This window comes from Petromyzon marinus, chromosome 25 (assembly GCF_048934315.1).
Source record: "Petromyzon marinus isolate PM22_M1 ecotype Great Lakes invasive population chromosome 25, UKy_Petmar_22M1.pri1.0, whole genome shotgun sequence".
Lineage (NCBI taxonomy): Eukaryota > Metazoa > Chordata > Hyperoartia > Petromyzontiformes > Petromyzontidae > Petromyzon > Petromyzon marinus.
The window spans coordinates 12,699,039-12,759,986 of record NC_133691.1 but is presented as its reverse complement, the minus strand read 5'-3'; the positions used below and the strand labels follow the sequence as shown (position 1 = coordinate 12,759,986).

The 60,948-nt window shown below is 53.6% G+C and overlaps 2 protein-coding genes across 12 annotated transcripts; both read left to right on the top strand.

Annotated features, from left to right (window-relative positions):
• The first annotated feature begins 1,636 nt into the window (after positions 1–1,636).
• Positions 1,637–25,846, top strand: LOC116945730 (F-box only protein 31). 11 transcript variants are annotated; one of them, XM_076069741.1, is made up of 15 exons: positions 1,637–1,831; positions 7,104–7,175; positions 8,852–8,938; positions 12,871–12,947; positions 14,410–14,577; positions 15,399–15,437; positions 15,557–15,631; positions 15,768–15,877; positions 16,339–16,492; positions 16,745–17,177; positions 17,935–18,388; positions 18,598–23,495; positions 23,662–23,775; positions 23,872–24,265; positions 24,304–25,846. In XM_076069741.1, exons 1-12 carry the CDS (start codon positions 1,669–1,671, stop codon positions 18,818–18,820), a joined length of 2,055 nt encoding a protein of 684 aa, XP_075925856.1. In that variant the 5' UTR covers positions 1,637–1,668; the 3' UTR covers positions 18,821–23,495; positions 23,662–23,775; positions 23,872–24,265; positions 24,304–25,846. The 11 variants fall into 11 exon arrangements, with proteins under 11 accessions (XP_075925856.1, XP_075925855.1, XP_075925854.1 ...); XM_076069740.1 differs by having other exon boundaries at positions 23,662–24,023; positions 24,114–24,265; XM_076069739.1 differs by having other exon boundaries at positions 23,662–24,023; positions 24,095–24,265.
• A 4,412-nt stretch (positions 25,847–30,258) lies between these two features.
• LOC116945747 (protein phosphatase 1 regulatory subunit 3E-like) lies at positions 30,259–37,694 on the top strand. Its single transcript, XM_032960263.2, has 2 exons — positions 30,259–30,388; positions 33,978–37,694. The coding sequence occupies exons 1-2, from the start codon at positions 30,273–30,275 to the stop codon at positions 35,131–35,133; spliced, it is 1,272 nt and encodes a 423-aa protein (XP_032816154.2). The 5' UTR covers positions 30,259–30,272; the 3' UTR covers positions 35,134–37,694.
• The last annotated feature ends 23,254 nt before the right edge of the window (positions 37,695–60,948 follow it).

Here is a 60,948-nt window from a genome sequence, read left to right as displayed (position 1 = left end):
CGCGTGGGCTCCCGAGTGTGGATGATGATGATGTTCATGAAGAATGCATTCTTGCCTAGCCTGAGATGTGCAACCTGGTTTACAAAACGTGCAGGATGCTTCGGGCAAGGAAGAGCCATTGTCCGAAACGTCTGACGATTTGCAGTGTATGGAAATATTTTTTGAGTTTTCTCAAGCATTGTTCAATGCAAGACACGTGTTAAACGCACACGTGTTTGGTTCAAATTTAATTTTGCCGTTTGTTGCTGGCTTGACCTTTTTGGGCCTTTGCTCAGTGCGGTAAATGAGACTATATATTAATTTTAGAGCAGTGTCGTTGGCTTATTCTCACTACGTGCGCGCTTCCAAGCGGAGTTCGCGTTGTTGCTGGAAATTTAAGAAATTGGGCGCCAACTAACGGGGGAGGAGGCTGCCGACTTCTGGCTCAGACACGTGGCCACTGGCGGCGGCGGCAGCAGCAGCAGCAAGATGGTCTGGAGGATGCAAATAATGTCTTGAGGCCTGCCGCTCGTTACGACGGCAGGGCTTCAGGAGAGAGAGAGTGCGCGTCGTTCTGCTGTTCCTCCTCAGTTGAAGGCGCGCAGATTTACAGTGGTGTAAGGAATGGCGCGTGGTTCGGATTTCATGACCACAATCTCGATGTATCTACGTATCTGTACATCTGTTTACTGTACGGCCCATAGTTTGGCTTGCGTGACCACAATCACATCGCGGTGGTAGTTTGCGTCTTTAATTTCCTACGAACGAGGCAAATATGAAAAAAGGAAACGTGCGCAAATACGCAAGCGATACGCCACTGAAATTACTGTGCAGCGCAACACAAAGGAGGAAGGGGGAGCGCGTGGATGAGAGAACGTGCACGCGTTGCTGGCACCGTAAGAGCAGGCGAATGGCCTTGGGCCAGCAGGACACGTCATACCTAGCGGGGACGATGGTCAAGATTTATATAACAGGAGGGGCAGCCAAGGGATTCAACACGTCCCCAAAGAAGAACGTCCACCTCGGAGATGGAGCGATGAAGAAGTGAGCCCGTGCGTAGACTGTGGTTGATTAGACTCATCCAGCAGTGGATTGACCACGGCTCGTGACGGTGATCGGAGGGATCATCTCGAAGCACATGGGGTCATGCGAAGGGCCCCGCCCCCCTTTCACCCGGGTGCCCCACGTGACCACAGCGCCGGGGGGATTCCCCCGCACGGAATGTACCAAGAGGCGCGCCCACGGGGGGGGAAGGTGCAATACACTCTGTAACGCCCTCCACATTTTAAACATCACCCTTCTCTAAAAAAAAACCTCACACTCATTTTTTTTCCGAGATCTACCTCCCTTGATAAACACCGCGTCCATAAGGCGGGCGAAAACACAAAACGTAATATTCCGACCACCCCCCAACCCCCCCCCCAAAAAAAATAGTCTCTTCCAGATCCGCCCCCTCTCACCAGCGCCCGTGTTCGACGTCACACCACGGCCGTCTAATGGCATGCCTCAATGTTGGCGCGCGCACGATTCTCGCTCAGTGTCGCGCGTTCCTAATGGCCAAGTGGCGCCGCGCTAGGGGGCGGAGCCGAACGAGGTGCCGGTCCGTCGAAGGCGTAGCTACGGTGAAGGGGCGGGGCTCTCGGGGTGCAGGGAGGGGGGGAGGGGGTAAGGGGCGGGGCTCGCGTGAAGATGGCGGGGAGTGACGCTCCCTTGCTGAGGCTTCCCCCGGAGCTGCTGGTTCACGTCGTGGGGCTGCTGCCCGGCCGCTGCCTCCCCGCCGTGGCGGCTTCGTGCCGCGCGCTGCGCCGCGTTGCCTTAACCGACTCCGTGTGGCGCCGCCGCTGCGAGGAAGGTAGCGGAGACAACCCCGCCCCCTCACACCCCCCATTCCCCCCCTCCACCGTCATCTCCACTAGCCCCGCCCCTCAGCCCCGCTCTGCACGAACCTGACGAGACCATTAAACCTCGAGGGATGTGAGCGAGACCATTCACACTTGACCCTAAAAGTAAATGTCATTACTCTCTGGTTCTTTCGGTAAAGTCACGTAGATATAAATAATAATAATAATAAAAGAAAACACGACGTTTCGGTCGCAACACAAGCGACAACAAGACAGAGAGTATGGATTCCTGCAGTCACGAAAGCTTCAAATCGAGATTAAAATCAAGAGTAAATGTCATTTCTCCCCCCCCCCCCCCCGCTGGTGAATGGTCTCGCCTGCTTCCCTTCCAGAGTCTGCGGGAGATGTTGCCGCGAGTTCATTGACGCAGGAAGGGGGTGAGGATGGGCGAGACCATTCCCTCTGTAGGGGGGGGTGCTAATGTTGACTTGAGCAGTGGGCGAGACCACTGCAGCGGCGGCGTGCCAGACCGTCGTCATTGTGTACAGTACAGGAATGGATCCAAGCCCCTTGGGTTGGAACAGCGTCACTGAGATTTCAGGAATAGAGTTCATAAAACATAATAACCATCACGATTCACATTGTTTTACTTTTGGGTTAGATCGTGTGGGTATTACGAGTTTCAAGTGTTACCATCCGACACACGGCCAATCAAAATAAAGTTGGATCGTGGCAGGCAAAGATGCAAATCGAACAATTTGTATTTCATGGAAAGAGCGATGATGTAGAGTCATACCGTTGTGTGATATTAAGTTGCTACTTGAGTTAACTCCCGTCGTTCTTGCCACGCTGCTGTTAAGCTCAATGGGCCTTACCAGATGAAATTACTGCATTGCGTCACAAGTGGTGGAATTAACATTTAAATGAGCATTAGACCGCCCTCATAAAACACAACATACAAAGCCATCGAAATACAGCGAGGCGATAACAGAGACCCATAAGAGCTGGATATGTGTGCATGTTGAACTTCTTTCGCGCCGTACGTAGCCAACCGTGCTAATGGGTAAGTGCGGGCTGTGACTAAAGACATCAAACAAAACGCACACCTCCGCTATGAAGAAAGATGCGATCGAGAATGACAACACGTTGGAGTCTTCCTGACGCCTAAATGTAAAACTGCATCTCAAGACGTTGCACGAGAAAGAGGTCAGCCGCCAGGTGGGCAAGCGGGTCCCAGGGGTTGCAGGGGGAGTCTCGAGCCTGGACTTGGGCACGGGAGTCCGAGAGTACAGAGGAGCGCGCGTGGCGAAAGGTGCTCCAGAGTTGGGGGTTTAGATTCGAGTGTGTGTGTGTACAGGGACTCCTCTACTTACGAACGAGTTAGGTTCCGGAGGTCTGTTCGTAAGTCGATTTCTTTGTAAGGGGCCGTCCGCAAAGACGTCACGCGATTTTTTTTTACGATTTTAGACCCGCCCCCCCCTCCTCGTCACACGGCGTCACAAGGCGTCACAAAAAGTCAGACCCCCCGCCTCAAATTTGACGTCACAAAGCTCTGCCCCTACCCCCAAAACTATATTTCCGTTTTGAAACTGCTTCAAATCGCTTTGAACTATTGTCATTGGAGTGCGTATTTAATGTGGCGCTGCACTCTGATGTTGTAGGAGAAAACATTTATTAAAAAGTCTTTAATTAAGTAGAACGTGTTGTCTATATTTATTTAAAGTTGCGCATTTTGATGTGACGTCACATTTCTCAACCCCCCCCTCATCACACATCGTCACAAATGTCTGACCCCCCCCTCCCCTCAGGTGCCTGACGTCATTTATGGACGGCCCCTAAGTCCAACTTTACCCCTGTCGATTCCAAACACGTTGTACGGCGTGTACACTGAACACGGGGAATGGCGTTACAAGTTGTATAATCTCCTGTAGACTTAGAGGCCACTGGTTCTTCACGTTCTGTAGACGTAGATGCCACTGGTTCTTCACGTTCTGCAGATGTACAGTGAGGGAAACAAGTATTTGATTCCCTGCTGATTTTGTACGTTTGCCCACTGACAAAGAAATGATCAATTCCAGCGCTGTCCTCCAGACAGTCTCGTCCCTTCACCTGATGAAGGCCGCTTGTGTTGTGGCCGAAACGTCGTGATTTTTTGTTATTTTATTTTCACCTACGTGACTTTACCCAATAGAACCAACGAGTAAAGAAATGATCAGTCTATAATTTTAATGGTAGGTTTATTTGAACAGTGAGAGACAGAATAACAACAAAAAAATACAGAAAAACGCATGTCAAAAATGTTATAAATTCATTTGCATTTTAATGAGGGAAATAAGTATTTGACCCCCTCTCAATCAGAAAGATTTCTGGCTCCCAGGTGTCTTTTATACAGGTGACGATCTGAGATTAGGAGCACACTCTTAAAGGGAGTGCTCCTAATCTCAGCTTGTTACCTGTATAAAAGATGCCTGTCCACAGAAGCAATCAATCAATCAGATTCCAAACTCTCCACCATGGCCAAGACCAAAGAGCTCTCCAAGGATGTCAGGGACAAGATTATAGACCTACACAAGGCTGGAATGGGCTACAAGACCATTGCCAAGCAGCTTGGTGAGAAGGTGACAACAGTTGGTGTGATTATTCACAAATGGAAGAAACACAAAAGAACTGTCAATCTCCCTCGGCCTGGGGCTCCATGCAAGATCTCACCTCTTGAAGTTGCAATGATCATGAGAACGGTGAGGAATCAGCCCAGAACTACACGGGAGGATCTTGTCAATGATCTCAAGGCAGCTGGGACCATAGTCACCAAGGAAACAATTGGTAACACACTACGCCATGAAGGACTGAAATCCTGCAGCGACCGCAAGGTCCCCCTGCTCAAGAAAGCACATATACATGCCCGTCTGAAGTTTGCCAATGAACATCTGAATGATTCAGAGGACAACTGGGTGAAAGTGTTGTGGTCAGATGAGACCAAAATGGAGCTCTTTGGCATCTACTCAACTCGCCGTGTTTGGAGGAGGAGGAATGCTGCCTATGACCCCACGAACACCATCCCCACCGTCAAACATGGAGATGGAAACATTATGCTTTGTGGGTGTTTTTCTGCTAAGGGGACAGGACAACTTCACTGTATCAAAGGGACGATGGACGGGACCATTTATTGTCAAATTTTGGGTGAGAACCTCTTTCCCTCAGCCAGGGCATTGAAAACGGGTCGTGGATGGGTATTCCAGCATGATTATGACCCAAAACACACGGCCAAGGCAACAAAGGAGTGGCTCAAGAAGAAGCACATTAAGGTCCTGGAGTGGCCTAGCCAGTCTCCAGACCTTAATCCCATAGAAAATCTGTGCAGGGAGCTGAAGGTTCGAGTTGCCAAACGTCAGCCTCAAAATCTTAATGACTTGGAGAAGATCTGCAAAGAAGATTGGGACAAAATCCCTCCTGAGATGTGTGCAAACCTGGTGGCCAACTACAAGAAACCTCTGTGATTGCCAACAAGGGTTTTGCCACCAAGTACTAAGTCATGTTTTGCAGAGGGGTCAAATACTTATTTCCCTCATTAAAATTCAAATCAATTTATAAAATTTTAGACATGCGTTTTTTCCGGATTTGTGTTGTTATTCTGTCTCTCACTGTTCAAATAAACCTACCATTAAAATTATAGACTGATCATTTCTTTGTCAGTGGGTAAACGTACAAAATCAGCAGGGGATCAAATACTTTTTTCCCTCACTATAGATGCCACTGGTTCTTCACGTTCTGCAGATGTAGATGCCGCCACTGCCGTCGATTGCGCGGCGGTTGAACTTACGACTTTCGGTCCGAACAGGCAACTGGATATTCGGACAGGTTTGTTCGTATCTCTGAAAGATCGTAAGTCGAATGTTCATAGGCAGAGGAGTCCCCTGTAGTTGCGTGCGTGTGTCGTTGGGTTCACTGTGAATGCGGCTGTGCGTGGCCTGTGGGTGGTGGAATTCGTCAGATTTTGTTCCCTGCACCCCGCACACACATGCAAGGAGTTAACAGGTTATTGCACGATTTATAAAGGCCGCGCTCCTCACACACAAAGTGCTTGCCACAAATAAACCACAATAGCTTGCTGATCTCGTCAGGCAGCATAAACCGTCACGCAAACTCCGGTTATCCTCGCGGCGCCTTTTGGCTAAACGTCGAACCAAGACGGTCACCGCATCGCGTGCTTTCAGATGTGCTTTTGCGGCCGTCTGGAACGCTCTCCCGATATTCGGAAGCCACTGGGGCTATGCACTTCTAAATGTTGATAGAAAACATTTCATTAGAACTGCTTTTTGTGTTTTGTATGTTATCCTTGTATGTATGTTGAACGTCTTTTGCACCGTACATAGGCAACCAATTATCACAGTTCGCACCATATCGTGCGAAAGAAGTTCAACATACATACAAATAGTCGCGTTTTTACTGCCACAAAAGAATGGAAAGGCTGATGTTTTGGAAGACTGGCCTTCAGCCGTCGGACCACATTTTCCATTGGGTAGGTTCTTTTCCCAAGGTAGCCCGGTCGATCGAAATGCGGAATTATGTGTTCTCTCTCGGTGCCACTGAAAACCCTGTGTTGTTATTTTCAATTGAATCCACAATGCAATTTTGGCCACTTGACGCTTTTGGGCCTCTGGGGCCGTGCTCAGCGACTCTTGTTTTCAAATAAATACACTAAAGGGCTATTATTTTCGTGATAATGCTGTCAATGGCGTAGGTCTTTTTCTTATTGTTTCCAAATAAAACAAGTTCCGCTCTCCCCAGTTTGCACTGTCAAGTGACATGGTCAGATGTAAAACTATGGATCGCACAGGAGTTGTCACAATCCGCGTATGGTGCGATTCAGTGAGTTGTCACGATTTCAAGATTTTTGTTAATGTTACGTTTTGAATATAGCGGCCTCTAGTGGCGGGAGACGGTTCATGTGAAACCATTACAACATACGCAACGAAAAAGAATGACGTTTACGCGTACAAATCTATGCCAATTTCGGAAGGAAAAAAATACAATTGGATGTTAGCCAATGGATCGCTACACGTCTGAACCACAAAAACCTGGATGGAGTGCAGTGGAGCAGCTGAACCGCCAGCTATAGCTATCAGCTGTAGCACAAGCTGTCGAACTAGCTGCAGCATGAGCTGCACTAACCACGATAGAAGAGCCTGCGGTAGAGAATTCAGTTGTCGTGAGGGCACCAACTGTGTCGCCGGCTGTAGCGCCAGCTGCCGGCCCACCGGCACGTTGTGCCGCTTGTCACAGAGTATGGCGTGCAAGAGGACCTGCACGCCATGGAGGCGACGGGGATGGCGTTCCGCGACCTCTACATCAAACGTGGGTGATCTCACGCACTCACACCCTGCGCCTCGCTCACTCATACCCGGACCGCTCTCTGCTCCCTCACCCGCACATTCTGCTTCTCACTCCAGTCATGGACACACGGTGCCCGCTGCGAGCGCTCTCACCCCAGCCCTCCTCACTCGCCGTTGCTCGCTGTCCCCCTCCTCATTCACTCCCGGACCATCCTTTACTCATGCCCACACGCCGCCGCGTTCCCTCTTGCCCGTTGCACCTCACGCCCACGCCCTACCCACATGGACACACATCTGCTGCCCACATGGTCGCAGAGCGGCGGCGTGGGTTGATGGCGTGGGTCGCGGTGACCGCCTCTCTCCCGTGGCCGCACGGTGGCGGCGCGGACAGCAGTCGTATGTTCGCACCTCCAGTACCGGAACCGCAAATCCGAGCATTCGCTTTTTTAACACTGCAGTCTCCTCTGTTATTGTAGAAATATGAAAAGAGAAAACTACCAAAACTACTAAATAAATAAGCGGGCATTTCACCTGATTCACATATCTGGTGCCACGGTGGCTAGGAGATGTTAACTACTTCGCTTGGTATACAGGAGGTCGTGGGTTCGATCCCGACCCTGGTGCCTGCATATTTGGAGTTTGTATGTTCTCCCCGTGCTCGTGTGAATTTTTCTCCGGGTTCCTCTGGTTTTTCCCTGCACATTTAGAATTCACATCACCACGCGTTTAGAGTAAATTGGCTGCTATCATTTTCCACGTGGTAAGCCACTTCGTTGAGCTATCATTTGTGGCCAGGTCGCTTCTGAAAAAGAGCTACATAGCTCAGTGGGCTTTACCCGGTAAACATATAAACAGTTTTGGGTGGATGCTTCTACGGTTACACAATCTTAAGCACTTAGCTATTCACAATAGAGATCGTTACTCTTCGCAAAGGTGACCCCCCCCGTATTAGCGTGAATAGGGGAGGGTTGCCCTGTGCAAACATGGACGTTGCTGGAGCGGAGTGCGGGCATCTGTGTGTGTGCGTGTCGCAAATGCAACGATGCCCCATCACAAAGTATTCCAAGGAAATAAGTCGTTTTCTCATCGTGACCATTCCAAAACCGTTCTGCCACGATTAGGCCGGGAAACGGAGACTGATTGTCATTCGTGTCACAGCATCCGCGTGCAGGGCATATACAGCACGCGCCGTGCCATTTGTGCAGTTGCGCAGCTAGCAAGTGTGCAGGCGGTGCAACAATGCAGGATTCTATGCCCCAGGGGGGCCAAGGCGCCGGGCTAAAAAGGAGGGGGGAGGGGGGGGGGATTGTACAGGGTGGAGAGGAAGTGGGGAGCATTTAATTCCGATTACCACGGCCCGTGCCAACCACGCCATGCCGCTGCGTTCACGGCACTTGCGACCGTTCCACAGTTTGGCGAGCGATCGTTTGGGGGCTAACGCTGGAAGACACTCGGGCACGCCGAGCGGCCCGCGGGCACGGCGTAAACACATCGCAACGCGTAATTGCATCGCAAGCAGATTGCGGGGCGAACCTGGAGCTCGAGACGCCTGCCGCTCCGCTCTGAAAGGGCTCCCGCCTGCCACGCCGAGTCGCCCAGCCTTCTCCGCAGCAGACACCGAGGCGGCTGTGCGCCTCTACGCGTCGCTCGGGTCGCACATGGATTCCTGCCGTTGTGCTGTTTTTGCCCACCACGTAGGTGTAAACCCCAGAGTCAAGTCAGGGAAGTACATGAAACTGCTCCCAGAGTACGAAAACATGGTCTACAGGGATATCTATGTGCATTGTAGGTACCCGTGTGCTTTCTACTCCCCACGCATGCCCCCACCTCCTTGCGTGCGCACGTGTGTGTGCGTGTGTGTGTGCGCGTGTGTGTGTGTACGTGTTGTGGGGAGCGGTAGTGTAGCGGTTAGCGCGCTGCGCTGTGAACCTGGCGACCCGGGTTCGATTCCCGCTCACGGCCAACACCAGTGACGATTATCTGAACCGGTCCCGGGCCTCCCCTAGGTCGACTCAGCCTCAAATGAGTACCTGGTGCGGTGTGTAAACATTGCCACTGGGGAGACAACGGCGGTCGGGCGTGGTGCTGGCCACCCACCCCCTCGTGTACCGTTCCGGCCTTCATAGGTGCTCGCTAACAGCACTTGCCCCTACAGTCTGTTGAGGCTATACGGGGGATCTTTGTATCTTTGTGTGTACGTGTGTGGAGGGGGCGGTGGCGCAGTGGTAAGCGCGCTGTGCTACGAACCCGAGTTCGATTCTCGCTCACGGCCATCATCGTTGATGAAAATGTGACCTGGTCTTGGGCCCTCCCCTAGGTCTCATTAAGTGAGTACGCGGTGCGGTGTGTTAACATCAGCACTGCGGATACCAAGGTGGCCAGGCGTGGTGCTGGCCACCCACCCTCTCGTGTGCCGTGCTGTCTTAATCGGTGCTCACTAATAGCACTTGCTCCAACGGTGCGTTGTAGGCTTTAATTGGGGATCTTTGGCTTTGTGTGCAGTGCCGTATGCTTTGTTTTCCACCGAGACAGCTCCGCTCGCCCCGTGCATGATGGACCCTTTGGCCGCCGCCTAACACTCCCTGCCAAAGCATTTCCCTTGGTGCTTTCCTGCTCGGCGATTCCAGCCACTGGTGGGTTGGGTATGAGGCAGGAGCGGTCGTGCAGCGCGTTGTCCTTAGATTTACCGACACAAGCGAGAAATAATCCAGTAGACAAAGTGAGCACCGCTTTGTGGAAAAGTTAACAGTGGTTGTCCTATCGATAGACTTGGCCAAAGGAACGTGGAACTTCCACCACTGGCTCAGGGCTGTGAATGGGAGATGAGCAGGAAATCGTTCTGACTTTTGACCAGAAATAATATTAACTGTGGTGCACATGTGTAATTTATTTTGAAGGTATCTGGTAACAAACAAAATATGTGCCGGGAACCCTCCTGAAACAGTCTCCTGTGACTCAGTGTGGCTCTCCTGGATAAATGAGTACATTATAAGTGTAAATAAATGTTAAGGATGTATTCTCATGTCGGTAGGGAATGGCTTCAACGTCGGCATGAGCACACGTGGCTCTTGCCGCTTGGAAAATGTGTTGCCGGTTGCTGGAGCCGCGTCCAATTAATGCATTCCGCGGCCGCACCTCACAGGCGCCCGCTGCTGCCACCGCCACCGCCGCCGCCGCTGCTTTGTTTGCGCGCGCACAGCCGCAGCAGCGGCTCCTCGTTAGGGGCGCGTACACAAACACGAGCTCGCTCCCCGCCCCGAGTCTGCATTCATCTCTCCCCGCATGTCCCCCACCCCCCCCCTCCGTGCAAAGAGCGGCCCGTGGCGCGATAGTGTCCCTCCCATTAGGGGACGACTCCAAAAAAATGATCCCCACCCCCCACGTCCCAGCCGCCACTGTGGTCTCTTGCGCAGACGCTTTTGTTGTGGAGTGGTGCTGAGTCGTGGCCGGGTGAGTCACCCTGCCGGCTCCCTGCTGTTCCCCATTAGTTTGCCTCTGGACTCTGCAGGGGACCCGGAAGCTGCCCCCATCTGTCCCTGACCACCCCCCCCCTACCCACCCCACCCACACCAAATTCCCTCTGCCAGGGCCACCTCGTCTCGAGAAGCCTCCGAGCACGGGTGCTCAGCTGTCTGTAGCCACCCTGTTAACCACCACAGCCCCGGCCTTCACACCTCAATCGAACGAGGCGTGTTCTTGTTAAAATATAAAGGGGATGCATGTTTTTATTTTGTGACTACAGAAAGGCCTCTGCTAGTCCACAGTTGGCCTGCAGTGCTGCCCATTGTCTTGGGGGGGGGAGGGGGGGGGCTGTACGTCAGCTCACAGGAGCTCAGTGACCTTTGGCAAACGGCGTCATCCGCCCCCCTCTCTCCTACCAGTGCACACACACATGAGCAAGACGGTGGATGGGATTAGTGCTAATTTAAAAGGACTGAAGAGAACAAAAGGCAAGGGAACCTGACAGCCAGGCTGGAGACTGTAGCCCTAGCAGACACTGCGGAAGCCTGAGACGTGGCCTTGGGTGACTACATCATTGTGAGCCGTTGTCTAGAACTAGCTTCGCCACCTTCTCCGTCGCAGACCCAACGAACCCAATCGTTTCTCAGTCAGCCGAGGTCTGTTATCAAAACTGCGCAGTTTACTGCAATTAAGTTCAACACAGCAAAATACCAGTACCAGATTTCAGTACAGGTCAATTCCTGCTGCCACACAAACTGCAGGCGCCAAATCCTTGACCGTCTTGGGTCAAACCCGGACTGTCCGGAACAGGTGGCTGACCCTGTTTAAGGCGGCATAAAGTTCGTAACTTTTAGGCGCTGCAGGTTGCAGCGCCGCAGTAAAAAGTAATGTGTGCGACCTGATGTGCCGACATTCCCACGGCCCCGGGAAAGTCGGCCAGCAGCAGCTAAGCAGCATTCCTCACGTCACTTTCGTGCGTTTAGCAGCGCCCCATCCGTCTACTCGTGCCGCACTTGCTGTGGGGATCGAACCCTTCCCTTCGCACCGTGGCGAGCGCACCGGACGTGGCTTCGCCACTCGGCGGTGTCCGTGATGTCGCTCACACGCCGTACGGCACGTCGGTACTCTGTTTACATTCAAGATATTAACTACCTCACCTGGTATACCGGAGGTCGTGGGTTCGATCCCGATCCTGACCCCTTTATATTTGGGGCTTGCGTGTCTCTCTCTCTCTCTCCCTGTGGTCGCGTTTTTTTTTCTCCGGGTCCTCCGATTTTTCCCTCCAAATGCGTTTAGAGTATTTGGTTGCTAGAAATTTGCACGCGATAAGTCACTTTGTTCAGATGTCATTTGCGGCCAGGTCGCTTATGAAAAGAGCCATATAGTTCAGTGGGCCTTATCTGGTAAAATAATAAAAGTTAATAGTTTAGTTTTACATGGTGCTTGTTAAATCGGAGAGGTGTCGCCGAATCTCAAGACCAGGATTGTCACCTCTTCCACTGTTCACCAAACCTGGATGCATTGCTCAGTTAGCACCAGGTCAATGAAATGCCACTATATACCTGCAATGCCCTAGCTCTCTGCCCCGCCCTAGATCTTTGTAATGCCGCTAGATCTCTGCAATGCCGCCAAATATGTACAATTCCACTAGAGCTCTGCAATGCCACTAGATCTGTGCAATGCCACTACATATCTACAACGCCACTAGGTCTCTGCAACACCGCTAGATATCTGCAATGTCAATACAACTCTGCAATGTCACTACATCTCTGCAATGCCACTAGATCTCTGTAATGCCACTACATCTCTACAATGCCACTAGGTCTCTACAATGCCACTAGACATCTGCAATGCCAATATATCTCTACGATGCCACTAGATCTCTACAGTGGCACTACATCTCTACAATGCCACTAGGTCTGTACAATGCCACTAGACATCTGCAGTGCCAATATATCTCTACATTGCCACTAGATCTCTGTAATGCCACTAGATCTCTACAATGCCACTAGATCTCTGCAACGCCACTTGATCTCTGCACTAGTCAACTCCTGACACCTAAACACATTCAGCAATTCCCGGCCTGTCCGGGTGGAATCCAGACAGGTGGCAACCCGAGTCTCAAGACTTTTTCAGCAGGGTCCTGCTCAGCTTTTTTGCAGTGGTGGGGGCAGGCGGCCCCATTGCTGTGTGTTTTCCTAGTCAAGGTACTTTGCTAATAATTTGTGGGCGCTGTGTGTGGTGCACGTGTGCAGTGCTGCACCCCTACCGACACATCCTGGGGCTCTGGCAGCCGCTCATCGGCCCCTACGGTGGCCTCCTCAACGTGGTGGTAAGGGAGCAGGCGGGCGGCCAGGCGGGCGAGGGCAGACAGACACAAAGACTCCCCATGTAGCCACGCTCAGTCACCTTTGTCTTTCCAATATATATTATAAATACCGTTACAGGTACTCGACCTAGGGGAGGCCCAGGATCAGTTCAAATATTCGCCACTGTTGGTCAAGAGCGGGAATCGAACTCACCGGGTTCATAGTGCAGTGCGCTAACCACTACACTAGTGCTCACCACAAAGATCCCACCCTCTAACCTTAACAGACTTTTGGGGCAAGCGTTGTTCGCGGGCACCTATAAATGCCGGCATGGTACGTGAGGTGGTAGGTGGCCAGCACCACGCCCGACCGCCTTTATCTCCCCACCGACGATGTTTATACACCGCACCAGGTACTCATTTGAGAATGAGTCGGCCTAGGGGAGGCCCAGGCCGTGAACGGGGATCGAACTCGGGTTACCGGGTTCGTAGCGCACTAACCGCTGCCCCACCGCTCTTCACAGGCTCTAAGCTTCCCACACACACGCACGCACGCACACAGTGCATGTACACACACTCAGTTAATAATTCAGTGACCGTGATGCAGCCTCTGTTGAGGTGGTGGGGTTGTTGCTTCCGGCGCTGACCAGCAGGAGCGTAATGATGCATCATTGATCCTTCGATTAAAGTGAACGCGTGTGAGAATCTGTTCCTGTCAATACCTTTACGTCGTACTTGGGGAACGGTGGCACAGTGGTTGGCGAGCTGCACGCTGAACCGAGCGACGCGAGTTTAGTTTCCGGCCACGGCAAACGTCGTGACACCCCCCCCACCCCACCCCACCCATCAGCCCTTGCTAACTAGTATGGGGGGGGGAGCCTTCATCCAGCAGTGGCGATTGACAGGGTTACGTTGTATATGTCATTGGTTCACTGCAGCCACTAGTGACCCGAGGCGTTGACGGGGCTCAGCGGTAGCGCACTCACCGCATGTGGCGGCGGTTCGAGGTTCACATCAGGCAGGCCGTCCTGGTTAACGCCGCGGTGTGTTTCACAGTGGATATCCCGTGACGCCATTAGAAGAAGAGGTAGGGCATTGTGTCGCGGTGCCGCGGTCTACATTTGTCAAATTTGAAACATTTCATGATGGAAGATAATGAGTAGCAATCACCAGCCGCTACTGTGAAGACTTACCATGGTGAACCCAGGGTCTAGAGACTCACAATCAGAGTCTTTATTTCGACTGGAGGAATCCAATGGGCCATGAAGCTATTTTTCACAAGTCACGAGCGAGGCTCTCCCGGGTCAACAAGGGTAGTTATAAAAATGATATCGAGAATTTCGGCGATTCACCGAACACGCAGCGGTGGGCGGGACGTCCGCAGTGTAACAGGCACACACCGTCCTGCTCCATCCCTGCCGGCTTCCCGCACGCTCACAGCCCCCCCCCCTCTCTGCCACCCCGCCCCCACCGCTGCTGGCGCCAGGTGGATGGGCTGTTCATCTTTGGCTGGATGTACCTGCCGCCGCACGACCCGTGCGTGCGCGACCCCATGCGGCGCAAGCCCTTGTTTCGCGTGCACCTCTGGGAGCGGCACCGCGCGGAGGTGGAGTGCATGTACGGCCACAGCGGCCCCCACCGCGGGTACATCCGGGTATGTCGCCGCGTCGCACCGCCGGGGCTACCGCGCGACGCCGACACCGACACCGGCTCCCGGGTTGTCGGATGCACGACGCACGCTGGGCCATGGATCCGGCGACACGGGTTCGATCCCTAACCGCAGCTACCGTAGGTGGCGAGCGATGCCGAAACGGTGCCCTGGGACTCTCACTGATCGGCACTCGCCGAGGCCGGTGAAGTATGGCAAAGCGCCCCCGTGATGGACGCAGCATAAGGAGGCCTTCATCCAGCAGTGGATTGGCAACGGCCCGTGGGTTATTATCCACCCGCATATAGATACTGCGCCGATTTATGAAGGCCCTCTTGCGTTCCTATCGACAGGTGATTGAATGGTGCGAATGCGATGGCTCCGTGTCTACAAGTGCATTACCCTGTGCACAGTAACCACGAGGTTGTGTGAGCAATAAAGAAAAATGTTATCCCTGTACGGCGCGAAGCAGACCACGGATTTTCAGCGGGGCCAGGGTTAGCCGTCCCAGCCGGAAAACTGGACAGGGCACGTGCGGGTGCATCCATTCGGTTACATTAAGATTCGTAAGGTCACGATGTGCACCTTGAATATCGAGGACATTGTATGCGATGGGATCGCATGATCCCCGTGGCCACTAGAGGTGCTCTGTCTACCACAGTGTGCGTGTAGAAACAAAGAAATAGATTCTTTGGAGTGCATAGTGACGAGTGGTAGCAATGGGTCGCTGTATGAAGATGTGCCAAGCCAGCATTTCTCAGAACACCCAGACATGCACACGGGATGCGTGCAACGGTTCCCAATCGTATACCACGATGTTTCCGCAGAAAGGAAACGGCAGTGAACATGGGCTGCCGGACGAAAAGGTTTCATGCTGGCACTTCCACATTCGCATTTCCACCGCTGACGGACAGTTCGTCGAATCTTGCGTGGACCAAGCGGCGCTTGCCTGATGAATGCTGCCGTGTGTGTGCGATGACCACAGGTTCACAAAAAGGATGAATTTTCCACCAAGTGCATCCAGACCGACTTCCACCGAATGTCAGGCGGCCGGCAAGAGGTGGGGATCTTGCAGTCCTCTGCACTTGCCAACACTAACTACTGACCACCACCACCGCCGCCCCCAAACAAGACCACAATTAACTCTTCCCCCCCCCCTGCCACCGCGTGCTGTTTGGTTTGCCCCACCCCCACAGGAGTTCCGCACGTGGCTGCAGGACGAGTGGGGGAAGACGCTGGAGGAGATCTTCATCGAGCACACGCAGGAGCTCATCCTCATGAAGTTCATCTACACCAGCCAGTACGAGTGAGTGAGGGCACGGAGGGTGCGCACAGCCAGTCCGAGTGAGGGGATGGAGGGCACCATGACCGCAGCTGGCACAAGGAGGTCGCGCACGCTCGATCGCCAGACGACACAGTGGCCACGCCGGCACAGTTACTGCTCTAACACGATGCCCTCGTGGCCGCGCGTGCACCTTGCACCGCCCACGCTCGACAACACCCACAACGACCGCGCACACACGATCGCCACGCAACGCGCGGCGGCACTGCGCTCGCCGATCACGATGAGCACTCCCGCACACACGCATGAAGCCAGATGTCACCTGCAACATTTCGACTAAAACCATCCGATTGCTGCCACACTCATGCGGCTAGATCGGTCGCAAACCTGGGGCCCGCGGGCTGTGCCGCATGTTGAGGAGGAGGTTGCCGCCAGAGGCGAGCCGGCAGTGCAATTATACATTTCTTTGTGTGTTTTCCCCGCAGCAACTGTCTCACGTACAAGCGAATCTTCCTACCTCCGGAGCGGCCCGACGCGCCGCTGCCGCCCGGCCTCTTCAAGGGCGCCTACGGGAGCCACGGCCTGGAGATCGTCATGCTGAGTGTGTGCGGGCGGCGCGCGCGCGTTACCAAGATCACGGTGAGTGGCTGCGTGGCGGCGCGCCCGGGCCTCCAGACGCGGCAAGAGGTCTCCTCCTTAGAAGGAGGAGGGGGCGTGGCGGGGAGGAAACGGAGCGGTAGGTCGGGGCGAGTCCGTGGAGGATCTTGAAGCCACCGAGTGCAATCTTGTAGCTGACCGGAGATCGGACGGCCGTGCCTGTGTAGTCCACGCGTCTCCTCCGCACGGAACCCTCGTGTGTGCCCCCCCCCCCCCCACCTCTGTCCCCCCCAGGGCGACCCCAACGTGCCGGCCGGCCAGCTCACGCTTGATGTAGACCTGTCCCTCCCGCTGGCGCCGAGCAGCCTTGAGCAGCAGTCCAACATCGAGGAGCTGTCTCGCATCGTCAACTCCATCTGGGAGAGGGAGCGCGAGAGGGAGGCAACGGCCGGTGAGCGCAGACCGGCGGCGGGCAGAGGAGAGGCAGAGCCCGAGGGAGCAGGAGGAGGAGACTTGCCTGAAGAGGAGGAGGAGGAGGGTGGTGGTGATGCGCCGGAGGTTGCGGAGGGCGGTGGAGATGCTCGGCCGAGTTGCGATGGGAACGTCCACGCTGGCCGGGGTTCCCGGCCACAACCGTGCCCGGCGTCACCGTGGCAGCGGCGGCGGCGGCAGGAGGAGGGGGAGCGGCCACAGGACCCCGTGGCGCAGAGTGAGCCGTCGCGGCAAGGTGCCGAGACACGCCGCGCATGGGAGCGACCCCGTGTTCAGCCGCGCCGCGTTCAAGCGAATACACCGCATAGCATTGACAGGGCGACACCGCCCTGTTCCAAGAGTCAGAATCAGAATGGTACGCATTTAGACTGGAGCAATCCGACGAGCTACAAAGCTCTTTGTCGCAGATGTCCTGTAGGGGCGGGTCAGAACGTTACAACAACAAACAGTGCAAACACAGAATCGGAGTGCAAAGTATAGGAAAGGTAAACAAGTCACTTGAAAAAAAATATACAAATAAAACTAAACAATGTTTTATCTTACCAGGTGAAGGCCACTGAGGTATTGGCTTCTTTTTTCAGAAACGACCTGGCCGCAAATGATGGCTCAACGAAGTGGCTAAGCACGTGAATCCAGGTTTGGGCGAATCGCCCTCCTCCTGTTGGGCCTCTCTCGACGTAGCCCCGCAGTCACTCCGCACCTTGCAGCCATTCCCCACGGAGACAAGAATCGCTTCAAATTCTGCATTCTAGACGCGAACCACAAAATAATCACCAGATTCCAAATACCTCTGTTGTCGTATTTTGGACTCGTTGTTTAACACCCGATTCGTTGTACTATTTGTTTAAAAAATGTGATGTAACTCACAGCACCGGGGGTTGATTTAATCTGGTTTGAAAATAAAAGTTCACTCGCTCATGGAGGCGGCAAACGGCTGCGGACTCACCGTCCACCTTTCTCCGTGCATGTTTTTTTTTTTTTCTCCGGAGCAGCAGGACCCTCAGAGGAGGGGAGACATGAGGGGCTCGCTCCAGACGCCCCCCCTCGGCGAGACGGCTCACCGGCGCTGCCTGCGGGGGTCGAGGACCAGCTCGACGACTACGAGGCGGGCGCGGTGGGTGGGGTGGGCGTCGGAACCGCCCGCGGGGAGACGGAGCCCCCCCGCGGAATCGACTCTGGGGATCGGCGGGACTGGGCACGTGGCGGGACCCTGCGATTGGACGAGGATCGGAGTGGGCAGCCGGATAGCGGGCCCGTGGTGGAGGAGGAGGGGACCGAGAGGGTAGCGGCGGGGAGGGCACAGTGGGAGGCCGATGGGGTGGTTGCGGGGGTAGAGAAGCAGGAGGAGGGAGGAGTCGGGAGTGGAGAGGCTCACCTGGAGGAGTTCCACCTGCCAATGGGGATCATTCCGCGGCAGACCGACTACCCACGCACCTGCCGTGCCAGGTGAGCGTGCCGCCGTGCCGCCGTGCCGCCACGCGCGCGCTCCGCGCCCGCCGCGCCCGGCCGCGCAGTTTGCCGCTCGTGTTTCGCTCTGCGACATCGGCCTTCGCGATCGATTTGCGCCTCGCCCGCGCGCCTCGTCCGCGCGCTTCGAGAACGAACGACAGGCCGTCGCCGCTGACGACTGTGACGCCCGCGCCATTCTCCCGCAGGTTCTACGGGACGGGGCTGGTCGCGGGGCACGGCTTCACGAGCCCGCAGCGCACGCCCGGGATCTTCGTGGCATTCGACGACGACACCTTTGGTTTCCTGTGGGTGGAGCTCAACTCGTTCAGCCTGTACAGCCGTGTGCACGAGCGGCTGATGAACGCGCGTGCACCCTCCGCCACCGCCTTCGAGGCCATGCTTGAGGAGCTCAGGACAGCGACGGCATGATGGGCAGAGGGTGGAGGAGGAGAGGGGCGCGCGCGGACATGGAGGAGATGGAGCAGGCCTCCTGCACGCCCCCCCCCCCCCCTCACCCCCCTTCATCCGTGCTTCTCGCCGGAACGAGCCCCGAGCCGTTAAATGTCAGGAGCAGAGGTGTAAATGTGCCAGTGTACGACGGCACGCCACCATACCAGCACTTTCAGAATGTTCCTGTTCCAATACTACGATGTTTCAGCAGAGGGGATGTGGCAGTGAGTATGCGAGCACGTGTGTGTGTGTGTGTATGGAAAAGGCGTTTATGACGCCTTCTGGCCAAACTCCATCTGGCAGAGCCAGACTGAACCCCCCCCCCCCCCCCCCCCTCTCGGGGTTTCTCCAGGAACAGGAGAACACTGCGATTGGCCACTTGGAATGTTCGGACTCTCGTTGCGGAGGAGAGGCTGCCACTCCTCTGTCGGAAGATGGCTTGGTACTGCCTGGACCTCTGGAATACAGGCGGTCCGGTGGACCGGTTCTGACTCCAGTCATCATGAGGGGTGGACAGTTCTCCACTCGGGGCAGGAAACTGCCAAACAACAGGGAGTGGTACTTCTTTTGAACAAAAGAATGAAGGGGATGTGGGAGCGTGGCGGTGAGGTGTGGGAAGCTGTAAGTCCCAGGTTACTGTGGGCTCGCTTCCCAATCAACAAGAGGCGAGGAATGGTGGTGGTGGTGGTGGTTCTTTTCGACCCACCGAAGATGAACGTCAGTGGAGGGATGCAGACAAGGCTGATGAGTCCTTCTATAACCTCTTGTTCCAGGTGCGAGCTAAAGTGGCCCCTCGAGTCCTGTTGGTGTCTGCGTCATGACCCGAGTGGGTCATGACACAAACACCTGGGTTGGAGTGATCGGAACGAATGGGCCAGATCAGCTCAATCATAACGGTAGGAGGTTGCTCGACTTCTGTGCAGCCCATGGGCTTGTAATTAACAAAATACTGTTCCGGCATTGCCATATCCTCACAACATCATGGATGTATGCTGGCTCCAAGCAAAAACATCTGCTGGACTATATAATCAGGTACCAGCGGATGCGGGCCCAAGTCCTTGACACCAGGACCTACCGTGGAGCTGATCTGCCCACTGACCATCGCCTTGTCATCTGCAAGATGCGCCTGCTATTTGTCCACTCCGGTGGTGGGTGTCTATCGAAGACCCCATTCAAACCCACATTGGTCTAGTCTCGGCTAGCTGAGGATAGTTGCAACCAAGAATTTCAACATCACTTGCAGCTGAGGTTGGAATCGCCCCCCCTCTCCTTCTGATGCTAAGGGGAAATGGGTGAGGTTCAGGACTGTGGTTCGTGCAGCTGCAATGGCTGCATTGGGTATGCAGTCCAGACCTACCCAGAGACCCTGGCCCACTCCCGTCGTCGACAACATCCAACATTGGAGAATGAGGAGGCTTACCGCAACCTTCACATGGAGATTAGGAGAGCCTTGCGGCACTGCATGGATGAGTGGTGGGCACGTTGCTGAGGAGATGGAATTTGCCTCAGCAGCCCGCAATCACAAATCGCTATTTAATTATATCAAAAAAGTTACTTGCAGTGCCTCACCTATCACCATCCTTAAGGGAACGCACAGTGATCTGACTTCCGACCCCCAGAAACAGGTATGCAGGTTTGCAGAGCATTTCTGTGAGGTCTTCGGGGAGGAGAATTCCCTCAGCCCAGACATCATGGGGCAAGGTGGTGACTACCCTGCTAGGGCTGCCGTCTTTCAAATATTGGCAGAAGTAGCCACCCTTTCTGAGTGGTTGGCTGAGGTGGCATCTGTGTATGAAATACGAGGGGCGATCCAGAGTCTGAGACCAGGAAAAGCACCATGCAGAGACAATATCCCAAGCGAAATGCTAAGGGAGGGTGGCATCTATGTGCAGACTGCCCTACATGGCATAATCACAACTGTCTGGACCACAGGATGGGTTCTATAGGATTGGAAGGATGCTCTGGTGGTCCCCCTCTTTAAGAGTCGGAGCCATTCTCTCACCCTGTTCACCTTGTGGTGTGACATGGATGTCCTCTGGCTCCTACATTTGTTTATGTTTCCATGGCTGTATCGGAGGAATTTCCATATTGCACAGATACAGTGGGAGGCTGATCGATGCCCAGGTGCGGTCGAGGGATGGCTCCCTATTGGTCAACCATGTTATGCTGATGATTTGGTGATTGCTGCTCACTCACAGGAGGAGTTGGAGGCGCTGCTGCTGAACCTGGAGTGTGCCACTAAGAGGTGAGGTCCTACCATCAGCCCCACCAAAACTAAGCACTTGCCTGGGTATTTTGTGCCACCTAACGATCCACCCCCTCAACTCCCCATTGGTGATAGAGCAGTTGTGGAGGGAGTGGAAAGTTTTCCATACCTGGGCAGTGTGCTTATGACCAGCTCCGGTGTGACAGCAGAGGTCTCACTCCGAATCGGGTGGCATTATATTTTCATTGGCTGCGTAATGCTGTGTGGAAGCTACCTGGTCTGTCACCCCACAGGAAGCTTCGGGTCTTCTCGGCCACAGTCATGCCATCCCTTCTCTATGCTTGTGAAACGTGGACCCCTCTAATCTGTGCTGGTTAGAAACATTCCGGCTGGCCTACCTGTGATCCATGCTGGGTTTAACCAGGCTGGATTGTGTGAGGAGCTCACATCGCCTTGAAAGATCTGGACATGTTCCCATCAGTTAGCTCCTCTGGCAGGCAATGCTACGTTGGCTGGGTCATGTAGCCTGCATGCCCTGCCACCGCATGCCCAAGCAGCTTACATTTGGCCAGAGAGGGTAAAACAGGGCACGACATGGGCTGCAGAAGAGATGGACTGATGGAGTACGAGAGGATGTGGAGCTGAGTGGACTTTCCAAAGACTGGTACCAACGGTGTCAAGGTTGGCCTCTATGAAGGAGGCTCGTAAATGATGTTACAGGGTTGTTGGAGGCAGTCGCCTTTCAACAACAACTGAGGGCAGAGGAGTGACGCTCAGAACAATGAATGGAGCGCCGGGAAGACAAAATGCAGCAAGTTGGCACAGTAGGGGGTAGGGCTGAACGATTAATCGATTTCAAATCGAAATTTGAAACGTTGCGATTAGTAAATCGCAAAGGCTGCGATTTTTTGCGATTAGGAAAGTCCTATTGGAATTGTTTTATTATTAAAACTTTATTTATTTAACTTAACAATTGTCCTATGTTTGATTGTTCTATTTCAATTAAACATTTTAATAAATACATGTCGGAAGCAATTAATATATTTTAAGTTCTCATCCTTGCATTAGAATATATAGAGCAGTTCATATTTTGATGGTATCATGCGGCAATGCTCCATCACGTGTTTTAAATCGATTACACAATGAATATTGAACTGAAGCCTGACTTAATTTTTTGTTATCGCAAATCAAGTCGCAAATCGCAATATCTGTCAGAAAAATCGCAGTTAGATAGTTTCTCAAAATCGTTCAGCCCTAGTAGGGGGTACAGCTGGTGCATCTGCCAGTGATTTCAGTTAACCCATGGCACCTGGGTCTGTCCCATGACCTGTCAGCGAGCCTTCGACACTTCACGTGGCCTCAAAGTGCACCTGGCCTGGCATAGGCGCCGTGGTGATGACGATTGGCGGGTATTACTATTATTATTGGTCTGTATGTGTATATCTGTGTTTGTGTATATGGGGAGTGTTCGTGTAGGAATTAGCATGCTGCACTTTAAACCCCACGACCCGACTTGGATTCTCGTTCATGGCCAACATCGGTGACGATTATCTGAACTGGTCCTGGGCCTCCCCTAGGTCGACTCAGCCTCAAATGAGTAACATCGCCATTTGGGAGACAAAGGCGGCCGGGCGCGATGCAGGCCACCTACCCCCTCGTGTGCTGTGCCGACCTTCATAGGCGCTTGCTAACAGCACTTGTCCCGACAGTCTGTCAAGATTGCACGGGGAATCTTTGTGTGCGTGTACCGAGTCCGTTGACGTGGCCTGCGGGATGAATAGCGTTTCATCCCGGCACTCCCGCTTTTAAACTTCGCCCCCTGTTCACCAGTGAACGTAACCGCAACGGTAGGAGCCGGGTGAATAACGCCGTCTGGCTCGCCGAGGCGGCAGGCCAGGGCGGACGAACGTCGCAGGGCCGATGCGTTTTGTGACAAGGGAATGAACGTGCAGGACGCACGGGGGCCCTGGCGCTCGTTTCCAAGACCCCAGCAATACCGCTCGACGGCACCAGCAGCAGCACGGCAAGTAAAGAAACCCAGGGAAGTGCGACACTTTTTTTGTGTGGAGGGGGGGGGGGATAGCTGCAGAATCGGGGACCGTGAGCTCGGGTTGTGAGAGGCCGTCTCTTGTAGCCGTGCGCGGCGCGCGTCCGTGAAGCGCGTCTCTCCAGCTCGGCGGCGGTGTGGAGTGTGGAGTGGGGCTGGAGGGGGGTGAGCTTGGCAGCGTTTACAATGCACTGTGTATGTATATTTATATTATGGTAATTAATGAGTGTAGCTATCTATGTGACCTTTGCACCTCCTAATTGACAGCCACTGGCACTCCTGGCTGGGCTGCTGGGTGTCCGCCTGCATTTGGCCGTGGGGATAGTCCCAATGGGTGGCAAGGTACCAGGCTGGTTCCACACCGGTATACAGCAGTACACCGGTACCACACCAGTACACAGGTACCACACTAGTACACAGGCACCAGTACACAGGCACCACACCAGTACACAGGTACCACACTAGTACACAGGTACCAAACCAGTACACAGGTACCACACCAGTACACAGGTACCACACCAGTACACCAGTAACACACTAGTACACAGGCACCACACTAGTACACAGGTACCACACCAGTACACAGGTACCACACCAGTACACAGGTACCACACGAGTACACAGGCACCACACCAGAACACAGGTACCACACCAGTACACAGGTACCACACAAGTACACAGGTACCACACTGGTACACAGGCACCACACCGGTACACAGGTACCACACTAGTACACAGGTACCACACTAGTACACAGGTAACCACACCAGTACACAGGTACCACACCAGTACACAGGTACCACACCAGTACACAGGTACCACACCAGTACACAGGTACCACACTAGTACACAGGTACCACACTAGTACACAGGTACCACACCAGTACACAGGTACCACACTAGTACACAGGTACCACACCAGTACACAGGTGCCACACCAGTACACAGGTACCACACTAGTACACAGGCACCAGTACACAGGTACCACACTAGTACACAGGTACTACACCAGTACACAGGTACCACACCAGTACACAGGTACCACACAAGTACACAGGTACCACACCAGTACACAGGTACCACACTAGTACACAGGTACCACACAAGTACACAGGTACCACACCAGTACACAGGTACCACACCAGTACACAGGTACCACACAAGTACACAGGTACCACACTATTACACAGGTACCACACAAGTACACAGGTACCACACCAGTACACAGGTACCACACTAGTACACAGGTACCACACCACTAACACACCGGCAACACGGCAGTGCCACACCAGTAAGTAACCGCGACATAATCTCTGTGACACCGGGACATGAGTGTCTGTTGTGAAGTTTGAGGAAGCATTGGTCTCCTCGTGAAGGACGTCAATTAGGCAATTGACGATCCGGTGATGAGCAAGATCGCCTGGCGGACACTGGCGCTGCTACCTCGCGCGCAGCAAGAAGCCCGCTGTCTCTTAGACGCGTCGGCAGTCCGCCCGAGTACCCGCAGACTGCGGAAAGAATCCACGATCATCGCGAGGGCAAAACTAAACATCCTCCCAGTCGCGACCGCGAATCGTGAGATTGGTTACGGCACGCGGACCGGCTCTGCCACAGGGCCTGTGGCACACCAATCACACCCCGACGTCGTTGACAGACAGACCTGGGTTGTTGTCCCACGCGCATCATCCAGCGAGGTCTATAGGATGGGGTTGATCGCGATATAAACAACATACTGGGGGGGAGGGGGAGGGTCAGGGGAATTGTGGGGGCCATCGCTGCCACCCCCGCTCGCACCGCTGGAATGTACAATGCGCGTGGCATTTCTGTTGAATAAAGCGTCCACAGAGCGCCCCGTTGGGCAGCCTGCAAAGCGCGTGGCTCCATGGCCTGCCTGCCGTGGGGGGGCTGGATGATGTGTCAAGGAACGATGCTGGTGCTGCTGGCGGCGGTGGTGGTGGCTGTCGCCAGGGGGCGGTGGAGCAGAGACGTCTCTGTGTGGGATCTCGCGACACCGGCTGGTTCTGCGTGTCTTGGTTCTACACAAGTCGCTGGGCACGCAGGCCCCAGAGTGCCTCCACGCGCGAGGCGGGCAGCGTGCTGTGGTGGTCAGACACGAGTGCCGCAGTACACGGTTTCTTGAGCCGAGCCAGGTTATTATCGTGGGAGCTTGGGGAAGGAGACACGATGGGAGGGAAATGCAACAATCGAGCAGATATTTGCGTCTGTAAAATGGAATCGCACTTAGAAAGGGTTTTTTTAAGGGGGGGGGGTGGGTTCGATCTCGTAAATGTAAACGTTTTGTTAAACCCGCCACCGCCAGACACAGCCAATTAGTAAAGTTGGTCACGTAAACAAAACGTGCCCATTCGTTACCAGTTCACCCTGCAGAATCACCCTGCAGAATTGCCCCGTCATTGGTTGGGGCAGTCACTGTGTGAACAGGGCCCGATGGCTTAGTTGTAGTACAGCTCGACTTTTTTGACTGTATTAAACATGCACACGCACCGCCCTTTATCAAACCCACTGCTGGACGCGGGTCGTTTGACCTTATTTGACCGCGATTGTCAGTGCGCGTTGGTGAATGAGGGGAGCAGACAGATGGGGAGTTCAGCAGAGGACAGTGGATGTTGCTGCACTACCGCCCTCTGCTGTTCACATCCCCGTACCGCAGTCCGTAGCCTACAACGACACGTGTTATTTCGGTAAAGTCACGTGGGTATAAAATAAATAACATTTTCGGGCGCAACACAAACGTCGTGATTTATCTTATTTTCTTCCTACGTGACTTCGCCGAAAGAATCAACGAGTATGGATTCCTGCAGTCACGAAAGCTTCAAGTCAAGATGACTACAACGGCCGCTTTGACGAATCGGCGAAAGCACCATCGAAACACGACCCAGGCTCAACTCGGCTTGGCTTGCGAGCTCTTTGACCAGTTGGAGCACATCCCAGGGCGATTTGACCATGAATTCCAGTCTGGGTCGCTTCTCAAGCCACCCTGCGTCCCCTCCCCTCCAGTAGCTCGTCCTACCGTATCCAGTGCTGGCCTCATGCCAGTTTCAAATTCCTCCACGACATGAACCAAGCCATGACCCACAAACTACACGAAACAACCCTATCAGCCCCTCAACATCAGAGCATCGCGGGACCGCGTTTGGTCGTTGGATTTAAACTAATTCACACAGTCATCGTAAACAATTCCTAACAAGAGAAACTGTGTATTGCAAGCAAATGTTTAGAGCCCATGGACCTTATTTACAAAGTTGGGAGTTTTCATTTCGGTCTCAAATTATTTAAGGGTAAGGAGAGTTGGTTGTTGTGTGGCTGTAAGTATCGAGTTTCCATGAACTATGGCATCGCAAGTTCGGAGGATGCGGCAGTTGCAATATCTGAAGGGCCATTGCCCGAAACGTCGCCTCGTTATATTTTAGTAGTGGTGGGCGGAGCCAGTAGGTTGTGGTGGGTGGTGTCAGTAGGTAGGGGTAGGCATGTTTTTTGAGTATCAGTGAAACTACTGGACATCTGTGAAAATGAGCTTTATAGCTCATCGGATTCCTCCAGTACAAATACATATTCTGATTCAGTAGGTAAGGGTGGGCGGGGTCAGTGGGGGTAGGCGGGGTCAGTGGGGGTAGGCGGGGTCAGTAGGGGTAGGCGGGGTCAGTGGGGGTAGGCGGGGTCAGTAGGGGTGGGCGGGGTCAGTGGGAGTGGGCGGGGTCAGTAGGGGGCGGGGCGGCCTCACGTCCTGAATCCATAAATCCATATTGCAGCAGCAGCAAATATAATCGTCGATTTTCCATCGTTCATCTCCCCCATGAGTTTGTGCGCCGGATGACTGCGTCGAGGTCCCGGTCTGCCCCATTTTGATGAGCGGACGGCTCATCTCCTCCCCGTTCTTGTCCCCTCCACAATAGGGTTGAGTTGTGTTAACATGTCCAAACACCAAATATAAACCTTTTGCAAAGAATCAAGTACTGCATTAATGCATTCTTGATTCATTGCAAAAGATTTCTAGTTGGCGTCTGAACATCTTAACGCGTCCTATTCCATTTTAAGAAAGAGTAGACCCTATTCTTATTTTCCATACTGGCAAAAAATATCCCAAGATATTGTCCCCTCCGCTTAAAAAAATAGAAAAAAAGTATGTTTTTACACATTCCATCAGCCGCACGGGCCTTCCTTCCTACGAGTGCATTTCTTTTAAAAACAGCATTGATTCAACACAAGCGAAACTCAACAGTACCGGCATCGACATTTAGTGACTCATCATCAGCAGCAGCCCCAGAGTCCGGGCTTGCTGGGTCGGAGTTGGACCCAAAACTCTACGCAACAAAATAAATAACATGAGCACTCCGAGATGGCCGTGAGGCTGCTGGGATGTGTAAACATATACTGCATCTGTATATACGGGGTGCTTAAACATTTTTATAACGACTATATGCGACTATCGTTTTTAATGGAAATAGAACGGATAATACACTTTAACATGTTTTTTGTTGTTGTTTGCATTCTGACCACAAGTATTGTGGTTAAAGCAGACATGATTCCTCGTAAAAGGTTTCAGTTTTGGTGTTTTAACATCTCAATACCTGTTTTGTGGCCAGAAAAAAGGGGGAAAACCTATTGTCACATTTTGTTAGTGGCAAAGGAAGTCTCAGGATGTATGATAATAGCTTCTAAAAGTCAAGAGTCTCCGCTTGTTCGCAAGAATGGTCAACACGTGTCTGGAATCTTCTCCAGGTGGTCTCCACATTTCTTGTGGTGCTGTTGTAAATTCTCCCAAGTGTTCACATTTTTTTGAAGCACCCAGTATTTTGGTTCCATTTCGATTTAAAGCTTTCGTGACTGCAATGATTCATCTTCTTTGGTTCTTTCGGTAAAGTCACGTAGAATGAGAATAAAATAATAAATTGATAAAATATTTTCTCATTCTACGTGACTTTACCGAAAGAACCAAAGAAGATTTTGGTTCCAGTCGTGTCCTTGGTGTGCTTGCACGCGCTCGGGAAGGCCGTGACCCCTGGCGGCACGGCTTGGCACCCCGGCCCCCCGAGCCCGGAACACATCGCCCATTGTTCTGCCGGGAACAATAGCCACCCGATTCACAGCAGCAGCAGCAGCAGCGGCGATAATTATCACGTCACTTTACCCGAACCCCCCCCCTCGCGCAGAGCAGCAGCAGCAACAGCACGGCAGGTGAGCGTGGTGAGGTGGTCACGACAGGTGAGGGTGATGAGGTGTCACGACAGGTGAGGGTGATGAGGTGTCACGACAGGTGAGGGTGATGAGGTGTCACGGCAGGTGAGCGTGATGAGGTGTCACGGCAGGTGAGCGTGATGAGGTGTCACGGCAGGTGAGGGTGATGAGGTGTCACGACAGGTGAGGGTGATGAGGTGTCACGACAGGTGAGGGTGATGAGGTGTCACGACAGGTGAGGGTGATGAGGTGTCACCGCAGGTGAGTGTGGTGAGGTGTCACCGCAGGTGAGGGTGATGAGGTGTCACGACAGGTGAGGGTGATGAGGTGTCACGACAGGTGAGGGTGATGAGGTGTCACCGCAGGTGAGTGTGGTGAGGTGTCACCGCAGGTGAGGGTGATGAGGTGTCACGACAGGTGAGGGTGATGAGGTGTCACGGCAGGTGAGGGTGATGAGGTGTCACCACAGGTGAGGGTGATGAGGTGTCACGACAGGTGAGGGTGATGAGGTGTCACGGCAGGTGAGGGTGATGAGGTGTCACGGCAGGTGAGCGTGATGAGGTGTCACGACAGGTGAGCGTGATGAGGTGTCACGGCAGGTGAGGGTGATGAGGTGTCACGACAGGTGAGGGTGATGAGGTGTCACGACAGGTGAGGGTGATGAGGTGTCACCGCAGGTGAGGGTGATGAGGTGTCACGACAGGTGAGGGTGATGAGGTGTCACCACAGGTGAGGGTGATGAGGTGTCACGACAGGTGAGCGTGATGAGGTGTCACCACAGGTGAGGGTGATGAGGTGTCACGGCAGGTGAGGGTGGTGAGGTGTCACGGCAGGTGAGCGTGATGAGGTGTCACGGCAGGTGAGGGTGATGAGGTGTCACGGCAGGTGAGGGTGATGAGGTGTCACGACAGGTGAGGGTGATGAGGTGTCACGACAGGTGAGGGTGATGAGGTGTCACCACAGGTGAGGGTGATGAGGTGTCACGACAGGTGAGGGTGATGAGGTGTCACGACAGGTGAGGGTGATGAGGTGTCACGACAGGTGAGGGCAACGCCCCCCCCCCCCCCCCCCGAGGATGTGACGAGGTGGGGAAGACGGACGAGGTGGAGGGGGTGCAGTAGAGGAGAGCGGTGGCAATGCGACGAGCTTGTAGGAGGCGATGCGAATGGATGTGATGAGGTGAGAGTGGAGGATGTGATGAGGTGAGAGTGGAGGATGTGATGAGGTGAGAGTGGAGGATGTGATGAGGTGAGAGTGGAGGATGTGATGAGGTGAGAGTGGAGGATGTGATGAGGTGAGAGTGGAGGATGTGATGAGGTGAGAGTGGAGGATGTGATGAGGTGAGAGTGGAGGATGTGATGAGGTGAGAGTGGAGGATGTGATGAGGTGAGAGTGGAGGATGTGATGAGGTGAGAGTGGAGGATGTGATGAGGTGAGAGTGGAGGATGTGATGAGGTGAGAGTGGAGGATGTGATGAGGTGAGAGTGGAGGATGTGATGAGGTGAGAGTGGAGGATGTGATGAGGTGAGAGTGGAGGATGTGATGAGGTGAGAGTGGAGGATGTGATGAGGTGAGAGTGGAGGATGTGATGAGGTGAGAGTGGAGGATGTGATGAGGTGAGAGTGGAGGATGTGATGAGGTGAGAGTGGAGGATGTGATGAGGTGAGAGTGGAGGATGTGATGAGGTGAGAGTGGAGGATGTGATGAGGTGAGAGTGGAGGATGTGATGAGGTGAGAGTGGAGGATGTGATGAGGTGAGAGTGGAGGATGTGATGAGGTGAGAGTGGAGGATGTGATGAGGTGAGAGTGGAGGATGTGATGAGGTGAGAGTGGAGGATGTGATGAGGACCAGGGGGCGTGTCTCTGGCGCGTCACGTCCTGCCGCCGTCACCGCGCACAGAGCAGTCACGCAGCGCTCGTAGCGGGAGTCGTGGGGGGGGGGCGAGAGCAGTCGTGGGGGGGGGGGGGGGGCCCGCGGAGCGATGAGCGTCGGGGCCGGGAGGGGGCCGGGAGCCGAGGAGGCGAGCGGGGAGAAGATCCCCCGCGGGGACAGGAGACGGGAAGGGAGACCCGTGTCTCAGTGGGGCCTGGGTCTATGGTGTGTGTGTGTCACTCATACACAGCCTGTGTGTGTGTGTCACTCATACACTGTGTGTGTGTCACTCATACACAGTCTGTGTGTGTGTGTCACTCATACACAGCCTGTGTGTGTGTGTGTCACTCATACACTGTGTGTCACTCATACACTGTGTGTGTGTCACTCATACACTGTGTGTGTGTGTGTCACTCATACACAGCCTGTGTGTGTGTGTGTCACTCATACACTGTGTGTGTGTCACTCATACACAGCCTGTGTGTGTGTGTCACTCATACACTGTGTGTGTGTCACTCATACACTGTGTGTGTGTCACTCATACACTGTGTGTGTGTGTCACTCATACACTGTGTGTGTCACTCATACACTCTGTGTGTGTGTCACTCATACACTGTGTGTGTCACTCATACACAGTCTGTGTGTGTGTCACTCATACACAGCCTGTGTGTGTGTGTCACTCATACACTGTGTGTGTGTCACTCATACACTGTGTGTGTGTCACTCATACACTGTGTGTGTGTCACTCATACACTGTGTGTGTGTCACTCATACACTGTGTGTGTCACTCATACACTGTGTGTGTGTCACTCATACACTGTGTGTGTGTGTCACTCATACACAGTGTGTGTGTCACTCATACACTGTGTGTCACTCATACACTGTGTGTGTCACTCATACACAGTCTGTGTGTGTGTCACTCATACCCAGCCTGTGTGTGTGTCTGTCACTCATACACTGTGTGTGTGTCACTCATACACTGTGTGTGTGTTACTCATACACTGTGTGTGTCACTCATACACTGTGTGTGTGTCACTCATACACAGTGTGTGTGTGTCACTCATACACTGTGTGTCACTCATACACTCTGTGTGTGTGTCACTCATACACTGTGTGTGTGTGTCACTCATACACAGCCTGTGTGTGTGTCACTCATACACTGTGTGTGTCACTCATACACTGTGTGTGTCACTCATACACTGTGTGTGTGTCACTCATACACAGTGTGTGTGTGTCACTCATACACTGTGTGTGTGTCACTCATACACAGTGTGTGTGTCACTCATACACTGTGTGTGTCACTCATACACAGTGTGTGTGTCATACACAGTGTGTGTGTCACTCATACACTGTGTGTGTGTCACTCATACACAGCCTGTGTGTGTGTGTCACTCATACACTGTGTGTGTCACTCATACACAGCCTGTGTGTGTGTGTCACTCATACACAGTGTGTGTGTCACTCATACACAGTGTGTGTGTGTCACTCATACACTGTCACTCATACACAGCCTGTGTGTGTGTCACTCATACACTGTGTGTGTGTCACTCATACACAGTGTGTGTGTCACTCATACACTGTGTGTGTCACTCATACACTCTGTGTGTGTCATACACTGTGTGTGTGTCACTCATACACTGTGTGTGTGTGTGTCACTCATACACAGCCTGTGTGTGTGTCACTCATACACAGTCTGTGTGTGTGTGTCACTCATACACACCCTGTGTGTGTGTCACTCATACACTGTGTGTGTGTCACTCATACACAGCCTGTGTGTGTGTCACTCATACACAGCCTGTGTGTGTGTCACTCATACACAGCCTGTGTGTGTGTGTGTCACTCATACACAGCCTGTGTGTGTGTCACTCATACACTGTGTGTGTCACTCATACACAGTCTGTGTGTGTGTCACTCATACACAGTCTGTGTGTGTGTCACTCATACACTGTGTGTGTCACTCATATACAGTCTGTGTGTGTGTCACTCATACACCGTCTGTGTGTGTGTGTCACTCATACACAGTCTGTGTGTGTGTCACTCATACACAGTCTATGTGTGTGTGTCACTCATACACAGTCTGTGTGTGTGTGTCACTCATACACTGTGTGTGTCACTCATACACAGTCTGTGTGTGTGTCACTCATACACAGTCTGTGTGTGTGTGTCACTCATACACAGCCTGTGTGTGTGTGTCACTCATACACTGTGTGTGTGTCACTCATACACAGTCTGTGTGTGTGTCACTCATACACAGCCTGTGTGTGTGTCACTCATACACTGTGTGTGTCACTCATACACCGTCTGTGTGTGTGTGTCACTCATACACAGCCTTCTGTGTGTGTGTCACTCATACACAGCCTGTGTGTGTGTCACTCATACACAGCCTGTGTGTGTGTGTCACTCATACACAGTCTGTGTGTGTCACTCACACACACACACCATGATGTGTGTGTGTCACTCATACACAGCCTGTGTGTGTGTGTCACTCATACACAGTCTGTGTGTGTCACTCATACACAGTCTGTGTGTGTGTCACTCATACACAGCCTTCTGTGTGTGTGTCACTCATACACAGCCTGTGTGTGTGTGGCACTCATACACAGCCTGTGTGTGTGTGTCACTCATACACAGTCTGTGTGTGTCACTCACACACACACCATGATGTGTGTGTGAGTGTCACTCACACACACACATCATGGTGTGTGTGTGTGTCACTCACACTCACACCATGATGTGTGTGAGTGACACACACACCATGTGTGTGTGTGTCACTCACACCATGATGTGTGTGAGTGACACACACTCACTATGATGTGTGAGTGACACACACACACCATGATGAGTGTGTGTCACTCACGGCTGTGTCACTGAGCACACTGCGCTGGCGCGCAGTGTGCTCAGTGACACAACGCCATGTGCGGTGTTTTATTTGTTGTTTATTTGTTGTTTATTTGTTGCGGCGTCGCCGTGCGCGGGGGCGAACGCGGCGAGGTTCGCGCCGCGTTCGCCAAGGCCGCGGGCGGACGGCGTGGGAAGTCGCCGGGGTGGGGGCTGGGGGGTCGCTCCCCGCCCCTCCTTACAAGGACAAACTTCACCCTTGGCGAGATCGCGGCGCGCAGGAATGCGACCGCCCCTTGTTGTTGGCCGCTTGCTTTGGGTTTCTCTTCTAGCTCATCCACTCGACTCGAAACTCGCGCGAGCTCGGCCACGCCCCCCCTCGCCCCCCCCGCCCCCCCCCGCCCCCCCCCGCCCCGCCCCCCCCCCGCCCCCCCCCCGCCCGCGACGTCGCGACGAATTTTCCGCCTCCGGGCCCCGGATGAGGCGCGGCAGAGTGACGGGGGGTGACGTTGGTGAGAGTCGCCGCGCCACCGGTGGCCGGGGTTCAACTCGGACCAGGAAGGGCGCAGGATCCGCATCCTCCCCGCCCCCGCCCCCGCCCCCGCCCCCGCCCCCGCCCCCCATTTTATTGGACGCGGTCATTTCCGCGCGGGTTTTTATTTTGGTTTACGGGACTCGTCACACAGGTGACGGTGACAGGGGATGATGGTGATGGGCGGCGGTGGCGGCGATGGCGATGATGAAACGGGGCCGGTGTTGACACCGGGCGAGCGAGGGGCGGCGGCTTTTAAATCCCAGTGAGCAGCGTGGGCACGCAGCAGCTGCTGGCCTCGACTGGAACTTGGCACCGCACCGTGGAGTTGACGCTAAGTGTCCCTCTCTCCCCCCGCCCCTCCCGTCTCTCTCTCCCTCGTGCCCTTGGCCGTGACTGCACCCCACCCCCCCCCGCCCGCCACTCCTCCACTTGGAGCCACAGGCGCCCCGGGGTCCGCTGTCACACGCAGCTGAGCGGCGCCATGGATGGCCTCGTGTCGCTCTTCATGCCGCGCAATCTGAGCTACATCTCGGGTCTGTACGAGCACGCTCGCCTCGCCGACGACTTCGGCGTCAGCGCGGCGGGACAGGGGCAGGACCCGGGGCACGGGGGGCAGGGCGAGGCCGCGGAGCACGACTCCGCGAGGCCGCGGGGTAGGAAGCAGCTGCGGTCAGAAGACCTCTCCGCGTCCGCCCTCGTCATCCGCGAGCCGCACGACCCCTCCGACGCGTTCGCTCCGCCGCCGCCGCCGCCGTTCGCTCCGACGCCCATCGTGCGCCGTCGCGCCAAGTCGCTGCCGTCCGTGCCGGGCCGCCCGGCGCCCCCCGAGCCGCCGTGCAGCCGCCGCAAGTCGGTGCGCTTCTCGGACTCCCTGGGGCTGGAGCTCACGGTCGTGCGCCACTTCAGCTCGTCCGAGGAGCCCCGCGTGCCGCCGCACGTGCTCGAGTCCCTGCACCGCGGGGCGCTCGCCCGCTTCGCTCGCCTCGACGCCTGGGACGGCGCCGGCGGCTGCTGCGGCCGCTGCGGCCCGGGGGGGCAAGGGGCGGGAGGCGGCGGAGGAGGCGGCGGAGGAGGCGGCGGAGGAGGCGGAGGAGGCGGAGGAGGAGGAGGAGCGGCGGGGCTGTCGGCGTCCGAACCCCTGCGCCGCTCGCGCCTCGAGGCCGCGTTCGCGCAGCCGCTGGGCGACCCCGAGTTCGCGTCCCGGCTGCGCGCTCAGCTCGTGCGCCTCGAGTCGGTGGCGCCCGGCGAGCTGAGCGTGACGGGCCACGTGCGCGTCCTCAACGTGGCCTTCGAGAAGGAGGTGTCCGTGCGCTTCTCCTACGACGCGTGGAGGACGCACGCCGAGGCGCGCGCCCGCTTCGCCCCCCCCGGGCTCGCCGAGCCGAATCCGGCGCCGGGCACGGACCGCTTCGCGTTCGCGCTGCCCACGCCGCCCTTCCTGCAGCCGGGCGGCGCGCTCGAGTTGGCGGTGCGGTACCGCGTGGCGGGGCGCGAGCACTGGGACAACAACGGGGGCGCCAACTACCGTCTGGAGGTGCGCAGCGAGCGCCCGGGGCCACCGCGGGAGCTCGACCGAAGCTGGATCCACTTCGTGTGACGCGGTGGGTCGGGGGGGGTGGGGGAGGGGTGGGTGTGGGGGGGGGGGGTCTTTTCCCCCACTCCCCTCCCCCCACCCGCCCCGCGTTGTCCCGTGAGACCCATGGGGGTGAGACCCATGGGGGTGAGACCCATGGGGGTGGACGCGACGCGCGGGCGAGCTCGTCCCGTCGCGCTGTGAAGCTCTCCTCCACCCCCGAGTGCCTTGGCGACATTCACTTTAGCCGGGCTCTGTCCTCGTCAAGAGATTCAGTTTGTTGTGTTCGGCACCCGGTTCACCGCATCCAGTATACCTCTCTGTACAGGTGCGGCACGTTCTGCCTACTCCGGGCCACCAGCGACGTGGACAATATTACAGTGAAACCCCCCTGTACTTCACCAAACACAACAGCCGCATGCACCTGTATAGCCTGATGCACCTCTCTGCCTTACCTGTTTACAGTGATACACCAGCCTGATACACCCATGTCTACCTTACCTACCTGATGCACGCATATCTACCCGACAAACATGTTTACCTAACACACTAGTCTAATGACACATCTGTCAAACAAATACACCTGTTCATCTGACACACCTAAATCTGACACACCTGCATGACACATACATATACTCGACAAACCTGCCTGGCACAACTTACCTACTGACACACCACCTGGCACAACTTATTTACTGACACACCACCTGGCACAACTTATCTACTGACACACCACCTGGCACAACTTATCTACTGACACCACCTGGCACAACTTATCTACTGACACACCACCTGGCACAACTTATCTATCGACACCACCTGGCACAACTTATCTACTGACACCACCTGGCACAACTTATCTACTGACACCACTTGGCACACCTTATCTACTGACACACCACCTGGCACAACTTATTTACTGACACACCACCTGGCACAACTTATCTACTGACACCACCTGGCACAACTTATCTACTGACACCACCTGGCACAACTTATCCACTGACACCACCTGGCACAACTTATCTACTGACACACCACCTGGCACAACTTATCTACTGACACACCACCTGGCACAACTTACCTACTGACACACCACCTGGCACAACTTATCTACTGACACCACCTGGCACAACTTATCTACTGACACACCACCTGGCACAACTTATCTACTGACACACCACCTGGCACAGCTTATTTACTGACACCACCTGGCACAACTTATCTACTGACACCACCTGGCACAACTTATCTACTGACACACCACCTGGCACACCATTGAGCCTGACACGCCCGACAGACTTTGTCCGCATGCCACACAACGCACCATGAAGGTCAATATAGATGCCGGCCGTGCAACTGCTGCGGGATCTGGCAGAAGGAAGCGATTTGCGAGGTGTGGTGGTGCTGGTGATGGTGGTGGTTGTCGGTGGCGGTATCGATCGCAATTGGCCGCCACCAACGGAGCTGCTGATGAGTTTTTTTGCGAACGTCGAAGCCAGTCACGTGGAGTCACGCACAAAACCACCGTGGTCACATTGCTGCCCGGGGGGGGGTGGGGGCGATGTCGCGAACTGTCGCGAACTGTCGCGCTTGTGAACACCAGCGAGGGTCGAGTAGGGGGGCGGGGTCACTGGGGTGCGAATCCAGGGGTCGGAGGGGGGGGGCCTCTCGCTCCTCCGAGGGGGCGGCCGGCTTTCTGTTCGGGTCGTGTATATACAGGACACTGAGAGAGACGTTGATTGGACACACACACACACATACTGTGCTGTATAAGTTATACATTGTAATTGCTTGCATATTGCAGTGACCTATTTGCTATGCGTGTGTGTATCTGAGTGTATTCACGGCCGACACCCGCGACGATTATCTTAACCTGCCCTGAGCCTCCCCTAGTTCGACTCAGCCTCAAATGAGTACCTGGTGCGATGTGTAAACATCGCCACTGGGGAGACAAAGGCGTTCGGGCGTGGTGCTGGCCACCCACTCCCTTGTGCGCCGTGCCGGCCTTCATAGCTGTTCACGAACAGCACTTGCCACAAAAGTCACTTAAGGCTATACGGGGATCTTTGTAATTGTGCGTGTGTATATACGGGGAGCGGTAGTGCAGCGGTTAGTGCACTGCGCTACAAATCCAGCGACCGGAGCTCGATTCCCTGCTCACGGCCACCACCACCAGTGACGATTATCTGAATCGGTCCTGGGCCTCCTCTAGGTTCACTCAGCCTTCAATGAGTATCCGGTGAAGTGTGTAAACATTGACACTGGGGAGACAAAGGCGGCCGGGCGCTTTGCTGGCCACCGCCCCTGTCTCGTGCACCGTGGATGCTTTCGTGGGTTCTCGCTAACAGCCTGCGTAAGGCTATATGGGGGGGTCTCTGTCTTTGTGTCTGTGTGTGTGCGTGCGTCACTCCCTGGGCCCCTTATAGGGGGATGCTCCCACGTGAGAGGTTCGAGCTGAGATGCCGCGGCGCCGTCGCCTCTCCGGGTCGTGTTTGCAGTCGAGTCGCGCCGTGTGCGAGTGTGCGTTGTCCAAAGCGGACTGGGTTTGTGCATTAAACGCCGATGATCCCAAACACCACGAACCCCGTGTGGCCGCCGCCCCTTGCTTCTGGGTTTTACACAATTTTAATGGCACGGATGCGTGTGCGCTAAGACAGTTGGATGAATGAGCTCACATTTTCACCACTGGGCGATGGAGAGTCGATGCTACTGGTGGAGGTCGTGGTGGTGCTGCTGACGATAATGGTTGCTGGTAGTGACGGACTTTAGTCTGGGTCTCTTTACGAGGTTTTGTGCACTTTGGGCTATCGGCATCGCGCGGTGGGACGACGACGAGCCCATCGGGAACTCTCGCAGAGCCGCGCACCCTCTCTTGTTAGAGAACTATTTTTCATTTTTTGTTATCTTACCAGGTTAGGGCCCCGTGGAGCCATGTAGCTCTTTTTCATAAGCCACCTGGCCACAAATGAATGCCCACAAGTAATAGCGCATGTGGAAATGCGTAGCAGCCAGAGACTGTAAACGCGTGGTGATGTTGATTCTAAAAGTGGAGGGGAAAAACGAGAGGACCCGGAGAAAAATCCACGCGACCAACGGGGAGAGAGAGACACAAATTACAAATATACAGCAGCAGGCGTCAGCGTCGGGATCGAACCTACGACATCTTGCATACCAGGCGAGGTAGTTAACATCTCCTAGCCACCGTGGCGTCCCGGAAGAGGTTATCACAGAGCTTCTTCCGAAATCCAAAGTGACTTCTTATCCACGAATATTAGGGTACGGTACCTACTCACCGGGCCCGAAATGACGGTCAGCCCGATGTTTTAAATGCTGACGGCCGGACTTGATACCACGGTGAATGAGATGCGAGGCGATGGGACTTTGTGTGCAGTCCTGGTTGACTGTCACGGGCGGCTGCATCCCGGATACGAACCCAGGTCTCTGCGGTGGTGGCTACGCTGCTGCACGTGGCTGCCTGTGGTAATCCAGCGCTGTGGAGGCAGCAGCGAGGGTTCGTGGATCACCGCAGAGATGTTGTTAAACTCCCTTCTCGCGGGCGTCGATGAGGTACCGTAGCGTACCCTGGCTGGCCAGGAGAAGGCGGTACAGCAAATCGACTCGTCAACATCGGTTTCCATCTGTGCGGGCATAGAGTGTTGCCCCCTCGCCGGCGTGGGTTTTCTCCCACGTCTGTAACAAACACAACTCATCATTAATTGGCTGAAGACATCTTAAAATATAAACCCATTGTAGCAGCAGGAGCCTCCTGAAGAAGAATGTTACGACTCGGTGTGTGTGTTTTCTGGAATATGAAGCTAGTTATTATTCATCTCGGGCCCGTGGGCCACCACCCCGCCACCTCGGCACACTCCGCGCTTACCAGCAAACACAAATTACTCGGACGCCCCGGTGGACAAATATTAACTCCCTCACCTGGTACGCAGGAGGTCGTGGGTTCCATCCAACCCTGACGCCTGCTGTATATTTGGAGTTTGCACGTTCTCTCCGTGGTCACGTGGTTTTTTTTGTTTACCGGGGTTCCCTCAAGACTTAGAATCAACGTGCTTTTAGAGTATTTGGTTGCGAAACATTTCCGCGCGATATGCCACTTTCATTTGGGCTGTCGTTTGTGGTCAGGTGGCTTCTGGAAAATAGCTCAGTGGGGCAATACCTGGTGAAATACAAAAAAAAAATAGTTTCGTTTCTAGTTTCGTTTTATTCGCACAGCTGCTGCTGGCATTGAGAACCCCGATGTGGGCCGATACGGGCCAGCCGTGAGACCCGGACTGCCCGCTGTCAAGGAAAGCCTCACTCATTCCCAAGACTCTTCTAAGGAGGGTTCCTGCATTGGGATGTTTGGGCAATTCCTCATCACGAGTGATTGGCTCCCTGTGGGAGGAGATCCAGAGAACCCGGAGAGAAACGCCAGGGGGTTGATGCACAGACGGGTTCACGAGCCCACTTGGCATGCAGTGCGGATACCACCATCTCGTGGACAACCCTCCACCGCGCGCTGCACAGCGGGTTTTGTGACTATCATATATCTCTAAGTGATCCACCAAACCTTGAGAAACATCGACACACTGTCACACGGAGGGTATTCATTCACAGAGGCAGAGACAAGGACAGTGGAGAGGGTTCCGGTGTTGGTATTTTGGAGGGAGCGGGGGAGTGGGGAGTGGTGTTGATGTCGATGCTAAGGACATCACAGTCCGTCCCCAGCGTGTAATACATTTTATTTATTTTACCATGTAAGACCCACTGAGCAATATACTGTAGCTCTTTTTCAGCAGCGACCTGGCTATCACAAATGAGAGCTCAACGAAGTGGCTTATCATCACGTGGAAATGTATAGCAGCAGCCAAGTATACCCTGAATGAGTGGCGATGTTGATTCTAAATGTTGGAGGGGAAAAAAACCGGAGGAACCCCGGAGAAAAATCGACGTGACCACGGGAAGAGAGAGACACGCAAACTCCAAATATACAGCAGGCGTCAGGGTCTGGATCGAACCCACCACCTTCTGTATACCAGGCGAGGTAGTTAACATCTCAACACGGAGAGAGAGATACTGCAAACCCCAATTATACAGCAGGCGTCAGGGTCGGGATCGAACCCACCACCTTCTGTATACCAGGCGAGGTAGTTAACATCTCAACACGGAGAGAGAGATACTGCAAACCCCAATTAGACAGCAGGCGTCAGGGTCGGGATCGAACCCACCACCTTCTGTAGACCAGGCGAGGTAGTTAACATCTCAACACGGAGATAGAGATACTGCAAACCCCAAATATACAGCAGGCGTCAGGGTCTGGATCGAACCCACCACCTTCTGTATACCAGGCGAGGTAGTTAACATCTCAACACGGAGAGAGAGATACTGCAAACCCCAATTAGACAGCAGGCGTCAGGGTCGGGATCGAACCCACCACCTTCTGTAGACCAGGCGAGGTAGTTAACATCTCAACACGGAGACAGAGATACTGCAAACCCCAAATATACAGCAGGCGTCAGGGTCGGGATCGAACCCACGACCTCCTGTAGACCAGGCGAGGTAGGTAACATCTCAACACGGAGAGAGAGATACTGCAAACCCCAAATATACAGCAGGCGTCAGGGTCGGGATCGAACCCACCACCTTCTGTAGACCAGGCGAGGTAGTTAACATCTCAACACGGAGAGAGAGAGACACGCAAACCCCAAATATACAGCAGGCGTCAGGGTCGGGATCGAACCCACGACCTCCTGTAGACCAGGCGAGGTAGTTAACATCTCAACACGGAGAGAGAGAGACACGCAAACCCCAAATATACAACAGGCGTCAGGGTCGGGATCGAACCCACGACCTCCTGTAGACCAGGCGAGGTAGTTAACATCTCAACACGGAGAGAGAGAGACACGCAAACCCCAATTATACAGCAGGCGTCAGGGTCGGGATCGAACCCACGACCTCCTGTATACCAGGCGAGGTAGTTAACATCTCCGAGCCACCGTGGCGCCACCACCAAGGGAGGGAGCCTCACGTCGCTCGTGCGGCGTCAACCGGCGTGCTCCTCCAGCCCCGGCGGCGTCGCAGCGAGGGGTGACGCCGACACGCGGAGTGGCGCGCGAGGCGACACAACCCGACGCCCTCCGTTAGCGAGCACCTATTTAGGTCTGGTGGCCAGTCGGCCCCTTGCTGTCGTCGTTTCCACAGGTGTCGTGCAAGGCCGAGGGAAGGCCGTAGCGCCGATTCAGATGCAACGCTCGCCACGGATGTTAAGGAGGGTTTGGAAATCGCCACCACTGCATAACGCCCTGACGTGTGCCCTCATACAACCTTATACACACTTACACCCAACATACACACACCCAACATACACACTTACACCCAACATAGACACTTAAACCCAACATACACACACCCAACATACACACACCCAACATACACACTTACACCCAACATACACACTTACACCCAACATACACACTTACACCGTACATACACACGCCCAACATACACACACCCAACATACACACTTACACCCAACATACACACACCCAACATACACACTTACACCCAACATACACACACACAACATACACACTTACACCCAACATACACACACACAACATACACACACCCAACATGCACACTTACACCCAACATACACACACCCAACATACACACACCCAATATACACACAACCAACATACACACTTACACCCAACATAGACACTTACAGCCACCATACACACTTACACCCAACATACACACACCCAACGTACACACTTATACCCAACATACACACTTACACCCAACATACACACCCAGCATACACCCAACATACACACTTACACCCAACATAGACACTTACACCCAACATACACACACCCAACATACACACACCCAACATACACACACCCAACATACACACTTACACCCAACACACACACCCAACATACACACTTACACCCAACATACACACACCCAACATACACACACCCAACATGCACACTTACACTCAACATACACACCCAACATACACACACCCAACATACACACTTACACCCAATATACACACACCCAACATACACACATACACCTAACATACACACACCCAACATACACACACCCAACATACACACTTGCACCCAACATAGACACTTACAGCCACCATACACACTTACACCCAACATACACACACCCAACATACACACACCCAACATGCACACTTACACCCAACATACACACCCAACATACACACACCCCACATACACACTTACACCCAATATACACATACCCAACATACACACTTACACCCAACATACATACACCCAACATACACACACCCAACATACACACACCCAACATAGACACTTACATCCAACATACACACTTACACCCAACATACACACACCCAACATACACACACCCAACATACACACTTACACCCAACATACACACACCCAACATACACACACCCAACATGCACACTTACACCCAACATACACACACCCAACATACACACACCCAACATACACACTTACACACAACATACACACTTACACCCAACATACACACACCTAACATACACACTTACACCCAACATACACCCACCCAACATACACACACCCAACATACACACATACACCCAACATACACACATACACCCAACATACACACACCCAACATACACACTTACACCCAACATACACACACCCAATATACACACACCCAACATACACACATACACCTAACATACACACACCCAACATACACACACCCAACATACACACTTACACCGAACATACACACATACACCTAACATACACACACCCAACATACACACACCCAACATACACACTTGCACCCAACATAGACACTTACAGCCACCATACACACTTACACCCAACATACACACACCCAACATACACACACCCAACATGCACACTTACACCCAACATACACACCCAACATACACACACCCCACATACACACTTACACCCAATATACACATACCCAACATACACACTTACACCCAACATACATACACCCAACATACACACACCCAACATACACACACCCAACATAGACACTTACATCCAACATACACACTTACACCCAACATACACACACCCAACATACACACACCCAACATACACACTTACACCCAACATACACACACCCAACATACACACACCCAACATGCACACTTACACCCAACATACACACACCCAACATACACACACCCAACATACACACTTACACACAACATACACACTTACACCCAACATACACACACCTAACATACACACTTACACCCAACATACACACACCCAACATACACACACCCAACATACACACATACACCCAACATACACACATACACCCAACATACACACACCCAACATACACACTTACACCCAACATACACACACCCAACATACACACACCCAACATACACACACCCAACATGCACACTTACACCCAACATACACACACCCAACATACACACACCCAACATACACACACCCAACATACACACTTACACCCAACATACACACACCCAACATACACACACCCAACATACACACACCCAACATACACACTTACACCCAACATACACACACCCAACATACACACACCCAACATACACACACCCAACATGCACACTTACACCCAACATACACCCACCCAACATACACACACCCAACATACACACACCCAACATACACACTTACACCCAACATACACACACCCAACATACACACACCCAACATACACACACCCAACATACACACTTACACCCAACATACACACTTACACCCAACATACACACTTACACCCAACATACACACAACAACCGCCATTCGCCACTAAGTGGCGGTGACGTCACCACGACGCTTGTGCCAGGCCATGCGCACCTTGAGGCCACGTGAAGTGTCCAACGCCCGCTGGCAGGAGGTCACGGGGCAGACCCAAGTGCCACGGGTCGACTGACCAAGATGACTGAGATGACTGGCTGATGCACCACTTGTGCCCCCTACTGTGCCAACCTGCTGTGCTTTAGCCACCCAGCGCTCCGCTCATTGTTGTGAGCGTCGCTCCTCCGCCCTCCATTGTAGTTGGAGGGCGACTGCCTCCACTGCTCAGTAGTATCCTTCACGAGCCTCCTCCACAGAGGCCGATCTTGACACCGCTGGTACCAGTTATCGGCAAGTCCACTCAGCTCCACGTCCTCCTGCATCACATCACTCCATCTCTTCTCTAGCCCGTGCCGCGCCCGTTTAGCCCCCTCGATCTGGCCGAACAAAAGCTGTTTCGCCATGCGGTGGCTGGGCATGCGGGCTACATGACCCAGCCAACGCAGCCTTGCCTGCCGGAGGAGCTCACCTATGGGACCTTGCCCAGATCTTTCAAGGATTTGTGAGCTCCTCACACAATCCAGCCTGGTTAAACCCAGGACGGATCGTAGGCAGGCTAGCCTAAATGTTTCTAACCGGCGAAGATGTTCCATTAGGGGGGTCCACGTTTCGCAAGCATAGAGAAGGGAGGGAATGACTGTGGCCGAGAAGACCTGAATCTTAGTGCGGAGCGAGAGACCAGGTAGCTTCCACACAGCGCTACGCAACCGATGAAAGATATTGGCGCTCGACTGATTCGGAGTGAGACCTCTGCTGTTAAACTGGAGCCGGTCATAAGCACACTGCCCAGGTATGGGAAACTTCCCACTCTCTCCACAACTGCCCCATCACCGATTGGGAGTTGTGGGGGTGGAGTGTCCGATGGTACAAAATACCCAGGCAGGTGCTTCATTTTGGTGGGGCTGATGGTAAGACCCCATTTATTAGTGGCACGCTCCAGTCTCAGCAGCAGCGTCTCCAACTCCTCTGAATGAGCAGCTATTACCAAATAATCGGTATACATAACGTGGTTGAGCAATAGGGAGCCATCCCGTGACCGCACCTGGGCATCGATCAGCCTCCCATTATATCTGTACCAAATGGAGATTCCCCCGGTACAGCTATTGAAGGCTTCAGGAACTACGTGGTCAAATAGATGTTAAATGTGGGAGCCAGAGGACATCCCTGTCGCACCCCAAGGTGTACAGGGAATGGCTCTGACTCCCGGCCACGTAGTTTTACCCGGGCCCGCTCACCATCATGAAGGTTCTTAATGATCGTGAGCAGAGGGTCAGGGACTCCAAAAGCACGAAGAACAACCCAGAGCCCAGGCCTACTGATGGTATCATAGGCCTTGACCAGGTTAATAAAGCAGAGATGTAGGTCTTGCTGGAATTTCCTATACCTCTGCTGTAGCAGACGGACAGAAAATATGGCATCTGTGCAGGACCATCTTTTCCTGAAACCGCATTGGGGCTCCGCAAGCCTCTTCTCAGCATGCCTGGCAAGGCTATGTTGAATAATCCTTGCCAGGACCTTTCCCGGCACACTGAGGCGTGAGATGCCCCTGTAGTTGTTACAGTCTGTGCGGTCCCCCTTCTTAAAGAGGGGGACCACCAGGGCATCCTCCTGCGGAACCCGTCCAGTGGTCCAGACTGTTGTTATGATGTCATATAGGGCAGTCTGTGCACAAACGCCACCCTTACACCCAACATACACACCCAACATACACACTTACACCCAACATACACACACCCAACATACACACGCCCTCAACACGTGTAGTGGCATAGCACTGGCTGCTGGCGGAACAGGGGATCTGCGGTGTGCGTCAGTACTGACGTCAGCAGGCCACGAGAGACACAAGAGGGGGACATCTAGGAGGGAAAGGTCACAGAGGGGGGTGCCCATCGGGAAGCCTCGGCAACCCACAGGTAGGTTCCAGAGAGGGGGCGTGGCCGGGGCGGAGCGAGGCCACGCTGGGAGTATAAGAGGGGCCCCGGTGGGGGACCTCGTGGCTGTTGCTGGAAGTGGGATCCCTGTCGTGCTGCTCAAGATCGTCGCTGCCGTCCTCGCTCGACATTGCGCTGCTATAAAGTTGTTGGCTGTCTCCGTCAGCGCCGTCAGCGTTAGACGGTTAGTGTCGTGTATAGGTTAGCAACAGTAATAGTGTGTACCCACGTGGTGTTGTGTATAGGCTAGCAACAGTAATAGTGTGTACCCACGTGGTGTCGTGTATAGGTTAGCAACAGTAATAGTGTGTACCCACGTGGTGTTGTGTATAGGCTAGCAACAGTGACAATGTGTACCCACGTGGTGTTGTGTATAGTCTAGCAACAGTGACAGTGTGTACCCACGTGGTGTTGTGTATAGGCTAGCAACAGTAATAGTGTGTACCCACGTGGTGTTGTGTATAGGCTAGCAACAGTAATAGTGTGTACCCACGTGGTGTTGTGTATAGGCTAGCAACAGTAATAGTGTGTACCCACCTAGTGTTGTGTATAGGCTAGCAACAGTGACAGTGTGTTCCCACGTAGTGTTGTGTATAGGCTAGCAACAGTAATAGTGTGTACCCACGTGGTGTTGTGTATAGGCTAGCAACAGTAATAGTGTGTACCCACGTGGCGTTGTGTATAGGCTAGCAACAGTAATAGTGTGTACCCACGTGGCGTTGTGTATAGGCTAGCAACAGTAATAGTGTGTACCCACGTGGTGTTGTGTATAGGCTAGCAACAGTGACAGTGTGTACCCACGTAATGTTGTGTATAGGCTAGCACAGTGGTTCTTAACCTTGTTGGAGGTACCGAACCCCACCAGTTTCATATGCGCATTCACCGAACCCCTCTTTAGTGAAAAATAAAATGTGATTTTTTTCAAATTCAAGACATAGATATGTTTTTTACTGGTACACAAAATGAGCCGTGCATGAACATTACCTTGTTCAAAGAATAAAACCAACACAATGCATAAACTCACAACAAATTACATACCTGGAAATCAATGTGACTTCTGCTGTTGCCTTTGAGAGATCAGTTCAGATATGCGTGGCTTCACCTTGGCAAGTGCCACTCTCATGTCATTTTCACAGCAAAGTCTGTTCCTTTTCTTCGTTTTTATGTCCAGCATCCTCGAAAAGGATTGCTCACAAAGATATGTTGTAACAAATGGTATAAAAAAATCCAGGGCTTTAGCAATAACTGGATACTTGTTCATTTGTCGACACCAAAACGTTGAGAGCGTTGTTGTTCTGAAGAGTTGCTGTTGAACCTGGCTCTGCTGAATTTCAATGATTTCGTCAAGGAATTCATCATTGACATCTGCTGTTTCAACAGCAAACGTGAACGGCTGTCTCACCCATGCTGGATATGACTCTCTTGTAGGGAAATATCCGTCGAGAGACTTTGCAAGCTCATCTAAGTGCGTGGCAATTGTTTGCTTCAGTTCCGTGGATACAGAAATATCTCCGATTCCAGACACATCTTCGATCTTACTTGCACAGTCGTCCAGAAGCGGGAAGTTTGCGAAGTTATTGTTCTCTGTTCGTCGTTTCCATAACGGTAGCTTTTTTTGAAAAGCCTTCAGGTGTTCTTCCGCTTCCATGATATTGACTCCACCACCCTGCATCTGCTGATTGAGATGATTGAGAGCTGCGAATATATCAGCCATGTACGCTAAAATGAGAATGAACTCAGGATTTTTGAAGCAATCTGCATGGCAGTGTTGGTGCTCTTGCAAAAGCAGGGCTAATTCCACACGCATGGCAAAAACACGATTCAGCACCTGTCCCCGGGATAACCACCGAATATTAGAATGGAGCAGAAGTACCTCAAATTCAGAGCCCATTTCTTTACACAGCTCACTGAAGATGCGGTGCCTCAGAGCACTTTTTCGCACATAGTTCACACATTCCACCACAGTTTTTAATACTTCTGCCATTTTTGGAGGTAAGGTTTTTGTTGCCAACGCATGCCTGTGCAGAATACAATGCGTCACAATGATGTGTGGTGCATCGGCCTTTACTAGCGCACCAAAACCAGACTTTCTTCCCAGCATGACTGGAGCTCCGTCCGTACAAACTGCAGAAACCATATCCCATGAAAGATTGTTGTCTCTGAAGAAGTCATCCACAAGCTTCTTCACATCGGCTGCCTTCGTTGTTGTTGTAAGAGGCTTACAAAATAAAAAACTCTTCTTTTATCATGTCGTCTTTCACATAGCGTACAAAAACAGCAAGCTGGCTTAGATCAGAAACGTCTGTGGTTTCGTCGAGTTGAAGGCTGAATTTTGCCGGGCTTGAAATCAGATCCGCGACTACTTGAGCCAAGATGTCTTTACTCATGTCTTCTATTCTGTCACTGACGGTGTCATTTGAAAGGGGAATTTGGGATAATTTACCTTCGGCCGCTGTTCCGAGTATCAGATTCGCCATCTTTAATGCAGCTGGTTTCACAAGTGTTTCACCAATGGTGTGTGGCTTGCCCTGCTTTGCGATCAGGTAAGCAACTTCGTACGATGCTGTCAGGATCGGTTTGTTAACAGGTACAAATCCAAGAGCAGGCAGAGTGGCCCTTTCATCGAATCTGGCTCTCTTCACCCTGAATTCAGCAAGTGTTGTGTTCTTGTATTCCCCGTCTCCATGCAGCTTTAAGAAGTGTTCCTTTAGTTTTGCCGGTGCAAGACTAGAGTTGCTCAACTTGGCGTTGCAAATCATGCAGATAGGACGCTCACTCCCATCACGTTCCGTGATACATGAGAATCCATGTTGTACATATTCGTCCGACCACTTTCTTCTTTTGCCCGACATAGTTAGTATGGATAAAATATTAAAGAAATCACACGACGTACGACAACAACAGTCACACGTTGACTACTGAGTACGCACTAAATTCCCCGCAGCGCTGATTGGCCAAGCAGTGTAGCATGATCATCTGCAGCCAGTGATGGCCAAGCGGGCCGTGTGTGTCATCACAAATTTACACAATAATTCAAGTGTGTCCGGACCTCCGTGGCGGGGGCTCTGCCGAACCCCTGAGATCGACTCACCGAACCCCTGGGGTTCGATCGAACCCAGGTTAAGAACCACTGGGCTAGCAACAGTAATAGTGTGTACCCACGTGGTGTTGTGTATAGGCTAGCAACAGTGACAGTGTGTACCCACGTAGTGTTGTGTATAGGCTAGCAACAGTGACAGTGTGTACCCACGTGGTGTTGTGTATAGGCTAGCAACAGTGATAGTGTGTTCCCACGTGGTGTTGTGTATAGGCTAGCAACAGTAATAGTGTGTACCCACGTGATGTTGTGTATAGGCTAGCAACAGTGACAGTGTGTACCCACGTGGTGTTGTGTATATGCTAGTAACAGTGATAGTGTGTACTCACGTAGTGTTGTGTATAGGCTAGCAACAGTAATAGTGTGTATCCACGTAGTGTTGTGTATCGGCTAGCAACAGTAATAGTGTGTACCCACGTGGTGTTGTGTATAGGCTAGCAACAGTAATAGTGTGTACCCACGTAGTGTTGTGTATAGGCTAGCAACAGTAATAGTGTGTACCCACGTGGTGTTGTGTATAGGCTAGCAACAATAATAGTGTGTACCCACGTGGTGTTGTGTATAGGCTAGCAACAGTAATAGTGTGTACCCACGTACACATAGTCACTACATACACATAGTCACTACATACACAGTCACTACAGAGTCATCGACAAGACCCCCCACGTAGCCTGCACAGACTTTCAGGGCAAATGCTGTCAGCGAGCACCGCACATGGGGGGTGGGAGGCCAGCACCACGCCCGGCCGCCTTTGTCTCCCCATTTGAGGCTGAGTAGACCTAGCGGAGGCCCAGGACCGGTTCAGATAATCTTCACTGGTGTTGGCCGTGAGCTGAAATTAAACTCTGGTCGCCGGGTTCGGAGCGCATACACACCCCAAAACATACAAAGACAAATATCCCCCGCATAGCCTTAACCGACTATGAGGGCAAGTGCTGTTAGCGAGCAACCAATCCATAACCAGCACAACAAACCTACAGACACACAGACACACACCGCGATAAGACGCACAAGTCATGGCGAACACAGGGCTTGACAGATACACGCTGTCGACATTTATGGCCACACTGATGTACGACCGGAGTCGCCACGTGCACGTGTTGGTCGCTTTACGGTCTTTCTTGTGCCTGGTTTATGGTCGTCTAGGGTCGCCCATGATCGCGTTAAAAATCTGGCGCTGGTGGGGAGGTGACTCGAAGTGAGAGCTCAGGTGGCTCCAGGTGAGAGGTCAGAGAGGTGGCCCCAGGTGAGTGAGGTGACTCCAGGTGAGTGAGGTGGCCCCAGGTGAGGGAGGTGGCTCCAGGTGAGAGGTCAGAGTGGTAGCCCCAGGTGAGTGAGGTGGCCCCAGGTGAGTGAGGTGGCCCCAGGTGAGAGAGGTGGCCCCAGGTGAGTGAGGTGGCCCCAGGTGAGTGAGGTGGCCCCAGGTGAGGGAGGTGGCCCCAGGTGAGGGAGGTGGCCCCAGGTGAGTGAGGTGGCCCCAGGTGAGTGAGGTGGCTCCAGGTGAGTGAGGTGGCCCCAGGTGAGTGAGGTGGCCCCAGGTGAGGGAGGTGGCCCCAGGTGAGTGAGGTGGCTCCAGGTGAGGGAGGTGGCCCCAGGTGAGGGAGGTGGCCCCAGGTGAGTGAGGTGGCCCCAGGTGAGTGAGGTGGCCCCAGGTGAGTGAGGTGGCCCCAGGTGAGTGAGGTGGCTCCAGGTGAGGGAGGTGGCTCCAGGTGAGGGAGGTGGCCCCAGGTGAGTGAGGTGGCTCCAGGTGAGGGAGGTGGCCCCAGGTGAGTGAGGTGGCCCCAGGTGAGTGAGGTGGCTCCAGGTGAGTGAGGTGGCCCCAGGTGAGAGAGGTGGCCCCAGGTGAGTGAGGTGGCCCCAGGTGAGTGAGGTGGCCCCAGGTGAGGGAGGTGGCCCCAGGTGAGGGAGGTGGCCCCAGGTGAGTGAGGTGGCCCCAGGTGAGTGAGGTGGCTCCAGGTGAGTGAGGTGGCCCCAGGTGAGTGAGGTGGCCCCAGGTGAGGGAGGTGGCCCCAGGTGAGTGAGGTGGCTCCAGGTGAGGGAGGTGGCCCCAGGTGAGGGAGGTGGCCCCAGGTGAGTGAGGTGGCCCCAGGTGAGTGAGGTGGCCCCAGGTGAGTGAGGTGGCCCCAGGTGAGTGAGGTGGCTCCAGGTGAGGGAGGTGGCTCCAGGTGAGGGAGGTGGCCCCAGGTGAGTGAGGTGGCTCCAGGTGAGGGAGGTGGCCCCAGGTGAGTGAGGTGGCCCCAGGTGAGTGAGGTGGCTCCAGGTGAGTGAGGTGGCCCCAGGTGAGTGAGGTGGCCCCAGGTGAGGGAGGTGGCCCCAGGTGAGGGAGGTGGCTCCAGGTGAGTGAGGTGGCCCCAGGTGAGTGAGGTGGCCCCAGGTGAGGGAGGTGGCCCCAGGTGAGGGAGGTGGCCCCAGGTGAGTGAGGTGGCTCCAGGTGAGGGAGGTGGCCCCAGGTGAGTGAGGTGGCCCCAGGTGAGTGAGGTGGCCCCAGGTGAGTGAGGTGGCCCCAGGTGAGGGAGGTGGCCCCAGGTGAGTGAGGTGGCCCCAGGTGAGTGAGGTGGCCCCAGGTGAGTGAGGTGGCCCCAGGTGAGTGAGGTGGCCCCAGGTGAGGGAGGTGGCCCCAGGTGAGTGAGGTGGCTCCAGGTGAGTGAGGTGGCTCCAGGTGAGTGAGGTGGCCCCAGGTGAGTGAGGTGGCCCCAGGTGAGTGAGGTGGCCCCAGGTGAGAGGCCAGAGAGGTGGCTCCAGGTGAGAATTCAAGAGAGGTGGCTCTGGGTGAATGTGAGTCAGACAGACGACGCGCGTGGTTTCCTGCATTGCACAACACCCTTAACGGATGCTGTGGCGACATCGCCGCCAACGTATACGGGCGACTTTTGCGGAAGCGCCTGCCCCCGTGCGAACCCAACACGCGCGAGGGGCAGCTCCGCCTGCCCTCGTCGGCTGTGACCCCGCCGTGACCTCAACGCGAGGAGGCTCCGAGGTCATTCAGTGGAAGCGGAGTTGATGGATCACGTAAAGATCATAATCGCGGACCCTCGAGCTCTGAAGCGTTGTCCCCTCGTACGCGCGGTGGTGTTTTTACACCGTGCTCCGGCCACCTCCGGTGCGAGGCGAAACTCTTGTCGCGCGGAATTCGTGGCCGCCAAAACATCCCAGCGGCGCAGTAAGCACCCTCCTGGCACGACGCCTTGAGCCTCAGTGAAGCCGTTCTAGATCAGGGGTGGGCAACAAGCGGCTCCGGAATCGCACGCGGCTCGTGAACGTTATTCACGAAGGAACCACCACCGTCTCGTGCTCACCGCAGTGCATTGCGGATTAGATAAAAAATGCCTCTTCTTGGTACAGTGAGGGAAAAAAGTATTTGATCCCCTGCTGATTTTATACGTTTGCCCACTGACAAAGAAATGATCAGTCTATAATTTTAATGGTAGGTTTATTTGAACAGTGAGAGACAGAATAACAACAACAAAATCCAGAAAAATGCATGTCAAAAATGTTATAAATCGATGTGCATTTTAATGAGGGAAATAAGTATTTGACCCCTCTGCAAAACATGACTTAGTACTTGGTGGAAAAACCCTTGTTGGCAATCACAGAGGTCAGACGTTTCTTATAGTTGGCCACCAGGTTTGCACACATCTCAGGAGGGATTTTGTCCCACTCCTCTTTGCAGATCTTCTCCAAGTCATTAAGGTTTCGAGGCTGACGTTTGGCAACTCGAACCTTCAGCTCCCTCCACAGATTTTCTATGGGATTAAGGTCTGGAGACTGTCTAGGCCACTCTAGGTCCTTAATGTGCTTCTTCTTGAGCCACTCCTTTGTTGCCTTGGCCGTGTGTTTTGGGTCATTGTCATGCTGGAATACCCATCCACGAACCATTTTCAATGCCCTGACTGAGGGAAGTAGGTTCTCACCCTAGATTTCACGGTATATGGCTCCGTCTATCGTCCCTTTGATGCGGTGAAGTTGTCCTGTCCCCTTAGAAAAACACCCCCAAAGCATAATGTTTCCACCTCCATGTTTGATGGTGGGGATGGTGTTCTTGGGGTCATAGGCAGCATTCCTCCTCCTCCAAACACGGCGAGTTGAGTTGATGCCAAAGAGCTCCATTTTGGTCTCATCTGACCACAACACTTTCACCCAGTTGTCCTCTGAATCATTCAGATGTTCATTGGCAATCTTCAGACGGGCATGTATATGTTCTTTCTTGAGCAGGGGGACCTTGCAGGCGCTGCAGGATTTCAGTCCTTCACGGCGTAGTGTGTTACCAATTGTTTTCTTGGTGACTATGGTCCCAGCTGCCTTGAGATCATTGACAAGATCCTCCCGTGTAGTTCTGGGCTGATTCCTCACCGTTCTCATGATCATTACAACTCCACGAGGTGAGATCTTGCATGGAGCCCCAGGCCGAGGGAGATTGACTTCTTTTGTGTTTCTTCCATTTGCGAATAATCGCACCAACTGTTGTCACCTTCTCACCAAGCTGCTTGGCAATGGTCTTGTAGCCCATTCCAGCCTTGTGTAGGTCTACAATCTTGTCCCTGACATCCTTGGAGAGCTCTTTGGTCTTGGCCATGGTGGAGAGTTTGGAATCTGATTGATTGATTGCTTCTGTGGACAGGTGTCTTTTATACAGGTAACAAGCTGAGATTAGGAGCACTCCCTTTAAGAGTGTGCTCCTAATCTCAGCTCGTTACCTGTATAAAAGACACCTGGGAGCCAGAAATCTTTCTGATTGAGAGGGGGTCAAATACTTATTTACCTGATTAAAATGCAAATACATTTATAACATTTTTGACATGCGTTTTTCTGGATTTTTGTTATTCTGTCTCTCACTGTTCAAATAAACCTACCATTAAAATGATAGACTGATCATTTCTTTGCCAGTGGGCAAACGTACAAAATCAGCAGGGGATCTAATACTTTTTTCCCTCGCTGTATTTAGGATGCCGACCACTCCCCCCCCCTCCCCCGGTCTAGACAATGAGATGAAGGCCATCAGTCGAGTAATCTTCGTTGATGTTGTTGATTGGTCGTGATCGAATGCAGAGAGCTCAAGGCGTGGGGTCTGCACGGATCTGTACATTTTTTATTGCAATTATGATCTATATATTTTTTATTTTGCTCATCTGTTGTTGTTTGTTTTATTTTACTGTGGCTTGTGCGTATGTCGGGGAAGTGGCGGTGTTGTTTTTTGTTGTTGACGAAACCCGATTTAAGAGCTCAATGGCTCACGGGGTAATTTAAAATGAGCTGAAACTCCAAATGCTCTCGTGTCGTGAAAAATTTAACCATCGCGACGAATCGATAATTATCGCGATTGAGGAGCGCGAATTGATTGAAGAATCGATTCGCTACTTTGCCTCATGTTTATCGTCGCCTTTATAGCCGCACTCGATAACAATTATATCGTCATCAATTAGCAAATCAGTCGTTAATGTGTTACATCGATGTAAAGCACAGGCCGGTGATTCTACAGCCGGATCCCACACACGAACCATCCCACACACGAACCATCCAGCTGGTCGCATTCAACGGCATCGGTTGCGTGTCGACGGCGTCTGTGCAACCGACGGCGTCTGTGCAACCGGTTGCCAGCAGTTGCGCCTCCAGTCGACACGGACTCAGCTCTGAAGCCACGTGCTCACTCAGAGATTGCGTTGCGCAACTGATTTCTGCACAAATTGCCAAACAAAAAAATTACGCATTCCTCTGTAATAGCACTGTGTGTGTGTGGCCTTAAATGGAATAAATAAGAGGCGACGTTTCGGGCAATTACCCTTCTTCATAGCACCACACACAGCTAGATCAGTAGAGATAAAGAGTGGATAGATAAGAGTTGCAGACTGCCACTTGGAGCCTGATGAGAATGAAAAAGAATATGTTTGTGATGACCACTCTTTTTTAAATCGGATAATCATTTATGGATGAGCCGCAAGTATCGATTCCGAACGACGCCTGTGCATCGCTACGAGAAAGACTGTCGCCGTACAGACACAGACTCGGTGTGAGGCTCACCGGCACGGAGGGCGCAGGGAAGGGAGCGAGCGAGCGATGAAGCTGCGTAAAGCCGTGAGTCATCGTCACAGCCACCATCATCCACGATGGATCCGCTCCTTCAAACCCGTCCCAATCTCTCACGTGCTGCGATGCAACAACAGCACACAGTCATACCGCCAGGACGCCACGTCCCCCGCGCGTGGTCTCACGCGAGGCATGCGGAGGCCACGGTACCTGCCTGGCTCGCCCTGCTCACGGGCAAATACGCGGCCCAAATGCACGTACATTTGGGCCGCCAGTCGCTGGCTCACTCGAGTAAATTTGATCGGAGAAAGTCAGGCGGCTCCTCATTCGGCCCGCAAGAAGGGGGGCTCGCGTGAGCTGTGGCTGTGGATGATTAACGACTCGCGGTCCCTGATATATGGCCCCGGGGGGGGGGGGGTCGAACAATTGTCAGCGAATATTATTAGCCGCGCGATAATCTTAATGTGATTTCAGAATTCTCTGTTCTCTCTCTCTTCCTTGTATTCATCCATTCCTAAATTGGTGTTGGGATGGCAGTCCGGGGCAGCGATCTTGTCAGACGCAGACGACATCTCGGTCTACTCGTCGGGGCGAAATAATGCTCCTAACATGGGACATTCTTTTCGCAGTGTCAAAGCATGAAAAGACACCAGATTTATTGCCAGAAAGGGTCAAACCTGTTGTTATGTTTTTCAAAAATGTTCCTATGGGCTCTGCGGGGGCATCTCCTCGTGTTCTGCTCGACCCGGGGATTCCCTGCCCTCCCGACCCCCCATCTCTCACCCTCACCACGACCCCCCATGATGGTAATCTCGCTCAACGCGTCCGTACGTCTTTATTCCAATGCCCCTGTTTCGTCGTGCAATGCAGAATGATTCTTTTTTTAAATCGTTTGTAGCTTGGCCGACATCCTGCAGCCGCGGGGTAGTGAGCGGAGCGAGGAAACGCGAGCACGTCGCGCCCATTCTTCCTTCCCCTGCATTGGCGTCCGATAAACACAAATACAAGGCTCGACTGTGAAGTCCAGTAGCAGATAGAGCGTTCAGTGGTAGATAGAGCGTTCAGTGGTAGATAGAGCGTTCAGTGGTAGATAGAGCGTTCAGTGGTAGATAGAGCGTTCAGTGGTAGATAGAGCGTTCAGTGGTAGATAGAGCGTTCAGTGGTAGATAGAGCGTTCAGTGGTAGATAGAGCGTTCAGTGGTAGATAGAGCGTTCAGTGGTAGATAGAGCGTTCAGTGGTACATAGAGCGTTCAGTGGTAGATAGAGCGTTCAGTGGTAGAGCGTTCAGTGGTAGATAGAGCGTTCAGTGGTAGATAGAGCGTTCAGTAGCAGATAGAGCGTTCAGTAGCAGATAGAGCGTTCAGTGGTAGATAGAGCGTTCAGTGGTAGATAGAGCGTTCAGTGGTAGATAGAGCGTTCAGTGGCAGATGGAGCGTTCAGTGGTAGATAGAGCGTTCAGTGGTAGATAGAGCGTTCAGTGGTAGATAGAGCGTTCAGTGGTAGATGGAGCGTTCAGTGGTAGATAGAGCGTTCAGTGGTAGATAGAGCGTTCAGTGGTAGAGCGTTCAGTGGCAGATATAGCATTCAGTAGCAGATAGAGCATTCAGTAGCAGATAGAGCGTTCAGTAGCAGATAGAGCGTTCAGTAGCAGATAGAGCGTTCAGTAGCAGATAGAGCGTTCAGTAGCAGATAGAGCGTTCAGTAGCAGATAGAGCGTTCAGTAGTAGATAGAGCGTTCAGTAGCAGATAGAGCGTTCAGTAGTAGATAGAGCGTTCAGTAGCAGATAGAGCGTTCAGTAGTAGATAGAGCGTTCAGTGGTAGATAGAGCGTTCAGTGGTACATATAGCGTTCAGTAGCAGATAGAGCGTTCAGTGGTAGACAGCGTTCAGTAGCAGATAGAGCGTTCAGTGGTAGATCGTTCAGTGGCAGATTGAGCGTTCAGTGGTAAATAGAGCGTTCAGTAGTAGATAGAGCGTTCAGTAGTAGATAGAGCGTTCAGTAGCAGATAGAGCGTTCAGTGGTACATAGAGCGTTCAGTAGCAGATATAGCGTTCAGTGGTAGATAGAGCGTTCAGCGGTAGATGGAGCGTTCAGTGGTAGATAGAGCGTTCAGTGGTAGATAGAGCGTTCAGTGGTAGATATAGCGTTCAGTGGTAGATGGAGCGTTCAGTGGTAGATAGAGCGTTCAGTGGTAGAGCGTTCAGTAGTAGATAGAGCGTTCAGTGGTAGATAAAGCATTCAGTAGCAGATAGAGCGTTCAGTGGCAGATAGAGCGTTCAGTGGTAGATAGATCGTTCAGTGGTAGATAGAGCGTTCAGTGGTAGATAGAGCGTTCAGTGGTAGATAGAGCGTTCAGTGGTAGATAGAGCGTTCAGTGGTAGATGGAGCGTTCAGTGGTAGATAGAGCGTTCAGTGGTAGAGCGTTCAGTGGTAGATAGAGCGTTCAGTGTTAGATAGAGCGTTCAGTGGTAGATAGAGCGTTCAGTAGCAGATAGAGCGTTCAGTGATAGATAGAGCGTTCAGTGGTAGATAGAGCGTTCAGTGGTAGATAGAGCATTCAGTAGCAGATAGAGCGTTCAGTGGTAGATAGAACGTTCAGTGGTAGATGGAGCGTTCAGTGGTAGATAGAGCGTTCAGTGGTAGAGCGTTCAGTGGTAGATAGAGCGTTCAGTGGTAGATAGAGCGTTCAGTGGCAGATAGAGCGTTCAGTAGCAGATAGAGCGTTCAGTGGCAGATAGAGCGTTCAGTGGCAGATAGAGCGTGCAGTGGTAGATAGAACGTTCAGTGGTAAATAGAGCGTTCAGTAGAACGCCTTGCCCCAGACCGTTGGAGACGCTCCGTCATTCGACGTTTTTACGGCTCGTCTGAAAACGACATTCATTTACTCTGGCGTATCCGCCTGTTGCAAGGGAATTGTTCTGCTCTGGAATTCTGTTGTAAAGCGCTGTGAGGCCGTGACTTTTACGTCGGACTTACTTAACTCGTATCGATTACACGATTCGTGACCGCTGTTTGTTGCTGGCCGCTTGACGTTGTGGGACTTTTAATACAACCAGACGCGTCATGAAACACCGAAAAATACCCCTCCCTCCCTCCCTCCCTCCCTCCCTCCCTCCCTCCCTCCCTCCCTCCCTCCCTCCCTCCCTCCCTCCCTCCCTCCCTCCCTCCCTCCCTCCCTCCCTCCCTCCCTCCCTCCCTCCCTCCCTCCCTCCCTCCCTCCCTCCCTCCTTCCTTCCCTCCCTCACTCCCTCCCTCTCTCCCCTCTCTTTTTTTACGATCAGAGGAAACAAGGAGATGCTCGGTATAGTCGGCACTATGCTCCGTTCATCATCCGACCAGAGCGCGGAAGATGCCCAGGCTGCTGGCTGGACGTTGCCCCTCGAGGGCTACCTTCCTCGCCCTGTATATGGCGAGCTTGGCGTAGCCGAAGAGCACGTTGACCAGCCCCTGAAGATGTTGGGGTCCGTCGCCCTTCGGGTATCCAAAGATGAGGACCGTCGGGGAGAAGTGGAGGCTGAACCTTAGGAGGATGTTTCTCAGGACCTTGAACAGCGAGTCCAGGCTCTTGCACTCCACGTATTGGTGCGCCACCGTCTCCACTTTACCGTAGAACCGGCACTCCGGGGACGCGTCGGTGAAGCGCGCCAGGGAGGCATTGGTGGTGACGGTGCTGTGGGCGATGCTCCAGCTGAGGTCGCCGATGCGGTTGTACGTCAGTCTGCAGTAGAGTTGCCTCCAGCGAGGCCTCTCCGGAGAGATGCAGGGCAGGGCTTTTATCCAGGCATGGACCTTGTGGCTCCTCAGGGTGTCCTGTTCGTGAAACCGGACCATGTAGGAGTAGAGCACCTTCCTTTTTACATTTGCGAAGGCCACCTCCGGCAGGTCTTCCAGCTGGCACAGGTTGTGATCCGCCTTCGTTTGTCGGCATTGGCGATGCAGTGGCACGACTGAGAGCTCCGGTGGAGGGGGACCGAGAGGGGCCTCGTCATCCCTAACGCCGATTGGGGGCGTTCTCCCCGCTACCGCTGAGAAGGCCCCCTTGGCTTCGGCCAGGATCCGGGCAGCCACCCGGTGCGACTGCAGCCCTGTCTTTGCGGCCATGTCTGCTGGTCCGAGCCATCGGCCCCGTTTTTCAGGCTCCACCAGATCTCCCATCCTGGTGAGCCGCGCGTTGGCGAGGGGCCTCTCCATGCCTGGGGTGGCGGTGGTGGATGGCAGCTTTGTCTGTGGGTTCCTGAGGATCGGTTCGAAGACCAGATGCTCGGCCGATCGTGGTTGGTTCAGCCTCCTGACGGCGAGGGAGCTCCATGTCTGCAGGACGCTTCTGTAGAAGGGTGGCAGCTGTCCCAGTGGGAGGCCCTGCAGGTCCATGTAGAATAGTTGCTTGGAGCACTGCAGACCCCCAGCTGTTTCAGGCTGGTGCCGGGACGGCGTGCAGGAACTTTTGCGCAGCCTGCAGTCGGAAGGTGGCCAGCTGACTCCGCACACACACCAGCCCGTGACCGCCCTCGTCCAGTGGCAGGGCCAGGACCCCAGCCACGACCCGGTGTCCTCCACCCGACCAGAAGAAGTCGAGGACTCGCTTCCGAAGTGCGTTGATGAGGCTCATGGGGGGTGCAGGGAGAAGAGCCGGTGCCACATCATGGACGCCACCAGCTGGTTCACCACCAACGTTTTTGTCCTGAAGGTGAGGAACTTGCACAGGCGACTCCAGGTGCCCAGCCGCTCCTTCACCTTCTCCTCCAGCTCGACCCAGTTCCTCTGCGGTGGTTCCTCCTCTGGTCCGAGGAACACTCCCAGGTGGTGCAGCGATGTTGTGCTCCAATTGATGGCTTTTGCCTTCTCGGGACACTCGGTCATGTCCCATGCTCCAACCAGCAGGCTGCTGCACTTTTGCCAGTTCATTTTTGATGAGGAGGCTTTCGAAAATACCTCCTGGCACTCATGCAGCAGGGCAACATCATCCAGGGAGCGCAGGATGAGGAGGACGTCGTCGGCGTATGCTGTCAGGACCAATTTGACGTTTGGTTCCCTGAGCACCAGGCCGCTGAGTCTCCGCCTTATGAGACTCAGGAAAGGCTCTAATGCCAGGGCATAAAGTTGGACCGACAAAGGGCATCCCTGTCTCACTCCTCGCTCGAATTTGACCGGGGCAGTGAGGGCGCCGTTGATCTTGATCATGCACTCCGCCTTGGTGTAGAGTAGGCGGATCGTTCGGACAAAGGCATCCCCAAAACCAAAGGTTTTGAGGGTTCCCAGCAGGTATTTGTGGTCCACTCTGTCAAAAGCCTTTTCCTGGTCAAGAGCCAGAAACGCGATTGGGATGCCCAACCTCTGGGACACCGCGATGAGGTCCCTGACCAGGAAGATGCCGTCGTGGATGGTTTGTCCGGGGATGGTGTAGGACTGGTCCCCTTTTACGACTTGTGCAATCACCCCTTTCAGTCGCAGGGAGAGAGCCTTCGTCAATATTTTGAGGTCTGTGTTCAGGAGGGAGACCGGACGCCAGTTTTGTAGGTGCCCCAGGTCTCCGTTCTTGGGAAGCAGAGTGAGCACCGCCCTCCTCCAAGACTGAGGCATCACCCCGGTGACTGAGGCTTCCTCCAGCACCTCTCTGTAGTCCTCCCGCAGGGATGGCCAAAAAGCGGCGTAAAACGCCCCTGTTAGCCCGTCTAACCCTGGGGATTTATTTGGGGCCAGCCCTCTTACAGCTGCGTCCAGGTCAGTCCTGGTGAACTTTTGCTCTAGCAGCTCTTTCCCGTCTTCCCCCAGGGTGGGTAGACCACTCCATGCCTCCGCCTGGGCCGGTTTCGATGTTTCTTCAGGGGAGAATAGGCTGCCATAAAAGTGTCTGATGATGGCCGACTTCTGCTGGAGTT

What these genes read in the sequence shown, in the direction of transcription:
- LOC116945747 (XM_032960263.2), top strand. Translation starts at nt 30,273, where the DNA reads ATGAGCGTCGGGGCCGGGAGGGGGCCGGGAGCCGAGGAGGCGAGCGGG. An exon ending in CAGTGGGGCCTGGGTCTATG is followed by an intron (nt 30,389 to 33,977) that starts GTGTGTGTGTGT and finishes TTGGAGCCACAG; the next exon opens with GCGCCCCGGGGTCCGCTGTC.
- LOC116945730 (XM_076069741.1), top strand. Translation starts at nt 1,669, where the DNA reads ATGGCGGGGAGTGACGCTCCCTTGCTGAGGCTTCCCCCGGAGCTGCTG. An exon ending in CCGCGACCTCTACATCAAAC is followed by an intron (nt 7,176 to 8,851) that starts GTGGGTGATCTC and finishes CCCACCACGTAG; the next exon opens with GTGTAAACCCCAGAGTCAAG. An exon ending in ATCTACACCAGCCAGTACGA is followed by an intron (nt 15,878 to 16,338) that starts GTGAGTGAGGGC and finishes TTTTCCCCGCAG; the next exon opens with CAACTGTCTCACGTACAAGC.